At 33.9% G+C, this 70774-nt stretch overlaps 8 protein-coding genes across 12 annotated transcripts in view; 4 read left to right on the top strand and 4 right to left on the bottom strand.

Moving 5' to 3' along the window:
* The window catches only part of LOC108218806 (serine/threonine-protein kinase PBL35), a 3150-nt gene extending 2312 nt beyond the window's left edge, over positions 1 to 838 (bottom strand). The window contains exon 1 of the mRNA XM_017391925.2: positions 472 to 838. Coding sequence (XP_017247414.1) covers positions 472 to 595 — 124 coding nt within the window. The 5' untranslated portion in view covers positions 596 to 838. The remainder of the gene's footprint in view (positions 1 to 471) is intronic.
* A 5533-nt stretch (positions 839 to 6371) lies between these two features.
* Positions 6372 to 7387, bottom strand: LOC108218807 (calmodulin-like protein 7). Its single transcript, XM_017391926.2, has one exon. It carries the CDS (start codon positions 7240 to 7242, stop codon positions 6544 to 6546), a length of 699 nt encoding a protein of 232 aa, XP_017247415.1. The 5' UTR covers positions 7243 to 7387; the 3' UTR covers positions 6372 to 6543.
* Positions 7388 to 29746: 22359 nt separating this feature from the next.
* On the top strand, positions 29747 to 34118 carry LOC108218757 (zinc finger BED domain-containing protein DAYSLEEPER). Of its 2 annotated transcripts, none has more exons than XM_017391851.2 (2): positions 29747 to 30007; positions 31566 to 34118. In XM_017391851.2, exon 2 carries the CDS (start codon positions 31586 to 31588, stop codon positions 33941 to 33943), a length of 2358 nt encoding a protein of 785 aa, XP_017247340.1. In that variant the 5' UTR covers positions 29747 to 30007; positions 31566 to 31585; the 3' UTR covers positions 33944 to 34118. The 2 variants fall into 2 exon arrangements, with proteins under 2 accessions (XP_017247340.1, XP_017247341.1); XM_017391852.2 differs by having other exon boundaries at positions 29805 to 30007; positions 31563 to 34118.
* Positions 34119 to 36646: 2528 nt separating this feature from the next.
* On the top strand, positions 36647 to 43621 carry LOC108216890 (uncharacterized). 2 transcript variants are annotated; one of them, XM_064091025.1, is made up of 11 exons: positions 36647 to 37038; positions 37123 to 37190; positions 37680 to 37741; positions 37839 to 37988; positions 38145 to 38321; positions 39323 to 39535; positions 40278 to 41926; positions 41960 to 42022; positions 42387 to 42452; positions 42545 to 42614; positions 42885 to 43621. In XM_064091025.1, exons 1-11 carry the CDS (start codon positions 36809 to 36811, stop codon positions 43545 to 43547), a joined length of 3411 nt encoding a protein of 1136 aa, XP_063947095.1. In that variant the 5' UTR covers positions 36647 to 36808; the 3' UTR covers positions 43548 to 43621. The 2 variants fall into 2 exon arrangements, with proteins under 2 accessions (XP_063947095.1, XP_017245236.1); XM_017389747.2 differs by having other exon boundaries at positions 36648 to 37038; positions 40278 to 42022.
* A 324-nt stretch (positions 43622 to 43945) lies between these two features.
* Positions 43946 to 57921, top strand: LOC108219194 (uncharacterized). 3 transcript variants are annotated; one of them, XM_017392508.2, is made up of 6 exons: positions 43959 to 44099; positions 44683 to 44745; positions 45165 to 46058; positions 48332 to 48452; positions 56087 to 56146; positions 56255 to 57921. In XM_017392508.2, the coding sequence occupies exons 3-6, from the start codon at positions 45223 to 45225 to the stop codon at positions 57776 to 57778; spliced, it is 2541 nt and encodes an 846-aa protein (XP_017247997.1). In that variant the 5' UTR covers positions 43959 to 44099; positions 44683 to 44745; positions 45165 to 45222; the 3' UTR covers positions 57779 to 57921. The 3 variants fall into 3 exon arrangements, with proteins under 3 accessions (XP_017247996.1, XP_017247998.1, XP_017247997.1); XM_017392507.2 differs by lacking the exon at positions 44683 to 44745 and having other exon boundaries at positions 43946 to 44099; XM_017392509.2 differs by lacking the exon at positions 44683 to 44745 and having other exon boundaries at positions 43957 to 44095.
* A 105-nt stretch (positions 57922 to 58026) lies between these two features.
* LOC108217266 (putative clathrin assembly protein At5g35200) lies at positions 58027 to 62443 on the bottom strand. The gene is made up of 16 exons (XM_017390103.2): positions 62373 to 62443; positions 61783 to 61901; positions 61629 to 61698; positions 61435 to 61532; positions 60853 to 60994; positions 60656 to 60756; positions 60383 to 60466; positions 60253 to 60303; positions 60103 to 60168; positions 59958 to 60023; positions 59787 to 59867; positions 59612 to 59689; positions 59240 to 59389; positions 59067 to 59142; positions 58741 to 58853; positions 58027 to 58601 (listed from the first exon to the last, which is right to left on the bottom strand). The coding sequence occupies exons 2-16, from the start codon at positions 61879 to 61881 to the stop codon at positions 58242 to 58244; spliced, it is 1635 nt and encodes a 544-aa protein (XP_017245592.2). The 5' UTR covers positions 61882 to 61901; positions 62373 to 62443; the 3' UTR covers positions 58027 to 58241.
* A 1400-nt stretch (positions 62444 to 63843) lies between these two features.
* On the top strand, positions 63844 to 65080 carry LOC108218130 (membrane protein PM19L). The gene is made up of 4 exons (XM_017391051.2): positions 63844 to 64099; positions 64176 to 64353; positions 64651 to 64699; positions 64827 to 65080. The coding sequence occupies exons 1-4, from the start codon at positions 63967 to 63969 to the stop codon at positions 64941 to 64943; spliced, it is 477 nt and encodes a 158-aa protein (XP_017246540.1). The 5' UTR covers positions 63844 to 63966; the 3' UTR covers positions 64944 to 65080.
* A 1901-nt stretch (positions 65081 to 66981) lies between these two features.
* On the bottom strand, positions 66982 to 69526 carry LOC108216145 (heptahelical transmembrane protein 1). Its single transcript, XM_017388826.2, has 4 exons — positions 69067 to 69526; positions 68710 to 68805; positions 67974 to 68031; positions 66982 to 67824 (listed from the first exon to the last, which is right to left on the bottom strand). The coding sequence occupies exons 1-4, from the start codon at positions 69369 to 69371 to the stop codon at positions 67144 to 67146; spliced, it is 1140 nt and encodes a 379-aa protein (XP_017244315.1). The 5' UTR covers positions 69372 to 69526; the 3' UTR covers positions 66982 to 67143.
* Positions 69527 to 70774: the final 1248 nt, after the last annotated feature.

The following is a 70774-nucleotide window of genomic DNA, read 5'->3' as shown; positions in this document are numbered from 1 at the left end:
TTATGTAGCAAGTAAATCAGTAAAAAAAAGGTACCAACTACCACAAAAACAAAACTGAAGCAGCCCACTTAACCACATCTGTCACAGTACCTGAATTACACAGAGCTAGAAGACAACAAATATTTGTTTCACTAAATAACAGAGACAGGAAAAAACAAAAGATAGATTCCAAATACGAATATAAACAAACTTGATTTTTCAAGAAAACCACAAATTGCCGATATGGACAAAATCTAAAATGACTTAAAACAACATCAACCAGTTCTTACTTCAATGGAAGAGAAAATATCAAGCAACCATATCCAAAATATATAAAGGACCGCTGAGAACACGTTTTAGCCGGAAAACAGCAATAACAATTGTTCAAACACCTTTTTTAAGAGCCTAAAACAACTGCTCTCACTTGAATCACCGATAATAACTTTATCTACATCAAGTTGAAAGATGATAACTTGTACACATATAAAGTACCTGCATCATAAACAAGACTGGGACGAGGGATAGAGTTGGGTGAAGTTCTGAAATCAGAGGATTTACAGTTACCACTACTAACACTGCGCCTCAGAATTGCCCAGCACCCACACTTGTTCTCCATCTTCTTGATTTCTTTATGATAAAAAAAACAATTAATGGTATTTTAAAATACCAAAATTCTTCACCATCTTCTTGATTTCCCTCTCATTGTATAATTAATTTAGTGACAACCCTGTTGAGACAAACAACAGAGATGCACATAAATGAGTAGAAAAAGCAAGAGAGATTTACAAGAAAGAGAGAAAATTTTATTGGAGTGAGATTAGAGTAGGCAGCATCTATAAAAATCATAAGAAATAAGCAGGCATTATGATAACAGTGTGTACAAAAAGAATTTTTTCACCACCTTTTTTGTGGGGACTGGCCAGCAATTAGGCACCCCACTCCTCCTCTGTTAACGGTTAAAGGGAATTTACTAAAAGAGCCTGCTTGATGTGAGTGATGTGACACCATTTTTATACTACAGCCTTTCTTTTTTAAAGAAAAAAAATTATAGTCAAAATAAGCAGGATATTCCGATTTTGATGATGAATAGAGTAATTACCATTTAACATTTCTAAAATCCTTCCTCATACAAATTCAAAGTGAATAACAAAGTAAAGTATCTTCATTTATTTACTTTTTGGAAGTAATCGTGAGCCCTAACAAACAAATTATATATTATGTGATACGTTCGGGTGTCCATAACTTCCCTAACTCGAATCATGACGCTGGCTGTTACACTATAAAAATTATACTAGGGCATCTCTGACAAATAATCTCCATTATATATTGTACATATAGATAGAGTATAAACCTGCATAAACATAATTATAGTTTGTGCTTTAGACATTTAAAGCTGAGAGTTGATTAATCAAGACTTAACGAGTAATCAAAGTAAGAGTAAACAAACCAATAGTTGGCAGCATGATTGTGTCGTCAAAGGCAATGGGAAGATAGTCAATAGCATATTTGAGTGCAACCCAATCCCATCAATCTCTGTCTGCAGTAAGTATGGTTGGATTATATGGTGATTATATATAATGAGAATTGATTGTGTATATTTGGAACGAAATGCAAGAGAAAATATAGGAAGATATGAAAGGAGACCAGACTGGACTAGTGTATTCTTCTCTTGTATTGTAAGGGAGATTCTGTTCTGTTCCTTTTCTACACGCTTTGCAACTTGGCCATGCCTGGTTGAGAATCGGCCTTTATGCTAAGCTCAGTGGGAATGTGTGATATATGATCGTGTCCCACGTACCATATTTTCTCTAAAGACTGTTAAGTGTTATCTGCTCCCTCTTGTCAAAAAACTTTTCTAGTTTGATATGTCAGGAATTGTTGGTAACATTAGATAAATTATTAATTTACGTTTAATTTATAAGATTAAATATATTTACGAGTGTTCTTATTGGATTCGTATTTGGAAATCATAATAAATAAAAACAGAAAAAATATTAAGGGGCGGAGGGAATACTTAATTTTAAATTTTCTAAGAATAAGTAAATGAGCTAATTCATTATTATACTTGGGTCATGGAATAAAACTTTACGATCATATTATAATTAACTTTCATTTACGTTGACTACCGATGAAAGTCCAATATAAAAAATAAAATATATAACAACACATCATTTTTACCATAATATAAAAGAAAACTATATACAAACTAATCATTTGTAAATTTTTGAGTTGGTCAAGTAACTACTGATTATTATTTTTTTAAATATTTATTACATCCTACTTATTAAATATACTTTTAATATCGGCAATGATGATTATTTAGGCTTGATTAATGACTGATTTTAACAAAAATTTGGAATAGAAGAACCTATTGGGTAGAACCCGACACCGGATCGATATTTAGGACGGGCTGCAATGTATCGCCCATATATAAGCCCATATAAATAGAAGGCCTGGATTCTAACATGTACAACGGGGTTATGTTTATTGAGCCACTGAGCCAAGAAGTTCTATACGTTTCAGAGTCAGCTCTAGCTGTTCATCAGGCTCAGCCGCTCAGCTGTAAGCTTTTCAAATTTGTTCAAAATAAATTAAATTTTTATTTTGTTTTGATCATTTCATTTGTATTGTCGACTTTTGTAAAATCATTTAGCTATATAGCTTGAGTACGTACCTGAAGGATTATAAATTTATCTTGCAATACTCTTTAGCTATGATAGTCGATAGATGATCGCTAATTCTAAGCTTCATTAAATTGATCTTGTGTAAACTTTACTGAGTACATCAAGGGAACTGATATACTAAACAAATTGAAGTTACCAAGGGAGCATTATAAACTACAAACTAAATAAACAAAGCAATGTTAGGTCACCGGTGTATTGGTTGTATTGGTTTAGGTAGAGTAAGATGTACGCAAAACTTATCTCTACTCTAAAACAGTAGAACTCTAAAACAGTAGAAGATGAATGTACAAACTGAATATGGTGTTTAAGAGCATTCTCATCCCATTCCCCAAAACCAACCCCAACCCCATAATTTAAAGAAATCTACTAACTTTTGCAAAAATGTACTCTACATCCGGAACCCCAAAATAGGGTTTGGTTTTGAGATTAGAAATAAATCCTCATATTTGGGGTTACACTATTCATCTCTCGTACACTATTCATCTTCCATTTCATTATCATTTCATTATTATTTTATTAATTTCATGTGTTATCTTATACTTTTCTGGGTAATAGGGATTCAATATGGGGAATGGGATGGAAGAAATTTTTAAAAGTTTGTAAAAATTTTTGAGGGATTACTCCTTCCATTTTGAAATATAGTTCGTTTGACTTTTTTGCACGTATTTTTAAGTCTTTTGACCGCACCTCAATTATCATATATTTTTAAGTCTTTTGAATAAAAATATAAATCATATATTTTTATTCAAAAAAAGAAAATTTCAAAAATAATGATTTTTAGCATGCGGTCAATGGACTTAGAGACGTGTGCAAAAAAGTCAAACGACTTATATTTCAAAACAGAGGGAGTACTATTTTTAGTAAGTTTTTAGGGTTGGGGATTGGGGGCCGGCTGTGAATGCTCTAAAACACCTCTAATTGAAGAGGTGAGAGGTCGTTTTCTGAAAAACTTTTGATGAAGCTTATTCTGGTGAAATACGAAATGCTAAAAAAGTCTAACTGGAACCGTTCCTATCGGATAAGCTGCTGAGAAAACTATGCAAGTATGTAACTCTACTCAAGCGTGCCTTGGTGGAAGTAATAAGAAGCTTGAATTAATGAGCTAAAATAACAAGGAGCTTGAAATTGAGTCGACAATTGATTGAGTAATTATTATCTATTTTGACTCATCATAGAATAATTTTATTATCTATTTTTAACTTATGATTGAATAATTTTAGAGATTGGTGGAATAGCTATTGAAGATTTCTAATTTCTTCGCCTGTAATCCCCTTCTATAATATTTAATCAGTTTGCTCATGTCAGAGATATGTGAACTTCAGTTGAATCTATTTCTTAGCATCTCTTTATAGTTGCTTGAAAATGCTTTTTCCCAGGACAGTAGCTATATTATCCATATTCTCTCTAATTCTCTCTCTGAAGTTCAAATCCCCCCCTGCTTTGCGATTGCAAACTGAATACATATTTATGTCCAAACGCACTTCAGTCAACATATTTTTGAAAATTGCAGTTTGCAACCCCTTACTATTTAGTGCGCTGCATTCGACATCACTAAATAGTAAGGGGTTGCAAATTGCAATTTCCAAAAGTATGTTGACTGAAGTGCGTTTGAGCCCAAGTTTAGGGGTGCAATTTGCAATTAACTCTATGTGAAAGTAATGTTTGTAAACGTGTTGATCTTAAAGATCAATGTGAAGTTTTTATATATGTGCGTCTTGTGTTAGGATCAATATACTGTTATTATATCGATTGTTGCTGAAAACTTTATACATATATTTATTCGAATTCAAGACACCCAGTCATGGTGGTCGGAACTTCCTCTATAAACATTACTACTAGTATTCCCTTACAAATACTTGGTGACCTCTGTTGTACTTCATAATTTTAAGTGCATCAATAAGCTACTGCTGCGAAATGAAAGTCTATGATAACTGAATAAACTTATCGACATTACTATTAAAAGATGCTGATTGTTCCCTATATTTTCATGTGGTCTGCCTTTTCTGGTTGGATTAAGTATATATATTTGCAGTGAGCAGGACTGTTCTAGTTTTCTGCAAAGTGCAAATGACAAACAGTAGCTTTGCAATTTGATTTTGGATTTGGTCTTCACATTTTAATATCAAAATATTATTTCCCAGCTGACTTTAATGCATTCTAGATCATGGTGGTGCTTGGTTGTATAACGAATTTGTTTTCTTACAAACAATTTGATATATTTTGTTAAAATAGTTGTTTATTTGGTAAACTGTTTTAACTACGTAATCATTCGAGTGGCCATCACAGACGAATTCTTGATTTAACATATTTGTGCTGAAATGCTTGAACAGTGTGGTGATGTCGTAATGACCTGGATTTCCCTATCAGTCTTATTGAACTGCAACTGGGAATTGGGATCCCCACACAGGTCCTTAAAGAACACGGCAATTGTTTTGTTTATAGTTTGCCACTTGACGACATGTTTGGACTGGTATGATGTAGGAAGATAAAGAGATGATGGAGCAACTTGAAGTCATGATTCAGGAGCACATAAATACTAAAATGAGCTTATATTGAATCAGCAGAAGAGTCGGGAAGATTTCAAACATGAGGGCCATGATTTGCAGAATCTGAAGCACTTGGTTTTTACCCTGTACCAGGAAAGAGCCTCGAGGTCAGACTTTCCTTTCTGGCTTTTTATATCCATATTATGACAGCCTGACAAAATAATACTAAGACAGTAAGACTGTGCTTGAAGTGCTTCAATGTGACTACTGACTATTAATTACTCCCTCCGTCCCACCCAATTCTTTACATTGGGTTTGGGCACGGAGGTTAAGAAATATGTATAAAGTAGTAGAAAAGGGAAGAAAAAGTGGGTGAAGTGGTGGGACCCACTGATTTTTAATATATAAAAAAGAGATAGTAGAGTAAAAGTAGTGTGAAAAGGAAGAAAAAGTGAGAAAGTGGTGGGACCCATTAACTATTTTAGGAAAATTTTGTAATGTAAAGAAATGGATGGGACGGCCAAATAAGGAAACTGTAAAGAATCTGGTGGGACGGAGGGAGTATTGTTTAACTTACACAAATAATAGAACATCAACTGATTACATCCAGGCACATCATATTTTACATATAGAAACATATGTCTGTTGGAAAAAGCTGATGTTGTGGATTGATCTGGCAAAGCCAAAGTTTGGCTGGTGTGTAGAAACATACAATGAATTGGAAAAGCTCTTTGTTGTTTTTATATATCTATTTTACACCTATATTCCCTTGGTTGCCAAATGTGCCTTTTCAATCTTTCATGTGTCCGTTGTCTCTTTTTTCTCTTCCCAATTTCAAAAGTTATATATTTTCAATATATGCCGGTAAGTTATGAAAATTAATACATATAAAAACATAATTCATATAATATCAATTTTGAGTTTGTGGATGATCCAAATCGACTTTTATTGTTCTGTTTGGTTGGGAAGAATGGAATGAAATTATACATAACATAGTTCAAATGAAGTCATTCATTCCCAATTCATTCAACTCAGCCAAACACAACATAAAAGTCTAAGTAATAGTCCTCTTACTATTTACAGCCTAAGAATTTTCTTTGTTCCATTCATTTCTGAACCTCAAAAATGCTATAGATCACGGATAAGTAAAGATGATATGAGAAACTGGAGACTAAATTACAGGACTAGGACCTCAAATCTGATGTTAAAAGCCTAACATATGTTGTTTCATAAGAGTAAGAGATGTTATGATAAACTTGGAACAGATATACATACAGATGCAGAAAAGCTGAGATTCAGATTAGTAAACACTAGTAGTATCACTAAGCATTTCTTTTGTTATATGTACAAATCCAGATTCCAGACATCCTAGATCGAATCAGTAACAATAACAATCACGAAACCGGGAGAAATCTTGTACCAGCTTTCATCATCATCTTAAATTCATCAAAATTGATCTTCCCATCTCCATCGACATCAACATTTCGAATCATCTCCTTACAACTCTCCAGCAGCTTCCCTTCCTTAAACCCTAACGACGACAGCACCATCCCCAGCTCCTCCACTGTAATCACGCCGTCTCCATCTTCATCAAACACGTTAAAAGCCTCTTTCAAATAACCTCCTCCGTCTTCCCCTTCTTCTTGTTCTCCTTCAATTCCATTTATGTTTGCAGGACTCATAATCGACTCGAAGAGCTCGCAGAACTCGTCTATATCGATCAATCCATCTCCATTTGAATCCACTTTCTCCACCATCTCCTTCACATCCTTATCAGTCATCGCAATTCCTATGTTCTTCAACGACTCCTGGAGCTCCTGCCGCGTTATGAATCCATCGTTGTTCTTATCAAACGTCGCGAACACGCTCTTTAATTCCGCTTTATATTCTTCACTATTGTTTTTATTCTTCCCACCAGCAGCAGGACTAACAGTAGCAGTACTTCTCATGATCACCTTGTGTTCCTCAGATTTGCGCTCTGGCACGGAGAAATAACCGCGAAGCCACGCGGTAAATTTGTTGTTCGTTGGAAACTTGATGGCGAAAAGGCCGATAACAAAGAGAAGCAGCAGCAAAGCAAATGATATCACCATGCTTTAGCTGCTCTGTTTGCTTGATGAAGATATGAAACAGAGACTGGGAGAAAGAGAACAAAGAGTGAGGTAGCTGTAAGATTGGATTCACACTATTTTATTTGATTATTGAAAATGCGTGAGAGAGAAATAACGCGTTATGTGATGCTTTCGCTGATCCCACAAAACGAGTGAAAACGATTTACAGGCTAATAATCAATACACACACTTGTGTAATATTATTACACGAAGTGTTGGTATATTCTTTAACGACTAACTAGCGACGCAACAGGATTCTGTAACGGACACACGGAGCCGGGCCTGAGGGTGTGCAGAGTGTTCGATGGAACAGGGCCCTAAAATATCAGGGGCACATTTTTTTTATGTAGGTTTATATATATGTATAGTCAAAATGAAAAAAATAGATAAAAAAGTAAATTTTATTTTTAAGATTAAAAAATTGTAAATGAAAAAAAATTAAAAAATGTTATACACTTCAATATTTTTAAATGTTATCTTAAATAAGTTATATAAATTCTAAAAAATGCTAATATCATAATCATGTTAATAGAAATAAATACTTGCATTGAAAATAATGGCATTGAAAATTGTAAGAGTTACCTGCTCTCGAAGTAAAATTCTAATTTAATAACTTCAATGACTTCATTAAAATTCTACTTATACTATTTTTTTTCTTTCTTGATGACCATATGCAATATTATATCATTAAAATAATGATTCAATCTTTAGTAACTAATTTATTTTAAATTATATTTATTTTTAATTTATACATGCATATATATATATATATATATATATTAAATATGAAACAAGTAATTTAAATATAAAATGCATTGAATAATGGGTTTATATAATTTTAAAACAAGTATACCTCTAATATAAATTAAAATTGTTAAAGTTGCTGAAATCATACTTGAGGTCAACAATGTCGCAGGAGAGATTGAATGGATTAGCACTGTTATCCATAGAAAATAGTTTGCTAGAGAATGTAGATTATAAAAATATTATTAGTGATTTTGCTTCAAAAAATGCTAGAAGAACAATTTTCAGATAATTTTATATTATCTATGTACTTGTTTTATTTCTCAACAATTTTCAGTTAATTTTGGTAATATGAAAAAAATATTTTATGCACTTTAATTGTGATATGATTTTTACAGTTTTGTGTCAATTTTTATTATTTCATGTACTTATATTTTTAGACTATTAGGGCAGTATTAGGGCACACTTTTTACATTTTGCACAGGGCACAATAAATCTCAGGCACGGCCCTGCGGACACATCTCCGTGTATGTACTTGTGGCTTTTATTGTTTTACCACCTTTTTTATTTAATTTATTTTCTTGATATATTATGTAGAGCACGCGTTGACAAACCATTTGGTACCATAAGTTTCATAGGATCCTTTTCTCTTTTTTTTTTTTGATAAATTATTTAAATACAAAGCATTGTAACAGTGACATGTTAGCTAAACTAGTACTCCCGCCGTTTCTTAATACTTTTCATGTTTGTGTTTGACACGTTTGTCAATATACACTTTTAATCGTTAATATCTTTAGTTTCGTATTGATATTAAATATAAAAATTTCACCGTATTAAAGTACTTGTGAATTGGAATCCAACAAGATCATTCATGATTATATTTAGTCCTATAAATTTAACATAAATTAGTTTTTGATCTTATATTATAAACAGTCTCGACATTGCAAATAAGAAAAGAAAAAAGACATAGAGGGAGTATTTAGTAAGCTATTTCTACTAAAGAAAATTAATATACTAATTTAGCAATTACTCATATAAGAAGCATGTGCAAATCCAGGCTTTGAGGAATATTTGGAGTGAAATAGGCATGTGCGACCCAGCTTTTTAGGACACTCGTATTTACAATGAAGATATTCGCCCTTTGTTATCTCTATCTTCAGCTTACTCGAATTTAGTCGCTCAGCACTAAACAGAGAATCATATACCTTGATTTACTAGCAAGTTCAGGATTGGTGGATACAGACTGACAGAAGAATACGTTCATTACTTCTAAATAAATATATTCTTCCTCTCATAGTAGATGCTAGAAACAAAATCAGTTTTCTTTTATCAGTAAGTAGGATTTGGTGTTATTGTTCTTGTTCGATCCTAATTATTGAGGTTATTCATGAGTTTCTAAATTATTCACAAAAATTCTTTATCGAGTCTGGTCACAAATTTTAACCATGTTAAACAATTTATTCGTTTACCACTCTAATTTTTAGTTATTGTTTCCGAAAGTAACATAAGCATCTTATTAAAAATTATATATACGGATGAGAATACATTGAGGCAGTTTGGATGGTCCGGTCCAGTCTAGTCAATAAGGACTTAATTTTCGGAATAAAAAAGATGCATTCACATATTATTTTCGGAAAAATGTATTTCTTTACTTACAAAAATAAATATTTAGTTTCATTAAAAATTATATAATCTCATATATATTTTTAAAAAATTAATAACTTATTTCTAAAAATCAGGCAAACATGACCACCGTCTTCGTTCAGGAACAGAGAATTCCATGGTTGAACTGAGTAATATTTACAGCAAAAACTTGTAGATTGATCATTGAAATCAGTATTGCTCATATTTCACTGGGCTAGTGGGTTGCGGGCATAAATACAAAACCCATTTATATGGACATGTTGCATTGTTGCTGGTCAGATACATTTCAATATTTTTATTTTCTAACCTAGCCCACGAAAATAAGCAGGCCGAATTCAGCTATACGTGTAAAAGATGTAAACAAATAATTTTAAGACTATAAACTGCAGTACTATAATGTGCTGCAAGGCCCAATTTCAATATATATGTGTTCTTAAAATTTTTTAAATGTAAATCTTTGTTTTCTTACTTTTAAGTTTTATCTGAGCATTGTTTCAAAAAAAGTTTTATCTGAGCAAAAATACTATGCCTTTGCCAAACTTTAAGCACAGACTTAGAATCTTTAAAAATCTTAATTTCTGATGTTATTAAATGTCTTACTATAGAGAATTATCACTAATAATTGCTTTTAGAATTTGTTTACTAGATGTTTTCAATCTTCGTATAAATAATAAAAAAAGCTGTCCATAAATAAATGAAGAGGAAGAGGAGGGACCGAAGGGGTGGGAGAGAAGTGGGCTTGAGGCTGATGTGAACAGGCTGTTGGTGGGCCCAATAACAGTGAGATGGTACACTTACATTTGCAGGCTTGCAGCATATAATTAGCATCCTGTTTTTTCTCTTCCGGCATATTGCTGATTTTTGGTAGGTGCACCGTGCACTACTTGATTCTCTTCGCAGATCCATTTGCTTCTATTCTTCTTCCCTCTTTTTTTATGAATATTTTTTGTAGATTATAATTAGCATTTCAAAAAATATTAACATACATCCATTCTCAATAACGTTTCTTTCCGCTAAACATATTGTTATATATCATGACATGGATCCTTATATTTTAGTTATGCAGATAAACATGTATATCCGTCGGTACTCTCTTTTAACTGTATTTCTCTCTGCCTCTCACTTGTCGTGATTTCATCGGTTTTCATCGACGTAAAGCGTCGAATCGGTTAATTACTCTGTTTTCTTCCTAGTTTTTGAATAAAACTTCTCGAGAAACTTATATCTAAAACTATTAGAGATTTCGCTGTATTTCTTTCAAGCAGGCGGGATTCTAGTCTGACTTCTCTTGTTTTTGTTGTTCTACTCCCGATATGTTCTCGGAAAAATTCTTAAATCGGGAATTATTAGAGATTTTGTTGTCTTTCTTCTCTGTTTCAAACGGGTGGATTTCGGTCCAATTCTCTTATTTTTGCGGTTTCGCTCCAGATCTAAGCTTTATTAATCTTTATTTATTATTTCGGTTTGTAGCCTCTTCTTGGTGAGAATTAGGTTGTGTCTCTCACCAAAGTTTTTGGTTAATTCTCTCTTTTGTCTATGAGAGTATTAATTTTGATTTAGTGATAAAAGTTGTCAAGGAATTGTAATTATGGTCGATAGTTCAAACATGATTAGCTTTTACCGGATAAATTGCGTGATTCCAAGAAGAATGGATTAATCAACAATTATTTCTATTTCGATTGTTTTTTAGATGTTGTATCATTTTTTATTACTGATGATTTTCTACTAAAAAAATGACCTAGATCCTTATATTTATGAATACGTATTTTAGTATATAATAAAATTTGATTCTCATAATTAGAAATATTAAATGTGATATACTTTATATGTATGAGCAAATTTAGTGTTAGAATAAATTAATAATAATATTATAATAATTTTAATGTAACTAAATAATATATAAGAGTCCGTTTTTCAATTCAAACATTCCATTTATTTATTGATAATCTGTTTCATAAAGTTACTATTACTGTATTACCCGTCCTTAGTTTGTCTTTTCTCTCGTGTCACGTGTAACGAGTCCTTGTAATCCTTCAGTCCCAATCAATTGTATTATACATTTAGTTGGATCATTAAAACCAAGAAAAATATAAAAAATGAGTAACGTTAGATAAAAATGGGTATAATAGCGAGATCTATTTATATTTAATAATAAATTGTGATCGGTTATAAATTCACACGTGTCAGTTGCGTTCACGTGGCTCCAGATGGCAATGCAGGATTCGGAGCAGCGATTTTCTGCAATCTGAAAAACCGATCGACGTGACGGTCGGTTTTAGTCTTTAAACTCGACTAATTCATCATAACCGACCAGGTTACAACCAACCACCCATTTCGGTCGGTTATAGATGTAAAACCGACTGTTTTTTGTCGTAACCGACTTTTTTGGCGGTCGGTTTTGTCCTTTTTTTTTAGTGAAAATAGTGATAAAAAGTGGGTATAGTGATGAGACATATTTATATTTAATAATAGATTTGAGATAGTTGATTATTGCGATTTGTAAAATAATCACAGCTACATTGATGATTGTACTGATCCGAAACCTACTTATGAACAGCGAAAGAAGGCGAATCTGTACAAATTTTCCAATCATCGATGGCTTTATTAAAGTACACATACATAGTTACACACGATACCCCGGCCCACTGCACGCGCACTCACGAAAAGAAGTAAGCTGTAGGGCTGGGAAAATGGTGCATGTGAAACCAAGGCAAGGGAAGCAGTACTGTAAATTTCAAGTAACTATGAATGTCCTCTCTGATCTCTCGCTTCCCGGCCCTAGCTCAGACTCAGGCTAAAGCATGCAACCAGAACCAGTACGTGGAGCAGATCGATATATATGTAACAAGTAGTTGTAGTATAGTAGACATAAGCTCATGCTCAGCCAGTTGTACAAGTGGTCCAGCCTATGTCTTCTTGCATTTGCATACCCCGTCCCGCTCCAGCTACCCGACCTCTTCTATTCACCTCTGGTGTCACTTTTATTAAATTTTCGACGTCGGAAATAAATACTCACACGCTCGTGACTCCACCGTCTTTCTTAACCTCGTTTTAAACGTTGAGATTTTGAGAACGGTTTATCAAAAACCTTAACATGTTAAATACCGAATAGATCTTATGCTATATTTCAGCATGTTGATGGTAAGTTATATTTTACCGACACCTGTTAATTTATACGTGATACAATATAAAGAAACACATAGTTGAGAAAAATAAGAGAGTTTACAGCATATTGCTGTTAATTGACTGCAACACGTCTTGACACAAACATGACTAACATATGGTACAGGTGAGGTGCAGAGGAGAATTTTCAGCCCGGATGGGAATGTAAATAAAGTAAAAACAGAGCGGTATCTTTTTATCAGTGCACGCTGTTAAATGCTTGTAGATTAACTGTGAGAATTAAATGAAAACGAGATGATCTATTCTCTGCAGTATATATGAGAAGCAAAGTGCATATTAAGAGGCCGTTTGGGTGTGCTTAAAATAAATGCTTCTTACTTAAAATAAAGAAAGTGTAACAGAAGTTGGGAGCGAATTTACACTTATAAGTGAATAAAATGTTTGAGAAATAAGTAGAAATCATGGAACAAAAGTTAGTGTTTAGCCTTTTATAAGTACTTTTTTACTTATTATACAAACAATACAAATAAATGCTTGTAACTTATAACTAAATTTACCATGAATATATTTTACCTCCGGCATTTCCAAGAAATGGTCTGATGAGGTTAATTCAGTCAGATTAAAGATAGAATTGCCTTTTAAGTTGTGTGTATTTGTATGATGCGGAAAAGAGATTCCCTGCGGCTTCCCCTTTATTTATCAATAATGGATTGTTCAACTTGTTTGCTTTCGGTTTTTCACTTTTTCGTGATCTCATTCATACGTTTCCACGAAAAGGTTAAGCTTTGTCTCGGCCTCGTAGATTGAGAATCTATTTTACCGTTTTTCATCCTACCACGCACATGCGCCATGCGTAACAATGCAGAGTCTCACATCTTTGACACGTTCGTTTCAGGATACTAGGTCTTAACAGACACTTGCTAATCGAAGTGACTGTGTACGTATAGAGTAAAAACTGTAGAATTTCATTATATACAAAGTTAGTATATTGTGGGAATGTTTGGTTGATAACTGGATCGAGAATGAAGGGCATAAGATGAGTATCTCAACTATACAAGACGTGTAGAAGGAATGATTGATGACAAGAATGAAAATTATATTTAATAAAATACCTAATTATACAAACACCAACACAGTTTATAGCTCTCATTCAGATCGTTTAGAAAACTGCATTACATTTTAAATGATGGATTTTGAATGACAAAATTTCGGTTGTCATTTCAAATTTTCATTTTTAAACTAAATTTGAATGTCTGCATTCTAAAATAAATCCAAATTATCACATAAATTATTTAATAAAATTTATAGATTTTCAAATGAAATCGAAGTTCCTGAATAGATCATTAAGAGAGCACAATATTTATTTCCGATAAAAATAATAGAAATGTAATAACTTCAACCTCGGAACTCCCGATCCACATGTACTCGAAAAGAAGATAAACTTGCGTCCTTCAGATCTCGGCTGTCGACTAGAAACTGGCAAAATATTGTTTAAGAAGTCAATACGGATACATGTATTACTTCAAACCAACAGCATCACCGAAAATAAGGAGTCTGGCCCTCAAACTGCAGCACAAACAGAAACACATCAATACCCTTTATTAATAAGCGAAACCACGTTTCGGTGGAACATCGGTACTATAGTACCAAAATTTGGTCATCATATATTATATTTAATTATTATTATTATTATATCATTATTAAACTCCTATTAATAGTATTATACTCCTATTAAAAGATATAAGACATATATATTGATCAGGACTTTTATACATAATGATTATTCATGATATAGAATTCTATCCCAATATAACTAAATATTTTAATTTTTAAAACCGAAACAATTTAACTTGAAAATTAACTCTATAAAATCCTTATCACATAAATATGAATTCTCTATAAAATTTCTATCAAATAAATATAGGGAGTCAACAGCGTTTTTTTGCGGATCTGAGAACATAAAATAAATTAAATATTTAAATAAAGAATATTATTTATAAAACATATTTAAGTTATTCAACTTAAAAATTCCTTCAGACTTCTAGATTAGTTTGTCATACAAACAACTAATACTCATACGTCTAAAAGAACTCCAACCCACATCAGAATTACCTATTCTTAACTCTAAAACAATTACGGATTAAATATACGTAACACATATCTATTATAATTCTAAATTAATTACAAATTATAGATTTATCGAACTTTAACATAGGAATTAACCGTATAAAATATCTATCAATTAAATATGAATCAACTCAATAAAATTCATATCAAATAAATATAAGGAGTCGGCAGAGTTTTTGTGTGGATATGAGAACATAAAATAAAAAAACAGGCTAAAAAACTCTATTATTGTTTTTGTTTTATTGTTGTTTCATTATTTATTGCGAATTTTATCTATATAATATATTTAAGTTAATAACTTAAAATTTTCTTTCGACTTCTATATTTATTTGTCATACAAACAACTACCACTCCTAGATGTGCAAGAACTTCAATCAACCAACATTACACATAACTATAATAAGTCTAAAACAATTACAAATTAAATAACATTACACATACCTATTATAAATCTAAAACAATTACAAATTATTAATATAAATTATAATTCATTCAATGCTCTTCAGAAGATTGCGATAAAAATGAATAAGCCGGTGGTAACACTGACTTGACAAACAAAAATTAGAAGAGAATGAAGTTATTGTCCATGTTGCAACATATAATAAAAGAATCGAAATACAAGACATTCGTCAATTTGATATCAAATTAGTTTTGAAAAGTTAATTAATTTTGTCAAACTATAATATTAGTTTGTCAAACAACTACAACAATTATATTTACGAGAACTCCAAATATAATCATATATAACATTTGCATATTAGATTGAATATAACAATTACGATTTAAAATTTTGAATTTTATTCGAGATTAAAAACGTTATAAACGAATTTATATGTGTTGATCTTGAATATTATTTTCACAATTTAAAAATCATCAAACAATATAATGATTTTACTAAAATAAAACATATTGTTAGAGTTAAGTTCCATAAAATCCACATTTAAACTGTAGTAAGTACCGGTCATAATCTTTTAGTTTAGTCGTAAATAATATTTTTAATTATTCAAATTTATATATAATTTATCATCTTTAAGTAGTTTTAAATATAATTATCAATTAATCAATAATATCTTTCAACTCCAACAATCATTAAGATCATTATTCTCTTATGAGTTATATTCTAGATCATATATAGTGTTTAGCGATTTATAAAATAATTGTTTTATTTTTGACTGCAACGATTATATCGTAGAATATAATGTGCAGATTGTCGGATGTTTACAAATATTGTAGACTAAGCAAATTAAAATTAAAACGAATAGATTATTTTTAAATAATTTTGGACTCCAATACTTCTTATTTTGTGAACTCCATAGAACGGGGACCCATGTTATGAAATAAATTTAAAATAAGATCAAGTTTTAATATATAGAAAGTCTTATTTTTAAAAAACAATATTTTAAATATCATTTAAAAACAATAATTTAAATATCATTTAAAAACAATAATTTAAATAATTATAATAAAAATATGATAATGTAATTAAAAAAAACATTATCCTTCCAATAAACAGTAAATTTTAAAAATTTATTTAAACCCGTGCTTGGCACGGGTCATCAACTAGTATGAACTAAAAGCTTTAATTAAGAACCAAGAATCTCACGACAAATCATATAAGTTATGCTAATCCCTTAATTAATGAAAACAGACTGCGCCACTGGATCCAGACCAGTGCCTAATATTTCGTAGAGCTAGCAGGGCAGGGTTTTGTTTTGCAGTGAAGCCAATAAGAAACTTTGTTTTTATACACACACCAAACCAAAACTTACTTAGTGTTTGTTAGGTACATTACATTATTAGCTACTGTGCCACACTGTTGTCTGGTTATAGATAAAAATTTAGGCCGACCGATGCATACATCCACGAAAATAATAGACATTGCTGTGTATATTAATCATGCAAAGGGTAGCTAGCTAGCTAGCTGGGAGGAGTCTAGGAGCTAGCATCTGAATCTAGGCATGACAGCCTAGGCTAAGGCATCCACAGTGTAACGTACAACTGCTTTGTTTGTACCACATGACAACTTCAATTCTCTTCACCAATTTGATGGGGGCAGGGTGAAATTATTTTTATCATTTTTTACTTTTCACGTGTAATTTTATACACGGAGAAACAGACTTTTTTTTTATCTGGTTTATATTTGTAGGAGAGATAGAAGGGGGCCGGAAGGAGCTAAGGAGGAGCCTTGCTTCATCAGATATATACTACATTACTTAGAATTTTTGAATAAATTAGGTGTAATATGGGTTTGTTTGTGACATTTTGCGGTAAATAAATAATTCAGGTTCAGCAGTACAGTATATTTTTGTATCGGAGTGTACTGCTATAAGCGAAATGGTCAGGGCTATCATGAACCAACAGTAGCTGCAAATCTGCAGGGAAGGATCCTTCGGCTAATTTAGTTAATATTAGTTACTACAAATGATATATTCCTGTAAAAGCAAATTTAGTAGAAAACCCTGATCAATTTCTTGACCAGAGTTGTACATGTAGTATATTATTTTATAGTTCAAAATTATTAAAAGATACATATTTTTAAACATGATATTTTTATTTTTTAACTGTTATCTATATATATTAATATATATACGGATAATATTTTTAAGATGCGACAGAGGAGCTATACGTACGTAGACATGTTAAATTATATTAAACTAATTATTTTTTATAAATTATATAAATACTTCTGCAGGCAATTATTCAGTATGTAACTATATTACATCTCTTGTAAATTAGGAATCAAATTTGAACAAAATTTTCTATATGGTAGGTTGAGGGGAGTGTAAAATTTAATATATATTTTGATTTTATATTACCCTTTTCATTTTCAAAACCTTGAGAAAAAATCATTTAAAAAAACTTTCGATCTATATTAGTGATTTTTTACATGATGTTAACTCAAAGTCAAGGACATAGTGTTGAAGAACATCTCCAACAAATTAGATATATTACTTACATGATATATTTTAAATTATAATTTTGAAGAATATGTAATAAAATTTTATTGAAACATATTTCTAGCCATTTCTTAAATTTTAGGATTCTTTTTTCATTTCTCAATGTCTAACTCATTCCTTATTTAATTTTAATGACTAAATATTCATTTTCTACATTTTACTTTTTAATATTTTTCAGATTATCTTTTTCCTAATTGATTTTGAATTCAATCCTACAATGAAAATAGAAAAACAAAATAAAGATTATTTTCTAAATGGTCATCAAATATGAAAATATAATTTGAAAATTAAATTATTTATTATATAGCTAGAGAACAGTAAACACGGAACATGCTCTAAGAGATTACTGATTCAAAATTAGGTTTCAGACTCTGTTGCTAAACCTTTATTGGCCGAAGTAAAATGTAAAACAACTCTGAGCAACCTGAAAAATCTAAAATTATTGACTACTAAATATTCAACAAATAACTTATTCATGTTGTGGACTAAATTTTTTGCATAAAAAGTTATAGACTAAAGTTGTTTATTTTTATGACTATCTCACCTTTGAATGCAATTAGTCCAGTTAGAGAATAATTATCTGTCAGGATATTAAAACCTAAGAAAGAATATGTGACAATTATATAATTTCGGCCAGAGCAGAGGAAATTCTATATTTTTTGCCAGTTGCCCGGGCGAAGCCATTTAATTATGCATTTTTTTTTGCCACATTTAATTATGCATTTTAATTAGCTAAAAATAAAAAATCTGTCAGTTGGGTATACATATATCGACTAATAATCTGCATGTGCGCGAGGGAGAATGCAAGAAGCACACACTTGTGACAGTAAATTCAGCGTGACTTACCCTGTATATAATTTAATCAGGCAAAGAAATGATTAACTGCGAGTCTGCAATCATACAAGCTGGATATCCACATATTTTCAATAATATTTATATATAAACACCAGAAACACAGTAAAAACAGGTCTTTTCAACTTTATTACCGAATCGGGTAAAAATAGTTTTCAGCCTGACGTTTCCTGCTGCTTGAGAAAGAGATACAGAGGTTACATCTTACATACAAGGTAATCAAACTGAAAACTATGTAACCATTTTTTATACATAATTACACAAGTTGCTAGAACTAGTACTTCCTCCGTCCCATTTTAACTGCTTTTGACTTTTTTACACGTATTTTAAGATGTTAAAAAAACCACATCTAAACATAATAATTCTTTATAAAATTTATATCAAATAAAAGTTTAGAACCTAAACTTTTATTTGATATAAGAATTGAATTATTTTATTGAGTGTAGATATTATTTTTTTACATCTCAATATACGTGCTAGAAAGTCAAACATCAGTTAAAATGGGACAGAGGGAGTATATTAATTATGCAACACCTGTTAAAGAAAATCATTTTTGCAGTTGACACCAAACAATACTAGTATACAACTGATATAACTAAACCAAGCAAAATTCATATGAGTACATGTCTTACTGATAAAGAGTACATATAGATCTGCAAATTTTGTACGCCGGCCGGCATTTAGTATGTATAAAACCTAGAAATAAATTAAAAGCAATAGTTACATGTACCTGCTCGGACTTGGATTGACACCGACTCAACGACCTGTACCGGTTGTATATGCGGCAGCTTGGTTTGAATCTGTGGAAGAAGTAGGTAAATTATGTTGATTCTCGCCGTATCTTCCCACAGCTTTATTGAACTGCTGTAAAGCCATCCAAATCTAGCTAGATCCGACCGATATATAATTAGATAAGAGAATTAAGCAGTTCAAGAAAGCTGTGGAAGAACACAGAGACAACCATTTCAGGTCTCTCAATTCTATCCAACCCTACTAGGGTTTCTTGTAATTATTGAAAAATACAATGTTTATACATACAAATACTTATTTTGAGGGGGATGGGGGGATTGTAGGTTAAGTGGAAGAGAAGGATGAAGGGAGTATTTATAGAATAAAAGAGAGGAATTGAAGTCTTTTACCACCAATCCCGAGAAGAATATCGGGGCAACTAGTAGTAGTATAAGTATAGTATAGTAGAAAGTCCTTATAAACTGAAACCCCACCTTTTCCCTGCCCTAGCTAGCTGCCTTTCATTCAAAAGCTGTCAACCGTTTGTTTGATCTCATTGCTCCTTTATTTTTATTTTATATTCTGAAAATACGTCTTTATTTTTTTAATTCTGAGAGCTACATGAGGATTAATCCAAAACATTTCCGATTCTAGTTAAAAAGTGAATGTAAAAACTTATACTCCCTCCGTCCCACCCAATTTCTTATCGAATGGGTTGGACACGGAGGTTAAGAAATATCTATAAAGTAGTGAAAAAGAGGAAGAAAAGTGGGTAAAGTGGTGGGACCCATTGATTTTTAATGTATAAAAAGAAGATAAGGGAGTAAAAGTAGTGTGAAAAAGAAAGAAAAGTGGAGAAGTAGTGGGACCCATTGACTATTTTTGGTAAGTTTTGAAATGTAAAGAATTGGGTGTGACACCCAAAAAAGAAAATGTAAAGAAATGGGTGGGACGGAGGGAGTATAACATACTACCTCCGTCCCATTTTATGTGAATGGGTTTGACTTTCACGGAGATTAAGAAAAAGGTAGTAAATATAGTTGAAAAGTGGGTAAAGTGGTGGGACCTATCAATATTTAATAATAGATTTGAGATAGTGGAGAAAAGTAGTGGGTGTAATAGTGTTTATTTAATAATAAGAGAGTATAAAATATAGAGTTAGTGGGTGTAATAGTGAAAAGTAGTGTTCAAAAATAGTAAGTATTCTAGGTTCATTCTTTTTGGGACGTCCCAAAAAGGAAATGAGGTCACATAAAATGGGACGGAGGGAGTAATAAACATAAGATGGAACACTGCTACGTACACCAATTACAGCTGGTCGCTAATTTTCGATGGAGCTATTTTAATAATTTTTATTATCACTAATTGGTCAGCTGTTAAAACCGGTTGTATATTAGATCATCTCCAAGGGTGTTATATATATATTTGTTAGATATAATATATTATATGAATAATCATGTAAAATTATAGCAAAGAGGTTATATGTTCACTACAATGATGTTATGTATAATTAAATTATCTGAAATTATACATGATAGTTTTAGAAGTTTTATAAATATAACTACTCCAATTTCAGTTATCTATATTTTTTTGCCAAAAGGTTATGGTTGGAGTGTTGAATTTTTACCTATCACCTAAAATGTGCCACATAACTAACAGGTCTAACGTCTTGGAATTGCTCTTTAAGAACTAAAAACAGCTCCGCTATAAATTGATTGTCAAAAAGTCAATATTTGACGTAATGGGATGAAATTATCAAATTATATCAGTATCATAGTATTATCCATCATTAATCTCTTTGTTATTGTTTTTAAATTCTCGCAACGGAGGTTGGTCAGTTTTTTCATAATATTATAAACTATACGGAACTTGGGGAGGAAAAGATTCCTAGGAATGGTAGAAGAGAGAAGAAAATGGAAAGAATTGTCCATAAAATTAAAGAGAAAAAGAAAAAGAGAAATGTGAGGGGAAAATGATAACGGGCAGGAACGGGATCACATGGGTGCATGTGAAGTGGGGATGACCCACGAGAGGGATGGGAAAGAGTGTAAAACCAAAAAAGATGATGCACTCCGTTTCTCCCGGAAGAGGGTCTTCCTCGCTCTGTCGGGTTACTTTGCTCTGCTGTTTCTGAGGTTTGTGTTTAAACGGACCTGCTTCTTATTTGCATCATCAAAGCCAAACACATTGTATGTGTGTACAGCTTGATCGTGCAACTGGTATAAATCCCGGATCGCATCATAAAATACGATTTTTAATTTTTATAATAAGATTATAAACTGAATTTTTCACCAATCGCGTAATGTTATATCGATTACCGTTTAATATTAAAACAATATCGAGATATTTAAACTGCACCACAAAACAATATAATTACATTAGTAATTATTGAATAAAATTATATTATATATGTAATTAATTATAATTAAATTATGTATATATTTGTTAAAAAATTTAAGTAATGGTTAATTATTATTTTCAAAATTAGCTATAATATAATACCAAATTATATAAAATTTTCAAATTATTATAATATGTCTCTTAGTATTCATTATTATTCTATTTATTATAGCACTGAAATGATAAATATTATATAATATAGAAAAGTGTTTTCATTAATATATATTTATATTCTATTCATAATTTCAAATAAAATTATTTATTCTTAAACGTGCAATATATTTCTGTTTCAATAATTATTTGATTTTGTAACTTTTGACGAAATATATTATGAACATTCATCGTAAGCTTGGGTTTAGTTTTTACACGAACATGTTGTATTTATTGTTTATGCTAATGATTTCCAGTATAAAAAGTTAAAAATTAAAATTAATTTTTTAATAGAAAATATAATTAGGCTAGTTGAACATAGTTATTGTAGTTGTAAACGAGATAGCATATCTGAAAATAAAAATATTGATATGAGTATTTTTGGAAAAAGTCTAGCAATTTTTTAGGATAAAAACCATATTATACACGATTGGGTGACATGGAAGAATTTACCAAGTGGCAAGTGCAGGTGCAAACATACATACGACCGACACAGTGGCTGGTAGAAATTTCGTGCCATCCCCGCTATTGGTCCCTTCTCTAATTTTATTATTTACTTGATGTTTGAGGTCTTTTACTGTTCCATCTGTTCCTCTCATTTCTTTACCGTTTACTGTTTTTTCACATGGCTAGTTCTGTAACTTATTTTTAAAATTTTCTTTTTTATATAAAAATTTAAACATCAAATTTTTATTCTAAAGAAAAAAAAATTAAAATAATTTATCGAACTACGTTTTACGAGAGTATTAAAATGCGTGCTGAGCCCCCGTCTCCCCATGTAAACAAATGAGGGGGACGGAGGGAGTAGTATTATTTAAGCGGAAGTAAGGCCTAAAGCCTAAATTGTCAAAAACGAAAAAAGATATATTTACATTATTTGTTTGGAAAATAAGTAGCGGCGAACTGGATTGTATTATGCCAACAGATTTGAATAATAATACTATTCGGTCTGGAAAGACAAAAACTCGGTGTTAGGCCCAGAAAGGTAGTTGGGCTGCAGTATACAACTTTTTCCGTAGCCCAAGGGAAACTACCACAAATATTTTTCAGGGAACATTTTAAACATATTTTGCCGAGTAAAACAAAGATACTTCCTCCGTTTCAATTTACATGTCTACTTTCAAAAAAAAAATTTGTTTCAAATTACTTGTCCACTTCAACTTTCAATGCAAAATCATATTTCCAAAGTCAATTCTACACCACATATCTCTTATTTATATTTCCTAGATCAATCTCACTCCACATATTTTGATCATTTAAATTAATTTGTGAACAACCACTTTTCTTAAACTGTGTGATTTTTTTTAAAGTGGACATCTAATTTGAAACGGAGGGAGTATAAAGATTGTACGGAAGATATTTTGTTGCTTTATTATTTTAGTTTAATCAAAAAATTTGTTTGGTATTCTTGCCCATTTCCGAATCATCCATTTTTTAAATAAACATTTATACAAATAATATTTTTTTAGTTATAATGTATTATATTCGAAAATATATACAAACCATCACGTAACTCTTACAAACTTTAACTCTAATGTGTTTTATCCTAATAACTAACCCTTTCTACACTATCATCATCTACTTCAAAACATACTTGAAGTGTTAGGATTTATGGATTACAGATTTCAACCAACTTAACTAGATGTAATTTATTTAGTTTATTTTAAATAAAACATGATGTCTCAACCAGAGTATGTCTTTGTAGTTTCATTAATGACTGTCATGTGATAATTATACACTTGGAAGTAGTTCATTCATTTGTTCAACTCTCAAGATGTACAAGAATATGACATCAAGAATAAAGAAAGGGTCATTGTCAACTGTTTGACAGTAAGACTATAAAAGACAGTTAGTTGCAGGTCACGACAAATTGTTTATCTGACAGCAGCATTGACAGAAGTTTTGATGACAACAAGTTCATTCAGTTATGACAACAGGGTTTGGATTGCCCAACATCAACAGTTGTAGGGAATCATGCTGTCACTTCAAGTCCATTATACGACAGCAAGTCTTGGGCCTCTTGGCGTTTGAAATGTACCGTCTTCAAAGATACGACTTGAATTGGATCTTCATCAAGCCAAATCTTGTGGCCGATAAGGATGTTCAAGATCAGGGATGCTGCAGAAATTTGTTTTATAGCACACCAACAAAGACTACGACAGAAACTTGAGAGCTAATAGACAAAAATTACCAATACGAGAAGATGTCAAGTCACTATCTATTAGAATTGGTTAAGCTTAAAATAGAATATTTCCACGTTGCTCTTCTTACATTGTAATCTCAGTATGATTAGCAATTTAGGAAAATCACATGGACTGTGTTTGTAAGAAGCCGCAAATTAGCAGAGTCTGTCAACAGTTTCAAGAACACGTGATGATAGTAATGTTTTGCATCTCTAGTCATATAGGAAAACATCCATCATTCTAAAATAGTTGTTCAAAAGAAATAATCTTGCAGCTCTTCAGAAAATTGAAATTCGAGAAAACACTTTCTTGAGATTGGAGCAACACTGCAAAATTAATAAAATATTTATTTTCCGAAATTAATTTTTTATGTTCTACAAGTTATTAATATAGAGTAATTGATAACTTTGAATCTTAAATTCGTTGTTGATTTGAGATTTGAATTTATTAGTATTGCATTGAACCTCCCCTTATACGATAGTTCTAGGGACCAACTTGAAGCATATACAAGATATATAATATATATTTATTTTTTTTGCAAATAAAAAAAATATAAAATATAAAAAATACTATTTAAAATTAATCAAAAAAATACCCTACCACGTATTAATATTAGAAAATATTCATTTTCAATGATAAAAATATTTAATATTTATATTACTGATTTATAATATAAAAACATATTGAAAAAGTTTGAATTGTAAAAAATATATAATCAAACGGTTAATATAATTTAATCAATTTTCAGTTTATTGCAATTGTCCATGCAAAAAATTGGGGTACTTTTCAAAAGCACCGTTTTCTTAAAAAAAAAATTGACTAGCATACAAAAAGTCCGGGGCACATATTCAAAAGAATTCTAACCCTGAAAGATTTGTCACGGATATTACATCAACACATATTCTTGAACTTTTATATATAGTTGTATGTAAGTGTGTATAGATTCAACTAGGAAAGAAAGTGGGAATAATATGATTTTTGCTTCTCATAAAGTAGTATCATTTAATTATGTTTGGCTTTCTCATAATTGTATTAGAATTTGAGTTGTAATTTTAATTGATTTGCATTCTTTATTTTGAGAATTAGTTGTATTAGTTGCTGGTGAGGTATTCGAAGTTGAATTCAATGAAATGGAACGAGTATCTGTTAGGAATATGTGATGCTTGATGATACAAGGTATTTTATTCTTACTTAGAATAAAATTGCATGTAGCTGATCAATTGGTAGCATGCTAAGACAGTATCAATTGATCAGATTGACCCATCAACGGCTGATGAGGTATTGTAACAAAGCTGGAGCTTTTTAGCAGTTGATGTAAAATAATGTGTACTTTTAGATTAGCAGTTGATCTATCAACGGATGTTTAGATAGGGTGACATAATTGTAAATATGAGAAGTCATGTAATCTATTCAAGTGAAGTGAAGATCGATCGGTAATTTAAAGTATCAATGGCTATTTGGAAAGAAGATTATCAACCGCTACATCAACATCATCATTATCCCATAACTCAAAGAAGACAATCAACTGCTATTTCAGTGTATCATCAATTGATGATATTAGCAATTGATTATCAGCCATTGACAGCTGCAAGTCAGGGAAAAGACAAAGTCCACATGGGTTGATGTGACAGATGCTGCACCAGCTTTGGAAGCTAAACCAAAAGGAGTTTAGTCAAATATTGAGAACCTCGAAGCCTACCATTTCTGGCAAAGCAACAAGAATTTCAAGCTGCCAAATGCAGTATCAAGTCCAAGAAATTCTATATTTGTACTAGCTAGAAAGTGTGTAGGAAAATACTTTTACAGACTAGTTTTGTTTGTAGTAGTATATATTCACTTTGTAATTTCACATTTCAAAGTATCAAACACTAAGAACTGAAGAGCAAAGTATTAGAAAAAGTTAGCAAGAAATTGTAAGCTTCTGCTCTTCATTCTTTGTAAGCAGCCAAGTATTTTTGCTTGGAAGGTTCTTGATATAAAAATCTCTCAGGTGGATCAAACAATCCACCTGAAATTTTTAAGATCCTTGTTCTTTAAATTTCTGTTTTAGCTTTTATATTCTCTTGTATTTTGAATATGATCTGTTATGCAAAAAGAGATTGAATTTTTTGTAGATTGTATTCAACCCCCCCCCCTTCTACAATCTAACTTATTGTTTGAATTGTCTGAATAACAATTGGTATCAGAGCCAGGCTTCTAACATACAAGAAGTTTTAGATCCTAAAGACAATCAACAATGGGAAGAAGAGATGAAGGAGTCAAGATTCCAATGCTGGTCAAAGAACACTACTTTCATTGGAAAGTGAAAATGAGGATGCATCTACTCTCCTTGGATCCTAGCTACATCAACTGTATTGAGAAAGGACCACATGTTCCAGTTAAGATCAACACTGCCCTGAGACTTGATGGAAGTGAAGCTGAAGATGTTGAAGTGCCTAAAAATCCTTCTGAGTTCACTGAGGAAGATGAGAAAGAAGTGCACAAGGATAACAAGGCTATGAACATTCTGTTCAATGGTATTGATGATGACATGTTTGATAGTGTTATCAACTGTCCAACTGCAAAGGAAGTATGGGATACCATTCAAACCTTATGTGAAGGCACTGATCAAGTTAGGGAAAACAAAATGCAGCTGTTTGTTCAACAGTATGAGAGCTTTCACTCTAAATCTGGTGAATCTCTAAATGATTTGTTTAACAGATTTCAAAAACTGTTAAATGGATTAAAGTTGTATGGTAGAATCTACATGGTCAAGGATTCAAATCTCAAATTCTTGAGAGCTTTACCTAGAGATTGGAAACCCATGACTGTTGCTCTAAGACAGGCTCAGAATTTTAACGAATACTCTCTTGACAAATTATATGGTATTCTTAAAACATATGAGCTTGAAATACAGCAAGATGAAGAACTGGAAAAGAACTCCAAAAGGGAGAAAACTGTGGCTCTTGTGGCAGAAAAGGAAGAGGAGAAGACATTAAAGTCTGTGATTGCTGGAAAGACCTCAAGCAGCTCTGCTTGTGATGGAAAGAAGGATGATGGAAAGAAGAAAGGAAAAGTCATTGAGGAAGATGAAGAACCTTCAGCTCAAGATGAGCTAGATGATCTTGATGAACATCTAGCATTTCTTGCCAGAAAATTCTCCAAACTCAAATTCAAAAGAAATGCTGTCAGCTCTAGACCATTCAACAGAGGAAATCAATCTAAACCATCTGGTATGGTTGATAGATCAAAATTCAAATGCTTCAATTGTGGTCTACCTGGACATTTCTCTAATGAGTGTAGAAGACCTTCTGCTGAAAAGAAAGGATCCTCCTCAGAGAATGTAGACTACAGAAGAAAATATTTTGATCTACTCAAGCAAAGCAAGGAAAAGGCATTCATAACTGAGGATGGTGACTGGGCTGCTGATGAAGGTGATTCTGACACTGAGGAGCATGTCAATCTTGCCTAGAAAAGAAGAACATGTACAGAAATCTCTTCTTTTTAATTATAAATATCATAAACGAGAGTCATGCTCTGAAGTTCATCTTAATCGACAAACACTTGTCTAGAAATCGGGGTTTCGGATTGGTTTTGGATAGAATATCGGACAACGGAGTTCTAGGGCGCAGGCGGCGACTTGAAAGTTGAAGGCGGCGAGTCGGCGACTTGTGAAATCAGGGATTCATGTGACAATGTGAGAGGCTCGCAATTGCTGAGTGTAATTGAGTATTGAGTGCATGAGAGTAATTGAGTATTGAGTGCATGATGATTCAGTGATGACTCTTAAACTATTAAACTACTTGGTATTTAGTAACTTGATATATTAGTATAATATATAATATATTAAATTATACATATATCATGGCCCAAAAATTTATAAATAATATATATATATATATAATATATATAATTTATAATATATATATATATATATATATATATATAGTATTATTCAGATTATTTTTCGGGTTTCAGGTTTGGATCGGGTTCGGATCGAATTTGAATTTCGGGCCGGATTTCAATACCGAATACCTAATATCCAAATCCTAATCCAAATTCGTTCGGGTCAAAAATAAAATCCAAATCCAAAATATCGGATTCAGCAAAATTCATTCGGGCCGAAACGGTCGAGTATCCATTCACAAGGGCGTAGCGAAGTATTGAGTACGGGGTCACTTGCACCCCCTCATTCTTTAATATCCTCTTATATATATTATATAAAATTTAATATTTTTTGATTTTGACCCCCCTAAAATTAAATTTTTTGAACCCAGAAATAAAATTTTGATCCCACAAATACATGAATTTATTTAAAAAAATGAAATCAATTTTTATATTTAATAAAATTGGTTAAAATAGAGTATAGTGTAAATTATATAAAACCATGTATTCTGGCCACGCTCCTTTCCATTCGGATCGCTTTTTTTTTTTTCTGTCTATCCCTATCCCTGACCGCTCTGCGCGTGAAGGGCAGCCTGATATATAGGCCTGAAGAATGGGCTCGTAGTATGTCAATTCTTTCTCTGAAACGCTCGTATCAATAAACGATGAATATATTAAGCAAAAAGAAGTTTTAAACGATGGATATATTAAACGAAAGGAAATTAAAATCTTATATTTTATTACTTATTTTTATAAAAAAAGTCCTTTGTTTTATCTTCTTGTTAGATTTTGATCATCAATCAAGTTCACGCGAAAGTTATTTTTAAACTATGTCAACAAAAGATCTATTCTTCTCTACATGAATTCTTATTATCTTAAATTATATCATATTGACTTGTTATAGTAAGTATAGACAACGAGGTTTATTGTGCTCCACAAAAGATAATTTAATTTATCAGAGGTTTTAAATAAATCATCAAGGCAATAAAAATATAAACATTCAACATTGGATCCTCAACCGGACCAGATTTGATTGATCGCTTCCTTTCTCATCTACCATTACCAGTGGTGTCACAAATTACTCCCTCCATCATCCATGAAGAGTATATATCCAGGAACGAAAATAGGAATATTTATTTTAGTACTTTCATAAAGTATAGTCTTAAAAATTAATTTTGAGATTATTTTTTTCAAATAAAAGTTTAATATCTAAATTTTCAGTCAGAAAAGAAAATTTAAAATAAATTACATGACTATATTTTATAAGATCGTCCTGCATCTTTTTTGTGTTTTTTTGACAAAAAATAAATAGATATATAAATATCATTCGAATTCGAACCTTATTGCCCAGTTTGGTCATTTTTAGAACCCATACCATGTGCTGTATGGACTTGAAATCGGTGTGTATAACTAGCTAGACACAAGCTTGGGCTGATTCGGACAAAATTGAATAAGAGTCTGCATAAACGAAAAAATAAAATAAAGAAACGAGCATCAAAGTAGGCCCTCTAGAGTCCCTTTCTCTCTCTACATAATAGACCAGGTCCTCTTGTAAATTGCAAGTTAAGTCATTCGCTTCACAAACCCTAAGCTCTGTGGGCTGTGGTGTCCGTCCATCTAAGCGATACGAAATTTAATAAAAATGTGACATAACGAAATAAAATACACAAGCCGCAATAAAAATAAAAGTGGACCTCAAAGTCCATATCCAATATGATTTAATTTTTATCCCTCCCGTTACCTAAACTAAATATCTTATCTCTATATCACGAGCCGAGCCACCACAACGTAAGGGTCCAATTCGAATTCTATCGGGTTCAAGCCCAATATCTCTCTCCTCACTCTTTCTCTCTCCTCTTTCATCGGCGTAACCCTAGATCTCGCCGGATCGGCAATTCGGACCGCTTTTTCGGGTTTTCAACGGCGATTCAGCTCGTTCTGTTGGCGGATCTTTTCGGATCGGTGATTCTCGAGGTTGTTTGAAAACCCTAGCTTTTTCGATTCAGTTTTTGTTCGTGTGTTCTTGTGAATTTTGGTGTGTTTATGCAGTTTTGTGTGTGATTCTTGTTGTAGATCGAGTTTTGTCTTTGAATTATGGGTAAAGTTTGAATCTTTAAGCTTTACATGTGAATCTTGTTTCTGAATTATGAGTTTGTGTTTGTTAATTGTTCTTGTTTGTTTTGAATTTTCATTTATTTCTTGGAGCCAAAATTGATGAAATTTATAGATCTGGTCTTTGGGGCGTTGACTTTAAGCCCAATTTGTGTCCAAAGTCTGTTTTAACCTTTAGATACTGAGCCTACTGGGCTTTTTTTTGCTGTTGGTCTTTGTAATATTATTACATCATCTGTTTATCAGTCCTGTTCAGGTGTGCTATATTGGTGTTTCGAAACATGAGTTCTTTTAAGTGTTAGAACTTGGTTGATGAGTCCAGCCCACTCAAGGAAACTAGTCTGCGTATGCTTTGTTTGTCTTTATCTTATAAGTTCACCTTATGGGTTGTATGTAATAAAGTATTCTGCAGACAGTAATAAGATTGGTCGGGTTATATTTATAGGGATGAACCAAAGCCTTCGCTTATGTATTGTTTATTGACCAAAAGTTATGTACACCTGAATATCCTGATACCCAAAGGGCTTTAAGTTTTAACCACTTGCAGAATTTGTATTTATACTTCTCTTCCTGTTTTAACTATTTGTTTAAAAATACAGTGGGTGATGTAGTAGCTAGCAGGGCAGGGGGAGGAGGGTCTGCACCTCCTCTCAAAGGAGATAGTATTTTTGACCTTATGAATATTTCCTTTGGGTTGCGAGTGATGGACTCTATAGTGGGTTTCGAGTGAAGGTGAAGTTTTAGTAGAGTATTCATTATTAAGGTCTAAGGCTAAAACATCTGATATAAGTGATGTCTATGAATCTATAGCTGACTTGTAAAGTTAGCCGGTTTTTTCTGCTGTCCCCATGTCTGTACATTCAATAAAGGCAGTCATTGTTTTACAGTGATTGAATCTCCAGCTGAATTAGTTCGGGTTTGTCAGCCTTAATTTTCATCAGATAACAATAATTTTAAAATTCTCAATACTTTTTAGTTTGACTTATGTTTTGGTTTTGATGTCTGAAAACTAAAATGAGAGGCTTATAAGAGTTGATTTTACATTTCAAAGGGAAAGGAAGACGGATAAAATGATTTGTGTAACTGTGGTTTTGATTAACATATGCTCTAAATTTAGTTTTAAGTAGGTTTCTTCATGGTTTTTAATGAGCTACAATACTTATATAACCTTGATTCCTGACAGTTTTGTAATTGGGTGAGGTGCCTTAATTTGGTGGTGTTGTGCTTTTACTTCGATTTTTATACATGAACATATCTGTCTTTTTGTTGTACATTCAATTTTCTTGTTGTATTGCACTCTTCCTGCACTTGATATATGCATATTTGTTATATACTATTAATGTGAAATTTCTTATCTTTCAGTTCTGGTATCAGATTTATCCATCTTATTAGTTAAATTTTCATTTTCTGCCTGAAGCAGGATTTGCCTTCTCTACTAAAATGGAAGCATCCGCGGAAAATAATCATCAGCTTGTCTCTGTAGAGACACAGCCAGATGATGCTGAAATGCATACTGTCAGTGTAGAACTGCAGCCAACCAGTGATGAACTGCAGTCAAACGGTGTAGAACTGCAGACGAATGGTGTTGAACTGCAGACGACCAATGTAGAGATGCAACCTGCTAGTTTAGAGATGCAACCGACCAATTTAGAGATGGAACCAGCTAATATAGAAATGCAAACTGCTAGTTTAGAGATACCACCAGCCCATTTAGAGATGCAACTGACAAATTTTGAAATGCACTCACCAAATATGGAAATTCAGGAAGCTGGTCTAGAATTACAGCCAGGCAGCAATGTAGACATGCAAATGCCCCTTGGCATTGAAACACAGCCTCCTAGTAAACGCAGGAAGAAGAAGTCAATTGTTTGGGAGCACTTCACCATCGAGAATGTTGGTGCTGGATGCAGAAGGGCTTGCTGTAAGCAATGCAAGCAATCGTTTGCATATAGTACAGGTTCTAAAGTGGCAGGAACCAGCCACCTCAAACGCCATATTGCCAAAGGAACCTGCCCTGTTGTTCTTCGCAATCAGGAGAATTCTCAGTTATCCCCCTACAGTGCACCTTCTAAGGTCGGCGGGCCTGGACGGCTTAATGATGCACCGAAACGCCGATACAGAACTGCTAGTGTGCCTTACTTTGCATTTGACTCGGATCGCTGTCGTCATGAGATTGCTAGGATGATAATCATGCATAACTATCCCCTTCACATTGTCGAACATCCAGGCTTTATTGCTTTTGTCAAGAATCTTCAGCCTCGGTTCGATATGGTGAGCTTCAACACAGTTCAAGGAGATTGTGTGGCAACTTATCTTAGAGAAAAGCAAACCCTGCAGAGATTGCTTGAAGGAATTCCCGGGCGTATCTGCCTGACACTTGACCTGTGGACTTCTTCCCAAACCGTAGGCTATGTTTTTGTTACAGGGCAATTTATTGATAGTGAATGGAAGATGCACAGAAAGATTCTTAATGTTATTATGGAACCATATCCTGAATCGGATTCTGCTTTTAGCCATTCTGTTGCTGCTTGTCTTTCTGACTGGAATATGGATGGTCGATTAATTTCCCTCACCATTAACCAGTCGTTGACAGATGCTGCAGTGGATAACCTAAAAGCTCTGCTTTCAGTCAAGAATCCTAATCTGCTTGGTGGTCAGTTACTATTGGGGAATTGTCTCGCCCGTTCTTTTAGTAGTATAGCGCAGGAAGCACTGAGGGGTGCACAAGAGACTGTTAAGAAAGTTAGGAACAGTGTCAAGTATGTTAAAACCTCTGAATCCCATGAAGAGAAATTTCTTGAGCTCAAGCAACAACTTCAAGTCCCCAGTGCAAAGAGCCTAGCTTTGGATGACCAGACACAATGGAACACAACATATGAAATGTTGTTGGGTGCTTCAGAGTTGAAGGAAGTCTTTTCTTGCCTGGATACTTCTGATCCGGATTACAAGGAAGCTCCATCTATGGAAGACTGGAAACTGGTCGAGACTCTAACTACCTACCTGAAACTACTGTTTGACACAGCAACACTCTTAACTACTCCTGTCATCCCAACCACAGACACGTTCTTTCATGAAATTTGGAAGATTCAACTGGAGCTGGCTCGTGCCGCCTCAATTGAGGACCCGATCATCAGCAGCATTACCAGGCCATTGCAAGCAAATTTTGATAAATACTGGAAAAGCTGTTGCCTGATTCTGGCAATTGCTGTAGTCATGGATCCCCGATTCAAGATGAAGCTTGTTGAATTCAGTTTCAATAAAATATACGGGGATGAAGCTGCCGCATACATCAAGTCAGTCGAGGATGGAATTCACGAGCTCTTCAATGAGTATGTGCAACTTCCATTGCCTCTCACTCCGACTTATGTGGATGAAATAAATGGGGCAAGCATTAAGCAAGAAGATGGAGGACCTTTTCCATCGAGCAATGGACTTGGGCTAACCGATTTTGATGTATATATCATGGAGTCTACCAGCCAGCAGTCAAAATCAGAGCTGGATCAGTACTTGGAGGAGTCATTGTTGCCCCGGGTTCACGAGTTTGACGTAATAGGCTGGTGGAAACTAAACAAGAGCAAGTACCCTACTCTTTCAAAGATGGCTCGTGATATGTTATCAGTTCCAGTGTCTACTGTGGGACCTGATCTGGTATTTGACACTGTTGGGAAAGAGATGGATCGATACAGGTGCTCCTTGCGTCCGGAGACAGTGGAAGCCCTCATTTGTGCAAAGGACTGGCTGCAGCGCGACATGGCAGAAGCACTAACTGTTCCAATCAAAATGGATTTTCCAATATAGTTCTATATTGGTTCTGTATTGTTTGCATTTGTAGCTAACAGTTTAATCTTTAGACTAAAGCTTGTGTTTCTGAATTATGACATTGGATGTTTGGAAAGTTAGATTTTTAATTTTTGTATGATAATGTGGATGTTTCAGAAACTAGAGTTGAATGAATGCTTCAGTATTTATCGCTGCTTTGTTGTTGCTTTAACAACTGTAGCCTATGGCCTTATTTATTTATTTTTTTGAAAAAAAAGTTAATAACGCCAAAACTCTTGATTTATCACAGACATATCCAATACACTTCCGGACACAGGCTTCGTATGGGTCGGATGGGCCGTTTGGGTGAGTTTAAAATAAGTGCAGTGGAGTAGAAGTTAGAAGCAAGATAAGATTTATAAGTGATTAAAGTGTTTGGAAAATAAGTAGAAATTCTGAAATAAAAGCTAGCATTCCTAACTTTTTATAACTTTTTATAAGTACTTTTTGACTTATCACACAAACGATACGAATAAGTGCTCATAATTTATAATCTAGAAGATGGACTTATAAGTCCTAAACAAACACCCACTTAAACATCCAGTTCAAACATAACAGCACGAGGTTACAGTAACCACCATCGAATTTTACAAAATTCAAAAATCATAAACCTAGTTACTTTTTTTTTTTGAAAGGAATAAACCTAGTTACTTAATTAAGAGCAAACATAACTTAATTAAGAAAAAAGAATAAAAGAATAAGTTAACCTATCGGCAATCATACAACAAGAAGTTCGAATTGAGAAGATTTATCAACGAATTTTGGATATATGAGTTTTTAAACTTAGGTACTGTTTGGAGTTGCTATTGCAGACAGCAACAGCAGCTTTTTGCTGAAAAGCAGGTGAAAAACTGTTTGGTAAATCTAAAAGCAGCTTTCCCGAACAGCAGTTTTTAGCTGAAAAGCTGCTGTTAGAAAAAGCAGGTCCTCCCATGCTTTTAAAAAAAGCTGCTTTTCAGCTTTTGCAGAATGCTGTTATAGATTTCATTATAAAACCTCACCAAAATCATTATCTGTTATTAATTATAACTCAAAATAAGTAAATATCAAAAAATTACCAAACAGTTATCTGATTTCTACAACAGCACTTATTTTACCAGCACTTTTTCTGACAGCACATCAATTTTTAACAGCACTCCCAAACAGACCCTTAGGCTCATTTGTTAAATCTAAACAAATTTTTCTGAATCATTCAGAAAAGTGATAAATCTGAATACCAGATGAACCAAGTAGTTTGTTTAAATATTAGATTCTTCTAAACAATATTTCTATTATTATTAAAATTTATTGTTAGGGTTGGTATTTTTTTAAAAAAAACCGTCCATTAGCCCATTCAAACGATTTTACTATTTTGATTTTAAATTAATAATTCTTCAATGATAATTTTTTTTTATCATAAATGAAGATAATATATCAATATTATTATATTATTGTATATATATAATTATCCTTACAATTAATATATAATTATTGGTTATTTTCCAATCGAGTATTCTACCATAAATATAATTATAGACTTATAAATGATAGTGCACCTGATTACAATAATTTTGAAAATATCTACTTAAGAGATTTTCAATATTTTTCATATTATTAAAAATCAAAATAAAACTTGCAGAATAGCACATATGTTATTGAACATGAAAACAGCGAAGAGACTAGCAGCAGAGTGTAGACTTCTGTATGAGAGATCCTCATATTTTTGAGGTGATTCGTCCAGATGATTTATGATTCGTTCATCTACATACAATATCTGTCAAACAAACTTAATGATAAATTGTGTGGGTTCATCCGATAATCAAGATTGTTTCGTTCACCCGTTAACAAACCCTCAATCTTCAAGTGTGGAAATAGCAAAATTAGTCATGTTTGATTCTTGAATTGAATCTCTTATCTCGAAACGATTTAGAGATTTCAAATCTATGATTGTGATTTGTGAATTTGAACTAATTCTAAAAATTTAGGGACTACAAGCGGCTAAATCACGTGGGGTCTCTGGTAAGTGATACTTCCTCCGTCCCAGTCATTTGTATACAAATGGCTGGGACACGGAGACCAAGAAATTGGGTAAAAAATGAGTAAATTAAGATGAAAAGTGGGTATAGTGGTGGAACCCATTTATATTTAATAATAGATTTGAGATAATGGAGGAAAGTAGTGGGTGTAATAGTGTTTATATTATTATAGAATAGAGATAGTGGAGGAAAGTAGTTGGTGTAATGATATTTTATATTATAAAAGTTTACTACTTTTGGAATGTATACAATTGATGGGACGTCCCAAAAAAGAAACCGTATACAATTCACTGGGACGGAAGGAGTAAGTGGTAAATGATAATGTATAAATAAAATATTGAATATACATCCAAAAAATATATCATAAATTAACAACATAATTCATCATTCTCAAAAAAAAAAAAAACATAAATCACATTTAATATATTAGTGTAAATAGTTCGGTCTATCAGGTTGAACTAAATTTTCTGAAAAGAGCCTGACCGAGTAAAAATTTAGTATGATATAAAATCGAATAAACCAAAATTCTCCAAATTAAAATCGAATTGAACTGAAGTATATAATTCGATTTGATTTTTTCAACTATGGTTCGGTTTTACCTCGCTGCGAGTCGCCTGTATCAGTCTAAGGGCCAAATGTTTTTTCACTCCTACAAAAAAATTAAAAAAGTCAAGGTTTAAAATAATTTAGCCTGGGCTGAAGAACGAAGACCAAACAACCCGTTTGGCGCGAAAATTGAAGACAACATAAATCGGCCCCCTCCCTCCAAATTAGGGTTTGTTTCTTCTTCTTCTTCTTCTCCAATCACCATAAATTATTGACATAAAAAATGGCGAATTTCTTAGAGCAGCTAGCAAAGATCAAAACTTTATTGACCACTAGTGCTAGCACTGCTGCTTCTCATCATCAAATATCAGAAAAGGCCCTTGCTTACTCAACACTCTTGCATCTTCAAGAACAAGCCACTGATGACCCTGCCCTTATCCAATCTCTCGCTGATTCCTGCAATTATCTTATCTCTTTTATTCTTGTCGATATCTCGAGCCACGACGAAGAAATGTAAGCCTTGTATCTCTACAATGCTATATGTATGTTACATGTGTATGTAACTGTGTATAATGATTGATAATTTTTGAATGACAGTGCTGCACAGGCTTTGAAGTGCTTGGGATTCATGATTTATCATCCTTCGGTTGTTTCGGTCATTTCGGGTATATATTTTATTTTTCTTGAAATTTACAGCTTCAGGTTTTGATTTTAAAGTTTGTATGTTGACAAGATATTGTACAAAACATTAATATAACTAATACGCGTTAAGTTCGGTTTGGAGAACCGCAACTATTATACTAAGGTTTTGGGGCTATATTGATAGCAAATTAGCAACTGTTGGAAACTTGAACAAGTATTCTAGAAGTGATTGAACATAAAACTCGAACACTTGAGTACATCTTTTAATGGAGTCACCGAGCCACCACGGTTCCATCTAGAATTTTAGATATTCAGTTGACGTGTTAATATTTTTATGGTGCACTACAATTGAAGAACTGTTGTATTCGACGACTACTGACTTTTTTTGCTGGGTTCACTCTCTAAGATAGTACCAAACTGCATTATAATAAATGCTCAATAATCTGATTTTAAGAAAAGACAGCGTTGAGCGAGGACACCAGATTTTAACATGTTTGTTTTTGGCATGGCAGCAAATGATGCTAGTAAAATTTTGGAGATACTAGAGAAACTGATCACCACTACTCATATAAAGGTGAATTCAGTTGAGATAATTATACTGTTCAATATATATGATGATATTTATTTTAATTGCTAGAAAGCGGATCCTCACATGTTTCCATGATATACAGTCGGTCTGCAATTTAGGAGTATGGTGTATATCAATCCAACAACTCAACTTATCATTTTTGGCTGACAAGCACCATTCTCTGTTAAGAGCAATTATTCATGCCCTTGACAATCCGATTGGTTCGCTGTCAACTACCTTCGAGGCTATGCAGGTTTAGCTTGTGTTTTCTAACGTATCATTCATTTCCAAAATACAATATGGTTTTACAGCAGTAACAAGCATGACTAGTCAGACCTACTAGTAAAAATGGTTATCTTTCGAGTCAGGGAAAGGCTATAACTTTAATCATAGAAATGCTACTTAACAGGCTGTGGTTAAGTTGACAACTCAGTTAAGTGATATGATGAAAGACACTTCTCATATATGGGCTCCTCCAATATATAGAAGACTACTGAGCATCGATAGAAGGGAGAGGGATATGGCACAAAGATGTTTACTGAAGATTAAATCTACAATATATCCTCCAGAGCTAGCTCTTGCAAAGGTATTATAGTCTGCAACATCTTCCAATCTAAGTTTATTGTGGACCAGGTTTAAGTTTATTAATCCCCACCTCGGACAGTTGGACCTACAGTGATTGGTGTCAGAGTAGTTTGTTTTTGTCTCATTGCACTTTAGATAATAATTTGCAAGTCTTGTGTGAACTAAATATAATTGCTAGTTGATCTGTACATATATCATCATGGACTAGGAAGCTATGTAAATTGTGCGTAAGTGATTTCATATAGTCATATAGACATCAATGTGGTAAAAATTTCTGAATAAGAAAGTTTTGAGATAATATTATACTGTTATACTGGATTTCCAACTTGTGATATCAGATCAGTAATTATATAATGTCGATCAAGTAGATGTACCAAGTATCAGTATGGTAAATGTAGTAACATTATTCTACTGTGCAGTTTCACTCGTTTCGTATAAGAGACTGCATGCTGGACCTGCTGCTATAGTTAAGGGATGGATTGATCCACTTTGCTATATGATAGAAAACAATTATAAATGTCAAAACAGAACCCTTTTTTTTTAAATTTCTGGGTTAAAGTATTATCCCCCCCATCCTAAATAAATAAATCACAATTTAATTTGGAGTTGCACTTTAATACGATTCTATCTGGGTTCATTTGGAAGTGTAGATTTAGGGACGTAGATGTCCAACCTAGAAATTTTGCATCAGAATTTACACCAAGGTATTTCTTAGCTCTTCTGGAATTCTCATAGGTTCTTTCCTTTGTCTGTCAAATACAAGGGTCGCAGATACACATTTTCTATGGCATGCCTTTATATAACTAAATTTCTCAAAAGTCTTAATGGAGATGAAAGTCAGTCAAGTATGAAGAACCCTTGCATAACAAGTGGCTTACTCTTACGCTGAGGCACTTCATGTGAGACATATATGTCCACAAGTTTATAAAATAAATTGTGCTGTAGAATCTACCCTAATGTGTTGTGCTTAGTAATCACACATGCATTACTATTCTTGTATAGGTGGTTTCTATAGATATGAAGAGGAAACTGCTTCCTACAATGAAGGAACTATTAAGCCAAGGCTTAAAGATTCAAGTTTTACAAGCATGGGGATGGTTTATTTGCTTAATTGGACCTTATGCTGTGAAGAATAGGCATTTGATAAATGAAATGCTGAAAATTCCCGAGCAGACATTTTCTGATCTTGACCCACAAATCCAGATTGCTTCACAGGTATTCCTATGCAAATTATCAAACTATTGATGCCTTCTTTCTTCTTTGTAATTGAAGCATGCAAAATTTTCAATCATTGTGAAGCCATGAAACCAAGGTTGCTGAATGCATTTGTCACAACATTCTCGACACATCCAAAGGTTAGGAGTCTTCAAGATAATATAATTTAGAAAAAAAAAATATTCTTTTACATTGAATATTATGATGTCATGTCTTAAAGGTTGTAGAAGCTAAAATGTTATAATTATTAATTAGTGCCTTTGCAAATGATTCTGCAATATCGATAATGTTCAATCTTAGTTTCTAAAACCAATATGAATAACTTCCCTATCAAAACACATTTGTTATATTTTATATCCTTATCTTAGTTCCTCCGATTGCTCGCATATATTGCTGATAATATTTGCTGAGGTGATCAGTGTAAGTATCTTATGTGACATTATCTTATCTCCAAAAGAGTATGAATAACTGCAAGACATCAGTACTCTTAAAAGTGAATTGTAGTGGTTGACACCTATTCTAAAACACTCAACTCTGAGTTAGCTCAGGAATATTTTGTAACAAAAGATTCAGAACTAAACAAGAACTTCTAAATTCCATAATACATTCACATGCGATCCCTATGTGTGTCCCCTTTCTATAATATAGTCGAAGCTCAACAAAGAACTTTTAAAAGATTGTTCATATCTGCATGTGATACCCTTTGGCGCCTTTCTATAAAATATCTGCTCTACTTTTTCAGGTTGCTTGGGAATGTCTGATTGATGCTCTTATTCAGCCTCCGAAACAAGCTCCTGAGACCAGTAGTGGTCACAATATTGATAAAGCAAAAAATCCTCTTGAATCTAATGAGTTTGAAACAGATAAACTCTTAAAAAGAATTAAGCTCATAATGACACCCCTAACAGGAATCATGTCCAGTAAATGTGATGTATCTGTTCACTTATCCTGCCTGAAGACTTGGTGTCATTTGCTTCAAAATCTTGACACCTACGTCAACTGTCCGTCGGTATTCAAGTTTGTTTGGGAGCCTATGCTTGAAATTGTTTTCCGAATCAGACCTGATAATAAGAACATGTTGTTATTAAGTATCTGCACAGATCTTCTTGATAATTTTGCTTCAACCAGAAGTAAAGATCTGAGATATGACTTGAACGACCAGATAAGTTCTCTTCTATCCTCTGAAATTCAAATTCCTGGACCTCTTTTTTCTGGAGAGCTATCATGGAAGCAATGTTCAGTTAAATGGTTGCCTTGGGATCTTACTCAGTTAGATTTCTATACGAATATGTTGGATATCCTCATTAGTCACAGTTCAGCGATCTCTATTGCCCCTGAAATAAAATGTTTATTATGTGCTGCAGCACTGAGAATATTTAGAACTGTTTTGAGAGGAGTCAAAATCATTCTGATGGATTCCTCCATTACATATGAAGAGACCATGGTATGTATAAGAAAAATAGTGATGTTTGTGAACAAAATTTGTGAAGTTGCAGTAGACGACAGTGAAAATAATCATTTACATCGTATATCCCTCCAATTTGTGAAGGCTGTAACTGAAGAATTAGATGCTTTTATATTGGGATCTCCGCTTTATAAAATAGCATTAGACTCCAAGTTCGTTAACAACTTGAGAACTGTCAGTGATTTCAGACGAGGAAAGATGCCTGGTACTTTGTCCGTGGATCACTTAAACATGGTTACTCCTATTGTTTGCCTAACAGTATGTTATATGTGCGTGTTAATTAGGTTAACTCTAGATGTACCAGAGGCAGGATTTGCTATACAGGAGATGTCTGGATATTTACGTTCAATATTGTCCTCGTATAGTCCTCTTGAGATTCTCCAAGCAATTAATAGTTTATTGTATAATCATTTGGTTTCTGAATGCTTAGATGCCTGGGTAGTTGTAGCCAATTGTCTAAAGGATTACCTAGACAGTGTGAAGGACCTCTCTGTACTGGAAACAGAATCCGACAAGCATGGATATACTGTTTTATGTCATTTCTTGTGCTATCCTGTTGCTGTATTCTACATCTCTCAAAGGCAATCGTCACCAGCAAAGACAAATGGCTCCCTGCAATCTTCCATTTGTTTGAAAGCACAGAGAAAGCATGGGCTTGAAATAGTTGTTGAAAACTGGAGGTTGCTTTATGTTTCTGTAAATAAAGCCTCACAACCCAAGTGTTTCTCCTCGAAGAGTTTCACTGAAGATCTGTGTTCAATGTTAAATTGGTGGCTTGACGAAAGAAGAGATAATATAGACACTGACAGTGAGCTAATTCAAATCGAAAAGGTTCGGGATTATGAAATTTTCTATTTGTGTGGAGAGATTGTGATAAGTGTCTTTGAACAATCTATGATAAGTGAAAAAAAGGGCGGTACTACAACCGGAGAAATTGGCAGTTCTCGGACATCTACAACTGGAGAAATTGGCAGTTCTCGGACATCTAATAGCATCAACAATATCTTACAATTTACTTCAAGGTATTCAGACACACATCAACATACAGATATAACTTTACAGTATTGGTGGTATATATTGTAGGAAAGAATAAGGGATTAAGGCTCAATACTGGGTATCTTTTTCTCATTTACAACTGTTAGTGGATTATATATTTTAGTGTTCATCTTCATCCCATTATTTTGTTTTCTGTTTATATATTAAATTAATTTCATTTCTGCTTCTTCTGCTGTCTTTAGTATATATCCGAGTTTTATTCTTTTATTTATATTACTCAAGTTATGCAAGATGTTGACTGACATTCATCTACAAGATGCACCCTCCTATAAACATGCAAATGATGAATAATGTCTATAAACACATAGTCATTGTTTAGTTGTTGTGCAGATATGTGAGTCTGCCATGGGCAAAGGTACCATCAACTGCATCTATTGACCTTGCAGTAGTCTCCAGGTGAGTAACCAATGTTATTGCATCTGACATCTGTATATGACTTTTTTCAGTCGCTTGTAATGCTTATATACTTCTCATTCTGTGAGTTTCAGGGTGTTCTCTACATTGGTGCATTTTCTAGACTGTCTTTTCTTCCAAGAGCAAATTATTTCTTTTATGGAGGTTTTGTATTCTTGCTTTGCCACACCCTTTACATATTAAAGAACTGTATAATAGATTAATTTTTGTTTTTAAACTGCTTTCTACCTGCCTCCTTTTAAAGTAAATAATTTGAAATAGATGCTTCTGTAATTCCTGAATCATGTAGACTTAATAAATACATTCCACTTTATCAACCATATTAATTCTATATATTATTTCTGAAATAACTTGTAACATGTCTATGTAGTATGCACAGGGCACTGATTGCGTTTATCTTCATTTTTTCATCAGATTATGGGACAGCCGTTGTGTGAATGGATATCTCATCCAGAATTACAGGATGAGAGCAGCAGATATCAACTTCAGCTATTATGGGTCAAAATGCTGAACAGTTTAAGATCGAGTTGGCCACCAATCAACTTTGATTCCTCCTTCCTGAAGTTGCAGGCACCCCTACTTGAATCAACTCTTGACCACCCAAATAATGCCATCTCCAAGCCTACCATGAAGTTCTGGAATTCTACATATGGAGAACAGACTCCGTTAAATTACCCTAGAAGTTTAGTTCCCATCCTAGACAAGCTCTCAAGAAATGGAGCAATCAAGCTCTGCCGAGCAAGTCATTTTAAATTAGATAGTATACAAGGATACAAAGTGACTACAACACCAAACCCAGGTTCCAAACGGGTAGAACTGGCGGAAGGCACGCAGAAAAATTGTCATCACAATAATTCGAGTTTAAAAAGGAAAACGCCAGAATTAACAGAACATCAGAAGGAAGTGAGGCGAGCACAACAAGGAAGAGTGAGGGACTGTGATGGAAGGGGTCCTGGTATCCGTACTTATACGAGTGTAGATTTCTCCCAAGCAAACGAAGAATCACAAGAGAGCCAGGAAATTCGAAATGCAGATGCAATCTTGGAGATGTTGAGAAAAGATGGCAAACTAGCTTGAGCTTTCATGACCTGGTTTTATGTAACAGCCTCAGTGTGTCCACCTGTGCATAGTCTTGTCTGTAACTGTAATTTGACATGTATTTTGCTGATTCTTACTCTAAATTAATCTTTGTTGCATCCAATTTTAACGTGTTTATAGTTTTATACTAATCCTAATTTCTTCAAATATTACCACCACAAGAAATTAGGACTAATATCTCTGATTTTTTCAATCAATCATAATGTGATTAATTACATTTTTATTTACTGCATAGTTATTTTATTGTATTTTTTTAATTTAAAATATAAATCCATGCAAAGTAAAAAAAAAGTGATAGTAATAAAACAAAAAGAAGTAAAAAAGAAAAAGCCGGCCCAAAAGCTTTGGATAAGTGTTCCGAAAACCCGAACAGGCCCATAAACAAAAACACGAACACAGTTTCTTCAGCACATCGTACTCAAGCAGTGCAAACATCCGACAGTGTAGTGTGTGTCTAAACTCTAAACAAAGACGAGATGACAACAATTGAAGAAATAGATTAAATGCGTTGCAAACCCTAGCTAACGGCAGGTTTTATTTCCTTTCTATTCTTGATTGTAAATTTCGGTGCTTTGTGTTTCTACTTGCCTCTGTTCTAGGATCGTTTCTTAGTCAGGGTTTTGAATGTTGAAATTTTGGGTTATCTTTAGGCTTTTCTGGGGTTTGTTTAATTCCTGATTTTAGGGTTTATAATGATTTTGCAAGTATGCCTTTATAATTTCTTATGCACCTGTTTTGGGGGTTTACTTTGATTTTTTTTTTTTTTTTGACAAAAGGGGTTTACTTGATTTAATTGTTCTGAAATTGGGAAAAGAGATAAAGAAAGGATTTAAGAAATAAACTTTCGTGCACCGATTTTATTTTGCATTTTATTGTTACTTTACACGTAGCTAGCAGTGAAGCGTCCAGGGTCCTTTTAAAGGTCTTATAAGTTGTGGTAGTCAAGTTGATTTGTAGTGTAGACGAAGGATTTATTGTTTCAAGTTTGCAGCATGAACTATTTTTATTTTTCTGCCAGAACTGATTTTAATATAGTGAAGAAAAATCAAAACATAATTTTTGACTTTGAGGAAGAAAGGTCAAGTCTTGCAACTAATACCTTTTTGTTGAACAGAATTGACATTTGGCAAGTCAGTTTTCAGAGTTTTAGAACTGACGAAGATGATAAATAAAGGAGGTGAATGTCAGACTACACTTTGCTTCTTAACTTCAATAAGTCTGACAAATGAAGAAGGCGCTTACTTGGAGTTTGGTTGATTATATGTGTCGAGTCCTATCCCCACATTTCGATAAAGTTCTGTAAAGATTAACTGCAAAACAAAAGAAAATTAAAACTACTGGCTGACACAATTTATGACCTTATATTAATACATTTAAGTTGGAATAGCCATACTGTGAATATTGAAGGTGTATTTTTTTTCCTAGTTCCGTTACCTGTTATTTTTTGTTTTGTATTCTTTTTAGGAAATTCTCCTTAGGGTGTCTTCTAGTATTCTTATTCATTTGTATCATATTCTCCCCGAGCTTCTTTTTGGTAAACCCGTCACTGCTTGAAATGAATGTTAATTCTTATTTGCTCATCTATTCTGTTAACAGTTTTTGGGTAAGCCGCACCTAGATCAATCAACAGCTTGTTGCAAATTTACAAGTGAAGATGTGGCATGATAAAGAACAAAATTGCCGTTCATCTGATCTGAAAGCTTCTCCTAAGAAGAGTTTTGGAGATTATGACTGCAGTAAGGTACTTTCACCGTCAGGAAATCATCTAGATAGTTTTAACGGGTTCTCAGGGAAAAGGAAAGCAGCAGCTATTGATCTTACTCACAAATCAAATATTAAAGAATTTAGGTCACCTGTAAGAGTAAATGAGCAAGAAAGTAAAAATGGTGTACATGCTAAAAAATCATTTGGAGAACAGGAAACTTCCAACCCGCAGTTCAAAAATTATGATAATTATTATGGGACTGGGTTCATAAAAGATTGGCCAATTAGTGATGCAGACTCTCAGAGGAACCCAACTGATAAATCAAATGATGCTTCTTCAAGTGTGCCAGATGATTCTCTATGTCACAAGGAGGGCCCTTCTTCAACTATGATGCCTGTGGGGAAAAGCTTTATGCTCATAACTCAGCAAGCGAGGGAATGCCAAAATGAGGTACCTGTTTGTCGCGCTATGTTAGGGTTTCAGTCTGGCAAGGCTTACAAAAGCGATGAACAGAACCATGTCAGATCACCACAGAAAGCAGGATCACCAGAGATGAGAATCTCCAAGAATACCTCAGTGGATGACATGTCAAGGAATGGTAGTAGGCATGATAAATTGGTTGAGAATTGCCAGAAAATTCTTCAGCATGAAGGTCCTTCTATAGCAGATGAGAGTATTAAATTATCTTCAGGAGAACCATTGATTACATTTACTGACAAGTTGTGGGATGGGCGGGTTCAGCTAAGTTCTTCTGTGACTGTGTCTGCAGTTGCCTTTTTTAAAAGGTCTTCCTCATGCTTTTTTGATTAACAGATTCTGTATTGATACTTGTCGACATGCGTACAACACATAGACACTCACTTATATATGGAGTTGCATGCAATCCCTCAATAGATATATTATTAGTGAATAGCACAGTTGCATTTTCTGCCTGTATAGAACATGGATTATTGTTTCTTCTTTCTCTCTATGAACTCCAAACCAGTCCTCATTATATGGTAACCATGAATCCATTGTAATGCAATTTATCTATATGGCATAATAAATATAGATGACAGTGTTTTGAAGAATTATGGCTAGTTTAGTCTAAACATGAAAAGTTTTACATCTCCAGTCAGAGTTGGGTCAATTTGACCAAAAGGCTAATCCTTTGTGAAAGAGGGAATATAAACTTTTAAGTGAACTGTTATGTTCTGGATTTCTCTGTTTGCGAGAAGATCAATAAGGCTAGTTTTTTTTTTGTGAATAGAAGATTGTAACTTGCATCTCCTTTTATTTTGGACACATTTGGTTTGTTTGACACAATGGTCTCTTGTTGGATAGGTACAATTTAGTGGCAATACACCCTTTGGGGCATTTATTTAGATCATCAACTTATTAATATTATTTTTTCTTGCTCAATGAGGATTTTAGGGAATTAAAGTTGTTTTAGAAGACTTTGCTAGGGATTTGGCACCAGGCTTATGAAGATGCTGATACTATTTTTTTTTTAATTTATTATTTTCTTGAAATTATTTTAGGGTTATGGCGGACTTGTTTTTGGTTCAGGCTTAGGATATTGTACATTATAATTTTTACTGCGTGCTCATAGCAACTTAAGAGTTGTAGAGTATTCTGACTATAGGATATACAAACTGTCTGCCTATTCTTATTACTGTGGAAAAGTCTGAATATGTTTGCTCTCTTTGTTTGGGATTCTGCACTGTCATCTGTGTTTGTACGTTTTCTTTCTCTCTAAAAAAATGCTTTTTAATCGCAAAGGAACCGTACCATGGCCAGATTTATCCTTCTATTGCATAGAAGTTTAATTTAGAGAGTTAGGTTTTATGTAGTGCATCATTTTCTTCTGTTCTTGTAAAAAAGCTGAGATCCTTATTTCCTCCCTCCCAATGAGTGGAAAAGGTTTGAGGGAACAAATTAGGCCATCAAGCTTTCTCTCGCATTACTGGAATAGTTTTATGAGAATGGCTTTCAGTTACCTCTAATATGCTTGACGCAATATTCACAATGCTATAAAGACAGTTGCAAAAAAATGTTGAGTGACATGTGCATGAATATTGCGTTGCCTACAATTTGAAAGTTTAGATCCAAGTAGCATTTTACGTAGGATTATGGGGACCTGCTGATCGTTTAGAAGGTATTTAGAGGCCGACAGATGTTGTGATAAATTAAAGAGGGCAAAGAGAGAGGCGTGCTGTCTATTACTTGGGTGTTATCAGGAAAAAAAAAGTTTTTCTGCCAGAGATGAAATTGGACCGCGGACAAGGCTTCTATACTCTATAGCAGTGAGTTGAAATTGTTGAATTCCGCAAAGTGTGTGCGTACCTCTGTCTTCTCACTTCTGTTATATTTTGTTTTTCTTTGACCTTGTGCTTTTTTCCAATTTTCTTTTGCTATATCTATAAGTAATGAAGCTCATCTATTTCCATTATATTGTTTGCCTTCTCCCTCTAGAAAAATTATACTCATGCTGTTTTCTTTAAGCCAATTGTATAAGTGCAACGGAAGGCAATTATTATGTCTACTTGCAGACTTATATCAAAGCAGATAATGTGCACATCAAGGTTGCATCTGCTTTTTATACTAAACATCACGTAGAGGATACCCATTATTCAATATTTTCTCGAATTGTAGAAAGAAGTATATGTATGCTTCGAACCTGTATAAGTTGTACCAGCTAAATATTGGTTCTTAGTTCAATATATTGGTTGTACTTGGGTTCTAGGTTTTTCTTGAATAAAAAGCCCTGTTACCTCCTTACACTGTACTGTATGTAATGTGGTTAACTGTTTGTGCATTTTCCTTGTTCAGATAGTTGTGCTTCTATATATTTATATTTACGCTTCCATGTAAATTGTGTAGTAGTGTGATTGCTAGAACAATATGTTTTCAATGCCTGCCTGCCATTTCATTTAACCTTGACCTCACATATAATATCTTTTCCTAGTTTGGAACTTAAATTCTCTTTACGTTTCTACAGTAAGTATGATATCTTAAGACATCTTCCTCTAGTTATTGTGCATGAAAATGACAATTGTTCACAATAATTTATGTGTAGTGGTGAGAAGTTACCTGACACAACCTGGTCTGGATTCATTGAAGTTAAAGGGAAAGTAAGATTAGAGGCTTTTGAAAAATATGTTCAAGATCTTCCTCGCTCACGCAACCGCGGCTTGATGGTATGATGTTATCTTTGTCATAGTTTAAAGTAGTGGAAGGAAATAAAATGCATGCTCGTTACTTACTAAATTAAAAAGAATAAAAAAAATAAATCCTCCTTGCTCTCTACAACCTCGCTTTTTACTGCAACTTACCTTTACTATGAATGCTCTTACTGCATTATATCTTTGAGTAATTAAGAGAACAGCTAATATATAATAGCTGCATTGAATTCTAGAATCTTTGCTACAGTTTCTATGCTCTATTTACATTACCCTCGGATTACCTATTTTTCAATACAATAATGTAATTGGTTTTGTTTTTTATAGTTGATCTGTTCAAGGTTTGTATATCAATTGATGTCTTCTTCACGGATATCTAGATATTCAAGTAAAGATTCTAGGTTGCGTTTTTCTGTTGATTTTGATCATCCAACGCAACAAACATTCTGGTGCTTATTTCTTTTAGATTCAATTAGCATATGCCAAGAATGCAGTCAGCTGACACCCAAATTGGTACATTCAAACTATAGCTGGTAGGCATAATATAAAATTTGAAAATTAAGCCCCATAAAGGCCTGATAAACTGAATATACGTATGGTCGGATTGGCCAGGTTAGTAATTGTTATATTGTGATTTTCACTGGAGTCACACCGGGATAGTATGTGTCATGGCCTGCAAATTTAGCATTATGCATATATAGGATACATTGTAGTGGCGATAAACTCTATTCCTGGGTGTTGCATCTCTCTTTTATATAGGATCGGGCATACTATCCATCGGACTCTACCCCCCTGCCCCCTAACCCCCCAACACAAACACACACACACACACACAATTCAGGAATAAATATCTAAAACTAAATTTATACATGACAACTGATTTACTAAGTTTTATATAACAAGAATGTAATGCTAGTTAATAATAAAAATTGTAACTTAATTTCATCATTATTGTACTTACATATTTGCTCCAATAAAAATTAATTAATTAATTGCATGAATAAATATTCCTTTGATTGTTTTAACTAAACAATACAAATAAAGTATCTCATATGTATAAATCCTACCTACCTACCCTTCTCAGTCCACCCACTCTAATACATTATATATAATGATTATTGATCATAAGTGGCATTAGAAATTAAGTATTTTATTTGATACGCAATAATGATATCAGTTCGCACCTGCAAGATGGAAATAATCATCATTGCCTGATAGGGTGACACCGCGAAAGAGGATTATAATCCTCAAAGAAATAGAAAAGCTAACTCCCAACCTCCGTAAGGGTGACAGGGTAACGAATTAGTTTATAATTCATAAAGAGAGTGGTAACGAATAAGTCTACAATCACACATAAGGTCACAAGAATAAAACCTTAATGGACTCGAACTTTGAGGTACATGAACCAAATCCTAAATACTGATTTCGGTTCCGTTCTCGGTTTCAACATGAGAAATGCTCACCCCTGTGTAAAGGAGTCCCATTTGACAGTGCCAAGTTATCTTCAAGAGGAGTTTGATAGTGCCAAGTTATCATTATCATCTTTAGGGTCATAAGGAGTTCGATGCTGAATTGTCACTTTTATATTTTATGGAAACTTTAAAGTTGGAATAGCTAGTTAGTCACTGAACTGGATCGTAACTTGCATTTGGCTCACCAGTATGGTAGGCCCTTCGTTTGAGTCAAACTATCAATGCTCATGATTAAAGATTTGAAATGAAGAATATGCTTGATTTGAAATTCTACAAGATTTAGCGGAGGTAGTTGTACATTGTGTCAATTACAAAGCTAGGAAAGAGAAGATCTGCTAGGACAAATAATATTGTAATCAAGGTTAGGCTGTCAAAAAAATCCGAAAAATCCGAATCCGTCCGAAAAATCCGCCACCGTATCCGAGAAAAAACGGATATTTTTCGTATCCGAGAAAAAGCAGATATTATCCGTATTCGAATTCGTGATATTCGAATCCGAAACTAAATACATATATGATATTTAAATTATATAATATATAATTATACGAAATTAAACTTTTATGCTATTAGCTTGTAGTGTGTGTATATGCATTAAATAATACATTTATACAAAATTTATATAATTATACAAATACTAAAATACTTTATACATATATAAAAGTATCATTTGAGCTTAGTCATAAAAAAATTGTTCGAAAATCATCGTCAATACGATACGATCATCAAAAATATCCGACATCCGTCCGAAATATCCGCACCCGTATCCGGGAAAAAGCGGATATTATCCGTATCCGAAATAAAGCGGAAATTATCCGTATCCGAATCCGACAGTTGCGGATAAGGATACGGATATAGGCATATCCGTATCCGAATTATCCGTTTGACAGCCCTAAATTCAAGGTTATTATGATGCCAAGTCGAGCCGGCGCTCGGGTATCTTGGAATCGACTAGTCATAAATAGTCAACAAGTCATTCATATACATATTTTAACTAGATTCATAAGTCGTCGCTCGACTTTTTCTATAGGACGAATGGTCGACTAGTCGTCGACTTTATGACATTGATTGTAATACAAGTAAAACAAGGTGTGTAGGAGAGGAGACCATAACAGGGTCCTAACTTTGGGATCAGAGCATCTTCATTCTTGAGTCCTAATAGGTTGAAATTCGAGTCAAGTACATTGAGAATAAAGTGGAAGCAATGCAAGCAAATATTATATTAAGGGATCGGGGTCAGAATTTCGAAGGCCGAATATTGAAATTGTTTAGTCAGACATCTCTTTTTCTTTTATGAAGGAAAGTATGATTCTCGTACTAAAAAAATTAGACAACCTTATCCGTGAAACTATGGGACCCTCTGCAAATAATTTTTAAATTTTGCAACTTTCAGATGAATTTGACAATGGCACACAAGTGGTAAAAGCGATTCAAATATTTGATGGATTGCCACCATTAAGAACATCTATGAATTCAATCTCACAACTACTTGATTGCCTTTGCCCGTATTTATAGGTGAGAGATGAGAGAGGTGAGAGCCATGATGGTTGTTTGTGCGTAAAACTACTATTTTGAACTCAACAATATTTTATCACCAAGTCAATGTCTGATCCGTTGTAGCATTCATTAAAAATGATGATTTAATTTGGTAGTGTTACAAGAAAAGTTGGCAACATTTTTGCAATTGGGAAGAATTTATTATTTGTGGAGAATGGAGATGCAATAAAAAAAAGAGAGAAAATAAATAAATTTATGAACAATTTCTCATTTGAACCTTGAGGATAAGGTTCGAGTTTAGGTGCCAGGTAATATTAGGCCCCTTATTTGTGTCAAACAATCTATGCTGTTGATTGAAATTTTGAAATGAAAAATATGCTAGAGGTTTAATGGAGTTAATTTTGCATTGCGTCAGTCTCAAATCTAAAAGAGAGAATTTATTGGAACAAATAATATTTTTGTACAAGTATAAATAGAAACAAGATTTGCAAGTTGAGGTAGGCATGAATTGGACATCAATCTGTGTGTGGAGAGTGGATGATCTCTCGAATATCATATAGTTATGTGCATGAGTTTAATCAATGATAATATCATTATTTATTTTGATTATACAATCTTCGTGGCAGCCTATATATATATATATATATATATATATATATATATAAGTTTACACATATATTACATGCATAAAGAGGAGGCCGTATCAAGGGTTCAATTCTCGATAATACAAGTAATAGTGTAATAAAATATGTTGTTAAGAACATAATACTTGTGTTCCATTTCCCTAAAATATAAGAGATAGTTTACTGTTTATTTATAATTAAAATATTTTATTCGGTGTTCAATTCTTGACAACTAAAATATGACTTATTGTTTTTTTTATACTTTTAGCCTTGTCACCATACAATTAATAAATATGAAGTTCTAACACTATGAACAACTTATATTAAATACAACTCGTTATCTATTTTTTGAAAGTTTTTTTTTTTTTCTTTTTTAATATGTAAAGTGTGTCAAAAGAAGTAGTACTTGTCATCAAGATTATTTTTCTTCATCGAAAAGGAATAGGATCATTTACTAAATTAAATAAAGGATCATGATATCATGGAGTTCAAAAATTTGTTGTGTTTAAAATTTAGTGAAAGGTGGTTGATATTGTAATTGTGCAAAATGTGCCCATGATGCTCAGACAAGTATAATGGTCATATACACAAATTTTGTTCATGCACAAAACTCCATTTGTTGACGACATATATTTACTCGATGACATTAATTATAATGTTGCCGGCTCACAGCAGGGCAAAGATATATTTATTAATAAGAAAAATAAATTTAGGAACTATTGTATTCTTTTTATGTATGTGAAAATAATTTTACATGAAAAAAAAAGTAAGGGACATCTTTTAAATTTTTTTATCGATATTAAAAGAATAGCATGTTATCGAAAATAGTGAAGTGTTTTGTTTCATTTTTAAACCTTAAATTGAACTTTCTGAGTTTTCTATAGTAAATTATTTATGCTATAAATTGCATTCTTTTTTCTCAAAGAAAAGGTCAGTACTTATTTCTTTTATTTCTTTTTATGGCCCATTTTAAATGAAAATTAGAAGTAATCAAAAAGTTTTTTCTATTCTTTACAGATGAAATATTTAAATAGTAGCTATTTTATCTACTGAAATGAATTATTGAAAGATCTTAAATATAAAATTACAGTATAAGTGATTTTGCTTGTAAAAAACAAGAGCGATATGATATTTAAATTTTATTTTTCTGAAAATTAGTTTTAAATGTGTATATATATGTAAATAAGATGCTAGGGGCTTACCGTGAAAGTTGGCATTGGGCACAGATATAAGATGTCGTGTAGGATTGTAGAGGGCAACCTAAACATGGTTTTTGTATTGATACTACAAATTAAGTTACAAATTTTTTTACGAGTTGTTTTGAAATTGTAGCAAGTAAACACAAAAGTTTTATCTTTGTATTTGTGAAATTATTTGATATAGGTTCAAAGTGATGCCCTTGCATCATCAGCTCTAACAATAAATATTTTACTTTAATCCAATTAGTTTTAAGAAATTTTATAATGTTTTGTTGAATTTTAAATTGTTTTGAAAATTGTCACAAATTAATAAACTAAAACAAGGTTTGGCAATCAATATCGTACAAGAAGAATGCACATATGTTCAGTACTTCCCTTCTCTAATCATATTATATAAAAAAAAAAATTTAATAGTGAAAAAACATATTAAAAAATTAACAGTGAAAGCAGATAAGACACTTATGAGATTATATAAGAAAATAATGTAGTGTACAGGTGATATAAGCAATATATTATCATAATTATTTAGTATATTAATGCGAGACAAATAAGGTAATAATAATATTAAAAAAGAAGTAATCAAAGCATAAAAAGAAAAGATATGAGCATTATAGAATTGGAGGATGAGAAAGACTAATGCCACAAATTTATTTTTCAATAGAGAAATCAGTTTCTTGATGAAGATCATTCCTTATTTTAGTAGTGCCTTCAACATATGCTACAACACAGTTATATTCTCCCCCAAACTCAGGAAGAGTTAAATTAATCTAGACTAACATGAAGAATTAGTCAAAACTAACAATTAAACAATTAAATTTATTAGCCTTCAATCCTTCATCGACTTGCCCGCCTTAATAAAGTCAAATCTAACAGGGAGAAATTTCATGAGAACAGAAAGATTAGGTTTTTTGTACTAGTGACATGCAAGACAATGATAAAGAAGAGAACTCAAAGGACACATCTTATGACCAAGCTAAAGATATACAAATGGACATATTTAACAAAAATTACTGTTATTTGGACCTGTAAAGAACATCACACTCATTAAGACTCCCAAAGAACAGAAATTTGCTACTTCCTAAACTTCTCTCTCTGTATGAAAGATAAAAGCATTGTTTGTTCCATATACTTCCTGTAGACATATCCATGTCTCCTTTCCATATATATTAAATTCAAAAACACTTTTTATTTTGTCTCCAATTAAAATTTGTGAGTCCTGCATAATGTGTGTTGGGTGGCTGAGATGAAATGGAACAATGAGCCCTTTGGTCAGGTTGTTGACTGATTTTGGTGGTCAAGACTTTGTCTTTTTTTTTTTCTGTTGAAAAAATCTTATAGGTCATAGACAGATCCTTATAACTTTTAAGGTGGCTTTCATTGTTATCAAGTCAACGACTAGTCGACAAGTCGTTTTATAGAAAAATTCAAGCAACGACTTATTTAATCTAACGACTTATTTTCAACATATCAGTGTCTCCCTAATCTTTGTATTATTTCAACATAACATTATTATTTCTTTCCTGTCACTACTTTTTGGTTTCAGGCTATGTAATATTTGTATCATTTTCAACATATAAGTATATCCCTAATCTTTGTATCATTTCAACTTCACATTATTATTTCTTTCCTATCACTACTTTCTGGCTTCAATTTATATGTGAACTAACAATCTGCTATGTCGTATACATTTCACTGTTGCTTATTATCTTTTACTTTTGATTCAAACTATAAACTGATGTGTGTTCAAATATATTATATATATTAAATCTAGTAAAAATATGTATAAGAATGACTTGTCGACTTTTTACGACTAGTCGGGCGACTTGTCGACTAGTCGATTCCAAGGTATCCAGGCGCCGAGGCTCGATTTGGCGCCGTAATAAGCTTGGTGGCTTTATTTTATATATGTTGGTGATTTGTATGTCGGAAGTGTATAGTCTTCTTTATCGATGTAGATGCTGTATCTGGCTGTAAATCTCTTAGCTGGTCTTGTATTTGAAGAGAAAGTGCATACCATTTTACCGCGCAAGCATGTCATAAACGTTTGCTCCATTAGCATTATGTAACAACAGCGTTTAACTAAGCTTCACGTGAAAAGTTCGTTTGAAAAGGATAACTTACAGCTTAATAATAATAGGAAATTTTCATTACGCTTGATTATATTAATCATTAGTTTCTACCAAGCCTCGTATTTACATCAAACAATTTGCCAGACAAAGAACCCATCTTATGTACTATTAAATTAAACTTGCCTGTCTATGTGAGCATAGCTATGTGAGCCTGTCAGGTACTCTGTATTGAGACTTACTATTAGTCAAAGACGCTTTTCAGAGTTGTTTGCTTGATGTGATGCATCTGTGGGAATGATCTGTAGTTGATTTGAAGATGTTGTGCAAAGTTTAGGCATCTTAAAGGATATTGGAAGCTTTACTTCTGTATGCTGGCTGGTTACATTTGGTGCTTGTATCAATTGATTGGTTGAGGCAGCTGCTTGTTCAAAATTACTTGCACATGTTATATCATCTGTGTTCTGACTTGTACAGGAAATGATAGTGTAATATTGGTAAACATGTTATGTGAAGTATCTTCTGTTCTTTTAAACTAAGAGATAATTTAACAATCTCCTCATATAAAATAAATGATGTAAAAACCTCTAATATAAGGTGAATGACATAGGTTTTGGGGAATTGAATTTGGTGTTGGAAATAACAGAGCCCTCCTTAATAGTTTGAGACCAAAGTTGAATATTATACTGCACTTATTCTTGTTCAACCTTCCAGGATGTAAAATTTTTACATTGTATTCTCTACCTATTCTTTTCCATTTTTTTAATACGTGGGTGGTAACTGTAAATATATATTCAGGTTATATCACTTTGTTGGCAAGAGGGATCTCCTGAAACTGATATTGCGGGCATGAAAGAGGTGAGTAATTGTGATGCTGTGCTGCAGAGTTGGCTTGTCAGGATTGTAGATATTATACTGTTCATTGGAGCACATCCCAATTTAAATCATTTTTATTGATGGCATCAGGTTTCAAATGGATACAAAAAGGGGTCAAAAGTAGGATATGCTCAGTTATCAGCAGGCACAGACATTTACATATGCCCTCATAGTTCTACCATTATTACTATTCTTTCCAAATATGGTTTCTTCAAGGGCGTGTCAGCTACTGAAGACAAGCAGGAGCCCTTGATTGGTTGCGTGGTATGGCGAAAAAGCCAGGTTTGTTTGAATCCTGTCAGTAAAACTTCAGAGAGCAGGTGCAAGTCCTCTTCAGTGCAACCTATTGCCTCTGTTTCTGGAACTTTGTCTAATCAAGTTGCTGGAAAGAAATCTAATCCCACACAACCCGGTCAACAAACTAAGTCAACTCAACATGTGACAGCAGTGTCTACTTTAAGTCTTGAGCATGCTGGCGGAATTGGTAATGAAATTAAGAAGATAGAAAGTAACGATCATTCTGAAATAAAAAGATCTTCCCCTGCTGATATCCCAGCAACTCCAATCAACGTCCCAGTCACTCGTGTAGCTCAAAAAACGTCGGTACCTTTCCTTGGACCTGGTCAGGCTTCTACTGGGGCCCTATCCGAAGTTAAAGGATCTCTCAGTGCTATTTCTGGAGTAGAGCATTCTAAAGTGAACTGGCAAGAAAAGAATTCCTTGGTGTCTGTTCAGTATAATGCGAAGAAATCATGTTCACCTACTTTTGACGAAGACGATCTTCCTGAATATGACTTTGGAATTGCGCGTGGGATTTCTTCCACCGCACTCAGTAGAGGTGTAGGTGCTTCTATGCTTGATATGAAGCTTCTAGCTATGGGAAATTTAAAAGAGACTGGTTTAGTGGCAACAAGCATGGCGGCTGTGCATACAATATCAGCTCCTAGCCAAAGTTCAGATAATATTACTTATCCCACATATCATTCCGCTCCCTACCAAGAAAAGGCTTCGCCAGGAGTTTGTGAACGTGTTTCTGAGCGCTCTCGTAATCACAACTGGGAAGAACAATGTAGTGCCCAAGGCAAAGCTACAGCGGTGCCTCCTACAGCTGCATTCATCTCTCCAGAGGTTTCTTGTACTTCGTTAACCAAGAACAAATTTCTGTATGATGACGATGACGACGATATGCCGGAGTGGTGCCCTCCAGAGCCATACAAGCAAACAATGGGAGAAGCAAACAGGCTGTCAATGCCTGTTCCCCAAAAACTTCACAACTCATCCTTCACAAATACATCTTCTGTCATTCCGCAACCTGTTATCCTTCCTCCACCCCCACCGCGACCCGCTATCCTTCCTCCACCCCCTCCGAGACCCACTATCCTTCCTCCACCCCCTCCGCGACCTCCTGTACATTCACAATTTTCCTACCAACAACTGCATCCAGCTGTCCAAGTTCCAAACGCTTCTTCTTTGCCAACGCCCGTGCCTATACAAAGCAGTCCAAGCATTTTATCCGGTTTCAACGCGGATTCAGCTTTAAGACCGCAATCCAGTTCAGACATAAGACCTCGGTATCAATTTTCTGGTAGAGGTGATTGGAAGCCTCGGCACTAAAAAGAGTCGAGGAACTAGCTGTTCGTTACTCAGTTTTTCTCCTTGTATGTTGTATCTTAAAGTCACTTAGGAGAATTGCTTTCTGTCAAAAGTTTTAAGCTGTAAATTTGTATTTGTATTTGCAGTTGGATCTCCTTGCCGTAGCTTTATCTTCTGCTGTTAATTTCGTAGATTAAATTATTTTTTTATACCAGATGTGTTTATTCTCTCTGTTTGAACCACAGAGAAAGAGGGGACAATCAGATATTAAAACATGACTATTTCCAATCTCAATCAATTTAAAAAACAACAAAAAAAACAAATTAGAACCTGTTTCATGCAAAGAACAAGGAAGCAGCTTTAACAAAGGCCCTTGGTCCCCAAGCTAGTTATTCTAACACAAGCAAATAATACAAATGGGAGGACCTTCCCTTTTAATGTACATAATATCATTTCAATCTAAGAACTGTTTTGACTGCAGTTGTTAAATGAGCCTGTTATATGCACTGTAGGCTGGAAGTGGCATCCCAGAGCAGTAGGGATGGGCAGCGGCGCCATAAGGGTTACCAAATGAGTTGAAATGCTGTTGTTGCGGGTTCATCATCATCATCATTCGTTGTTGCTGTAACATATATGCCTGTTGCTGGTTAGCCATGGCGGCCATTTGGACAGAAGATGCTGCTGCAAGAGGGTTGGAGGCATGGAAAGGGTCGTATGCTGGTTGTGTCATCGCAGGATTGGCTAGTGAGGTTTGTTCCCATGGATTGTAACTTACGTTCTGGTTGTTTCTTCTGATTGCATCGTTGTATAGAGCATCTAATGTGAGCTTGTCCATATCACCAGCCTTTCAGGGAACAAAGAAATGTTTTAATAGAAAGACAACTATTGTAAACACAATTCAGAAAAAGCTCACAAGTGATCATTTTGGATTGAAAGATATAGGCAATAACAGAAAGTTAATACTGTAGAAAAATGTTCTTTACCAGTTTGCTTGAAGCTGGAGTGCTCTCACTAGGGTCAAGACCAGTAACAAGTGCTAATTCCCACCCTGATGTTACACTTGCCAGGTCTGAGCCAGTAGTAGTTGTCTGCTTCTCTGCACGTACCACAGGCGATAGAAAAAATCAAAAACACCGAGTAAAACTCTTGAATAAAATCGTGCTCCTAGAAGCACTATTATAGTTAAAAGGTGCCATTAAGCTTTATTTCTTTTTACTACACATTAGGAGAATCTTCAGAATACACAGAGAACTTTAAACAAGTTGCGCATATTTCAAATTTAAGAACCTTGAATTTCCAGAGAACTTACCAACTGGAACAATAGCCAAATCTGAAGCATTCTTCTGATCTGAAGCAGGATACGCTGGAGAAGGATTATTCAAACCCTAGCCAAAAGACAACGCAGATATATGAAAGGTGACATATTATACCACAGAGAGAGATTGTACTTCATGGGAAGACTAAAATAGCCATAAGGATTACCAATAGATCTGGTTGCCTCTGACGAGGAGCTTCCACTTTTACTGGTTCAGATTCAGAAGGAGGTGGAGATGGAGATGGTGGCCTTTTCTCCTGCACTTCTCGGGACTTCTGACGCTCAATGGCTTCGATCACTTTGGCAGAATCAATTGACTGCTTTGAAAGGAAAGAAAAATCAATTAAAGCTTTGAGGTTTCTGTTACATTCCCTAAAAAAATTCTTGTCAAATTCCAGTATTTAATAAATTTAGAGACATGTTCACTTGCTACTTCTATATTTTCTTTAGCCCCTTTTGTCTATTGTTTTTCTTTTGAGACCACAGAAGACAAAAATATTGTTTCCTCTAAGACCAGAAAATTGCAGAGGTTTACTTACCCGATCCTGACGGACAATCGAATTACGAGGAGCCTCTCCTACATAATCTTCCATTGCTTGCAAAACCGATACAGGAGGCTTCATGATAAAGACATGCAACAATAGACAATAATTATAATTGATAAGAGAAAAATCTTAAGTTGTCAGACCTTTAGGTAAGACCTCAAAAAATTACCGGCTCAACTCTTGCAAACTTTTCTCCACGTCCAACATCAAGCATTGAACATAGCTCATTGAATTCCGACAGTCTGTCAGCCTGAACATCAAGCATTGAACATAGCTCATTGAATTCCGACAGTCTCTTGCTGACGTATGAATGAAATTAGCTACAAGTCTGCAATAGTACCTGTTTTCCTGCCCTCTTGTATATATCTAAAGCCTTTTGAGCATCATGTCTTTTCATTTCAAAGAACTGTTAAGATTGACATTAGAAGAACTCTTTTATGAGATCATAAAATCCTGAAAGCATAATGGTTAAGGTTACAGCATACCTTGTCAACCATATTAACCGTGCCTTCTTTGATCGCATTATGAACTCTACTGCTTTCAGAAGCAACCTATGTTTTAGGGAATTGAGAAACAAATTAAATCATCGCTAACTTAACTGTTGTTAGGACAAAAGAATGGTAAGATTTACAAACCAAAGAAAGCGCTAACTTAATGACAGAATTTTGGAATGCTGCTCCTTGAGGCTGCACAGAAGTTATCCAATATGTTAATTGTTTATAGGTTTGCTGATAGCCAAATAATGTTAAAACGAAATGAGAGTACCTGACAGGCTATAATGCGGTATAATAGCTGCTGCAGAGCTGGTAGATGAACAAGCAACTCAGGAGTATCTATATCTTTAGTTCTCTGCACCAATGTAATTATGGTAAGGTCCAAATTCATATAGGGTTTCTTTTATTCTGGTTTATCAAACAAATGTTGCTGAATCAGTTAACATGCAGAGAGCCAGTCAGGGGGCTTTACAATGTTATTCAACTATATACCAGGACGCAGTAGCATTTACATAGAAAAAGATATTGATAATGAAAGATGTACCGAGTATTCGGTCTCAACATCATATTTTAGCACACGGATGCATTCCAGCCGCTCTTCTAGAAATAAAGCATAGGTCCGAACCCAAATAGAGTAGTCCCATGCTGAGCAGAAGATCAGGGCAGAAGTTAATATTCTGTAAAATCTTTCTTTTTCTATAAGTGAAGGCCTGAAGGGATAAGAATGAAAGTTTAGTGTACCATTTGGACTAGAATCATCTTTAAAATTAGCCATGTTGAGCATATGGCGTTTGCTCCTGCTGTAATTTATCATTTCTTCCTGGAATGTTGGATCCACCTCCCTCAAAGCTCGATGGATAAGAATTAAAGTCTTCAAGGCAACCTTATTGCAAACAAGAATTCGAAAAATGTAATCAAACTACAGAATGACTCCCCTCACATTTACAAGTACATGAATTGCATAATACAAAAGAGACCAAAACATGACTTAATGTTAGAAAAAGTTTTTATCAGTGACTAAAATGTCAAAACCAGGATCCTACAGCATTTGGTAGAAATACAAGCTCAACACAAGCAATCAAGAATTTAAGTATATGATGCTATCAACATATAGTAAGCAGTAAATAATATTACAGTGCATTCAAAGTTTACTAGATAGCAGTTTAGCAATCTGTTTTATCCGTTTCCATCTTTCGCCAGTTGATTTTCATGGTAAACTGTCTAGTTACTCTAATGCTAATACTATGACTTATGTGAATTGTTGCTAAACAATTATGCTTTATATTATCTATCTCGTATAATAGCTCAGGTGAAAGATCGTACTGCCCAATTGTGCGTCTTTGCTAAACGTCTGGCAAGAGCATGAATACAGTAAGCAACATCCGCACGAGGCCTTAGACCCGAGATAAAAGCAAAAACAGCTGCAATAATAAGAAGAAAAAAAATTCATGAGATCCCCTCTCTGAAGGGTAAAAAAATTGGTCCATTAAAAACATGAATGATCCCCATAATCTTACTTTTGATATGTTTTTCTTTTGCAGGACGCTCAACGTGATTCGTTGCCTTGACAATGTTGATGTCCAATTCCTGCATAATGCAAAATGGCATCACAAAGTTAGAAGCCTGAATATTGGGTAAAATTGTAAACAAGCTGAAAGAATGTGTATTTACCTTGTAATCGCTATGTACTTTAGCCAAACTGACTGTGGTTCTATCCTTTATAGCTCCCAGTGCTTTTCTGAAGCTGCTTTGTTTATGCCCTCCTGACATTGTATCCTCGATAAAGATAGCTACACAATGTGCATCAGAAAACTTAGTTAAACATTTTCCGGTCATTCAAAAGAACACAACACTCATACATTAAGTTTTATCTGAAAATTGCAGGCTTTCTGAAAAATTTGAATGATTTCCGTAAAAATTGTGAGTATTTGTTAAGGACAGTCTGAGGTATGGTTCATATAAAGTTTACATATATGGGTAGAGGCGGATCTAGTAGGAGGCAAGAAGGATACTTGTCCCCGTAAAAATATAATCCTCCATTCGCCCTTTATGTGGGCCAGGAAACGACAAATTACTTTAATACTCAAATGACAAGCTAGAAACGATAAACACAAAATGCAGAACATTTGATTCTCCAGCTCTCAATTTGAGCCAAGCAGCTATGAACAAGAAATAGCCTTAATATGCATCCAGGTTTGATAGAGTAAAAATAATCATCTAAATGAAGCTACATGCACGAAAGTACATAATAAGAAACATACATTATAAGATTTATGAATTGGTGCAGGTGAGTCGCGAATGCAGAATGAATAGCAGAGACAAGATGAAAGTGAAAGAGAAATGAAGGTGGAACGTCCTTACATTCAAACATCAATAGAGAGAAGTTCGTGTCTGCTTTGACCGTGGACGTCCGTACTTCATTACCGGACCCACAAGATCCGGACTCCTGTTAAACCTTCCGCTATTTTTGAGTTCTCTTTTTCATATTTATCTTGGATTTATGGTATTCTTGTTAAATTTATGGCCACATTTTAAATTCCTAAATTCTTAATACGTGCGATTACTTTTCTACAAACATTTTCCTTTTATAGGCTTTTGTGAAAGAAATGACAACAATGCCTAATTTAATAAACTAAGTGATGAAAACACAAGTTTTATGTTTAGCAAAAAAAGAAAAAGAAAACACAAGTTTTTGGGAAGTGGATATCGAAATTATTGTTCGAACTTGCAACTTACACGATTTATACACGATTGTTAGCGCTTAAAAATTTAAACAACCATTTTTTTTTTAAAAAGAGATAATTTAATAAATAATAGTCATACGACATCTACGAAAATAACCGAGTCGAACAAACATAAAAAAAATTAACATGCACGTCTTCATACCCAATATGAGACAAATAAACGATGTTGAAATTGAATATGGTATAGATCTTTGCTCTGTGTTCGCCATCTTTTCCAAAATTTTCGTTTGATCCATCAACCACAAATGCAATTTCTGGAGGCTTTTATCGATGAATCCAAATCAACTCTCACAAATGAGAAGGAGAGAAATCAAAACAAATTAGAGAAAATCCAACTATAAACTAAAATAATTAGATCTGCACCATGACGTGTAGGAGATAATCAATCCACTCACAGATCCAAAAAACCCTCTGAAAGCGAATAAGAACGAAAATCATAATTTTCGATGATATAGATCTAAGAAAACTTCTCCCAAAGATGAAAATTTATTTAAGAAAATCAATGAAAAAGCAAGAACAATCAAAGAACATGCAATCAAACAGGAAGATTTGAGGCTTTCCATCGGAAAACCAATGGAAGCCCCGTCGGGGATGAAAAGAAGGAGTCGGCTAGAGAGAAGATAAAAAGGAAAAATCAGAGTTTTTTTAAAATTAAACAAACTTTCCTTATACGCAGTAAGTCATCCATCCTGTTCCTTCTATATTTTTATTTATTCATTACAAACTCTGCTGATAAATTTTGCAGTGGACAACAGATATATGTCTGGATCGCCACCTCCCCAAATTATCAATATATCACGTCACTCCTCCGCATATGACAGCAGAAACCTCCAGCTTTATCAAATCTTATCCTCTTTCTGCCCGTGTATTTGCTTATTTTAATAATAATAATGACCTCAAATTTATATTATTATAATGGAAGAAGGCTGGAGCTGTTGCAAGAGAAGTCTTAAAGCAAGTGCTCTCCAACAAACACCTGTCCTGTTCAGCCCTCTACAAGCAACCACGTAACCTTCTTTTTTATAAAATTAATAAATTAAACATATCCTCTCTCTCCCCGGAGAGACACCATTAAAATTTGGGAAGGTTAAGTTGGAGAGGTAAAATAAAAATGGAGGTGGGAAGGGGTGTTCGAGGTCTTATGAGAGTAATCTTGATAGTCAACTTTGTCGCGTATTTGATTGTACTGGGACTTGCCGCATGGTCTATCGATAAATATATCGATGGTGAACAGGATCACCCTCGTAAGTATTTATTCTCATAATTTATCTCGACTAAATTTCGCAAATATTTAAGTGAATGTTGTGATGGGTAGTGCAGACTTAGGAGGGAATCCATCGACAAGCTTTATGTTGATATTTGCACTGATAGCTGGAGCGATTGGGGAGTGCTCGGTGCTGATTGGATTCACTCATCTCCGAGCGTGGCGAAGTGATAGTCTGGCTACGGCGGCTTCTTCTGCCATAATTTCCTGGGCTGTAACTGCTCTTGCTTTTGGGTATGTACCAGTACTTATACCACTTCACTTGTTCTATTTGATTTGATTCTTCTATACATGCAACACATTAATTGTTGGCGGATCTAGGACGAGGCAAATAACACTTGTCCATTTTAAACTTGTTTTCGGCATTTTTTTCATTGCAAAAATATAGAAACGCTTTCATAACTTTTGGAATTTGTGAATCCATAAAGATGTATTAAAAATTTGCTTAGTGTCTCGGAAAAAAAATATTCTGTTTGATTCTTTATGTATAACTTAACCTCGTCACTGGTTGCATCCATGTTGGTGGTGCAGTCTTGTTTGTAAAGAGATGTTGATGGGAGGCCACAGAGGCAAACGCCTGGTAAGTATGTAAATATTAGGTTGAGACATGTTCAAATAGTCAAGTCACCCCCGAAATGTTTCTTTCTTTCTTTTTCTTTTTGATAGAGCTAAAAACAAGATAACAGAATGAAACCAAATAATTGCAGCAAACACTGGAAGCTTTTATCACGATATCAACAGTAAGCCAACTGATATATGTGTTGCTAATGCATGCGGGAATGTTGAGCACCAGGTTTGGACCCAGCTATGGATCATCATCGTAGCTTCATCACTGAATGAACAGGCAGGCATAGATAAGATTTTATGCCGGTACTTGTACAGTTTTTAAACTCCCGGGACGGAAATTATTAAGCTTAATCAGGAGAGTAATTTAATCTTTCCCACTCAGTGTTGTATGATACTGGACCTTTTTACCGAATCAACACATTAACAAAAAGGTTCATTGAGTTTGGTTTTGCCCATATGCCTGTTTTCTTTTTCTAGATAGAAGTTTCTTTGCTTACGCCCTGTTGATGAATAATGGTTTTCCATATATCTTCATGTTTGCCTTGCACGTTTACGTCCAGCCTTTTTAAGTCACGTTTCGGAGGAGTTTGATCGAGACTTGGAGGTAAGATGTTAAACAAATATAATAACACAACCACTGAGTAAAGTAAAGCAGGTATCCCCCGAGTACTTGCAATAAAATATCTAATAAAATAAATCTTTCTAGATAGTACTGTACACTATAATATTTTCTTCCCTTCATTTTTATGTAACTAGGCACAATTTAATTAATATTAACGAAAATTCATCTAAAATAAATAGGCATGTGAGTAAATTTTCCTAAACAAATTTTTATTTTAAAAATTGAAACATATATGACTAATAATTATCTATAAATAATGTTTGAATGGTAATTTTGAGTAAATCATAGTAATGATTTAGAAATCACCTGCACACTACAAGAGGTGTCATATTCCGGGTATTTGCATAGAAGCTCATATAGAAAGCCGTTCGACTTGCTCTAAGAGCAACTGAGCAAGTGTAGCGGGCGGCCTGACTGGCCAGCTGGAAGAGAGACAAAGGGGAAGCTTTATAAATTATACGCGCGGAAGAGAAAAAGAAAGAGGGCTTGACCAACTCTGTCATTTCCATTTCCAGCAGTTTTATATTATTTTATTAATTTTTTTACAAATCATGCACTTTCAACAAGGTTAAACTGATTAAATAATAATTAAGTAGGAGTGTAGGACCTACTAAAAATTGGACTTGCTTGGAGCTAGTTGGGCACTTATTTACCAAGCCCGTGTTTTGTTTACTTGCCTTCAAAAGGAGGAAATGGCAGTGGACTTGGGCTCGTCCACTGCACCTACTCTAAATGACTCAGTTTGCATTGTTTGGCAGACGGCAACAAAATATAATAGAGTAGCAGTTTTTGTGAACAGGGCTCTGCTTTGAAAAAAGCTGATCTTCTGTTTTTAACTCTTGGTCAGTGTTATGAAAAGCGCAAATCGGCTCTAGGCGGTGGAAGGACCTTCTGGCGCTTAAGCGGAATCTTAAGCGGGCCAATAAGCGGATTAATAAAATATAATAAAATATTTAATTTTAATATTAATATATTGAAAAATAATGTTATATTGTGGTAAGAATTTAAATTTTTAATAATATATATATTTTTTAATTTTTTAATATAATTATAGTTATATTATATAAAAAAATATTTTAAAACTGAAAAATTAGCAAGTCAAAATCATTTTGACCGCTTAAGTACCGTTTAATCCGCTTAATAGTCCGCTTAATTTTCAAAAACGCTTAAGAACCCGCTTAATACAAAATCGAGGCGTTTTAGGGCCGATTCCGCTTAGGCGGCCGTTTAATGCGCTTTTTAAAACACTGCTCTCGGGAAAGGTTAGCCCAAATTTCACTGCAAACTTCACAAACATCTTATTTTCTATATTAGAACTCAAAATATGTAAATATAGAAAAAAAATATTACCAAAGAATTTCTAAACATCATTTGCTTGACACGTACCAGTACTTCAAACAGAGCCCAAAGAGGAATCAAAGCAAGTTGAAATCAACGAATAAAACATGAGTTCTTTATCTAAGCAGAAGGACATTATCTTTAAAGTTAATGTATTCCATGCAGATAGAAGAATCAACTCAAGTGCTGACAGAGCAAAGTTGTCTTTCAGACATAATGTTATTGCAAGATGGTTAGTGTAATTTCGCTTGTTTGTCGAGACTCTTTGTTTTTAAATATCTTGTTTTCTAGAGCGGATGTATGAGGAAGGTTAGGGTGTCTTAACAAATAGAACATGAGAGAAGCAACATAAGCACACTGTATTCAATCTTTGGTTACTTCATTCTTCATTGAATATAACCATTTTTCTGTAATATAAATACAACATAAAGAATATCAATCAATCACTAAGCCTCCAATCAAGGCCACGGACATTTTCTAGGATATGCAATAATGCGTTACATGTTGGTTTCACAGCCAATCTTACTGCGAAAATCAAGAAATACAAGTGCAGCGCCATAATGTGACAATGCACCCATGATGACAAACACATGAAATATCTGGTGGCTGTGTCCGGCTAGATCAAACCACCCAGGCCTCCACCTCTCTGGAATGCGGGTGACGTAGAAGAGTGTGCCGATTAGATAAGAAAGCGCCATAGCCAGTTCGTAACCAAGTATGATGTTCCTGCTGGGATCATCCCAGTTCACTACCATGGCATGAACTGCAGGCACTAGGCCAAACAGCCCCATTGCCACAAATAGCGAGGCTCTAAATGAGCGAAATTTATTTGTTGAGAATACGGGCGATAGCAATGTGACGATAGTGAATATGCCCATGATTGTGATACCGCTGAGGTAGAGAATTTGCCAGTGTGGGGAGCATTGGAAGATGTAGTAGATTGGAGGGAAAAAAGAGGTGATGATCATGACTGCGATTCCAACGTAGTCTATTCGGAGCATTAAGATGTTCATGGGGTGGGAATGGCAGCAGAAGAGGTGGCAAATGCTGCTCGAGAGGAGGCAGAACATGGAGCCTCCAAGAAATACGAAGAATGGCCACCGTGTAACTTCCAGTTCTGGTAGTGTAATGTCCATGCCGAAAGATGAATGCTTCAGGTCAATGAGTTTTGTTGTGTCCTGTATTATCAAATTTTCATCATTAGTCTCTCGAAATTGTAGCTATATGTGTATTCATCAATTAGTATGTTTTAGTCCTTGAATCTTTTTACATGTGTTAAATGGAACAAAAAACTGGAAAAGTATTGAAGCTGCGGTGAATAACTTACAGAGAAGAAACTTTTGGAATCATGAGAGACATTCCCCGCTGAACCCAATGGCGAAGACCTGTAAATATAGTGATGAGATTAGATGAGCACCATCATAGATAATTTGTTCTATCACTAAAGAACTAATACAAACTCCTGGTTATTCAAGGCCTATTGAAGCTTATAGCAGTTTTTAAGTTACATGGCCAATTTAAGGCCTACAGATTTGTACATGAAATCCAAAGTTAATCAGCCACAAATCTACTTAATCTGTGAATTGACCAAAATTTAGTGTCAGGATTTTAAATCAAGCCAAGTTGTTAGAAGTTGGCTCGAGTTTGGCAGGAATTATAACTAGATTTTATTTGTTAAACAGTTTTCTTTCTTTCCTGGTTCAGAAACTTCTTTTATTATCTAACTAATTAATACTTCATCTGCTATAGTGTTGAAAAATCTTTACCTGTTACTTAAAGAATATCTATCATCCATTGCTATTAGTTAAAGATGAATTTGATCAGAATACAATTTTCATTTGCTCTAAGGATAAGAAAACATCTTTGATCTTTACTGTGCTGTCAAGGAAGTAATTAACAAATCATTTTGAACCGAGAAATATAGTGTTCTTGATTGATGAATGGATGTCTCTTAAATTGTAAAGATCGGAATTTCACTGATGCATGGATAATTCAAATTTCTGCTAGACTATCTAGTAACACAGTAACAACTAACAATGTAATGCATGATAAACAGAACATACCAGGTTGTAAGAATATTGAAGAATTCGACGACAGGAGGGACCTGAATCATATTCGAGCATGTCAGCCCCACGAATAGTATAAATCCAACCAGATGCCTGCATTTTACAGCATTTATGTCAATCAACTATTGTATTACACATCAACGCATAGTGATCATCCTCACAAAATAATACTATCGTACTATTCCCATCAATTTTAATTTCTGTCAAAATTCCAAGATTTTTTTTAAGCGCCTCTACTCGTAGGTCTCACTCGAAACACAAGATACGCGTGCATTTCACCCTCTCTCGACCCTACTTTCGAGAGACATAAAAGATAAAAAACAACAAAAATAAAAAAGAAAAGTAAGAACTCACGTCCAAACGTTAAGAGTCTCGTTATGCCACCGGAAAATGCTGAAAAGAGCTTGCTTAAGAGGCCAATTAGCTCTGTAATAATTACGTATATACTCATTATCTTTCATGTAAGCCGGCAATTCCTCGAATGAAACTAAATCATAAGTATGATTAGCAGCACCATTTTTGGCAGCACTAGTATACTTCCTCCACTTATTCTTCTTGTTCTTCTGATTCTTCTTCTTCTTGTTGATAATCATCTTGTTCGTGGCTGCAGCACTAGTTAATAATAACTGGCTTTGATCCATCTGATGTTCACTTGACATCCCTCTTCTTTACAAATATGAATACAAGAATATGAATATGAGTTATATGAATATAAGTTATCGAGTGTTTGTATATGAAAAAAAGTTTGTGAGATGAAAGATTTATATAAGGGGTTGCTAGAAATGTATGAACTGGGTGGATCTCCTTCCGGGTTATTTCTTTTTTGGTGTCTTTGTCCGATTATTAAGTGCAGTTTAGAGAACCGAACTAACAACTACATGCATTTAAAGACACCCTCTCTTCGTTGACTTTTAAAAAAAATAAATTATTGGAATTGCTGTGCGATATTACTCCTATTAGGTTATCAAGATGAACACTTGTGTATTGCGCTGGCACGACGATACTGATCACCGATATCATTCGATTACTGTATTCTCATTTCTCAAGCATTCATTTTAACTTTTAAGCCTAACAAATTAAATATATCTGATGGGTCTTGTTCTCTGACAAGTGATTGTCAGAGAACGTTTATCCAACAATCTTATCCCAGCTGTTGGATCAATCATGTTCATTTACAAGTGATTTTCCGGGAACGTATATCCAACAATATGTTTCCCAGCCGTTAGGTCGTTGATCCAACGGTTTGGACAAAACAAAAAAATTTTAACGATCCGCGCATATTATACGCTAAAGGTGTGCACGGATCGGTTTAGTTCGGTTCGATTTTTAGATAGAAACCGTAATCGAACCGTTTCAAACGGTTTTTTCGGTTAGGTTAACCGTTGGTCGGTTTAGGTTTTTTCCGGTTTTTATATGATTAGAAATTAGTATACAAATTTAAATTTATTATTAATTCTATAAAAATATTTATATACTTATAATATCAATTTCTCTTACTAAACTATATAATTAATATATTGTAGCACATATATATAATATGTTATATATAATAATATATAATAAATATTATATTTTTATTATATATTATATAAACGGTTCGGTTTTAAGGGTAAAACCGTAACCGTTACCAAACCGTTATGTAGGTTCGGTTTGGTTACGGTTTTCTTCGGTTTTTGTCGGTTGCGGTGTTTTTTGGTTTGGTTTTTCAGTTTTTCAGCTCGGTTTTGATTTTTCGATTGTTTTTGCTCACCCTTATTATACGCGAATACAAGGGCTTCCGCTGTATTTTTACGCGGATACACCATAAATCCATAAATCAAAATTAGATCCAAGATCCAACACATTATACACGCACATATCGATCCCGCTCCTCTCGCCGCCATGCTCCTCGCCCTCTTGATCGCCGCCGTGCTCCTCCCATCCCCGACTATCGACGAAGTCAGAACTGTCGCGCACCACCAACACAACGCGAGCTCCGACATAGCCTGAGCCAAGACATCCCCACCTTTTAATCTTGAGCCATCCGCTCCTACCCGCCTTCTTTCTCCAACCGGCGACCGAA

Source organism: Daucus carota, chromosome 4 (assembly GCF_001625215.2).
Source record: "Daucus carota subsp. sativus chromosome 4, DH1 v3.0, whole genome shotgun sequence".
NCBI classification, from domain to species: Eukaryota; Viridiplantae; Streptophyta; class Magnoliopsida; order Apiales; family Apiaceae; genus Daucus; species Daucus carota.
This window is presented reverse-complemented; position numbering and strand designations above follow the sequence as displayed.

What these genes read in the sequence shown, in the direction of transcription:
- LOC108218807 (XM_017391926.2), bottom strand. Translation starts at nt 7,242, where the DNA reads ATGGTGATATCATTTGCTTTGCTGCTGCTTCTCTTTGTTATCGGCCTT.
- LOC108218757 (XM_017391851.2), top strand. Translation starts at nt 31,586, where the DNA reads ATGGAAGCATCCGCGGAAAATAATCATCAGCTTGTCTCTGTAGAGACA.
- LOC108216890 (XM_017389747.2), top strand. Translation starts at nt 36,809, where the DNA reads ATGGCGAATTTCTTAGAGCAGCTAGCAAAGATCAAAACTTTATTGACC. An exon ending in CTACCTTCGAGGCTATGCAG is followed by an intron (nt 37,989 to 38,144) that starts GTTTAGCTTGTG and finishes GCTACTTAACAG; the next exon opens with GCTGTGGTTAAGTTGACAAC. An exon ending in AAATTATTTCTTTTATGGAG is followed by an intron (nt 42,615 to 42,884) that starts GTTTTGTATTCT and finishes TTTTTTCATCAG; the next exon opens with ATTATGGGACAGCCGTTGTG.
- LOC108219194 (XM_017392507.2), top strand. Translation starts at nt 45,223, where the DNA reads ATGTGGCATGATAAAGAACAAAATTGCCGTTCATCTGATCTGAAAGCT. An exon ending in GCAGTTGCCTTTTTTAAAAG is followed by an intron (nt 46,059 to 48,331) that starts GTCTTCCTCATG and finishes ATTTATGTGTAG; the next exon opens with TGGTGAGAAGTTACCTGACA. An exon ending in CACGCAACCGCGGCTTGATG is followed by an intron (nt 48,453 to 56,086) that starts GTATGATGTTAT and finishes ATATATATTCAG; the next exon opens with GTTATATCACTTTGTTGGCA.
- LOC108217266 (XM_017390103.2), bottom strand. Translation starts at nt 61,881, where the DNA reads ATGTCAGGAGGGCATAAACAAAGCAGCTTCAGAAAAGCACTGGGAGCT. An exon ending in CGATTGTCCGTCAGGATCGG is followed by an intron (nt 59,390 to 59,611) that starts GTAAGTAAACCT and finishes CTTTCAAAGCAG; the next exon opens with TCAATTGATTCTGCCAAAGT. An exon ending in TTTGGCTATTGTTCCAGTTG is followed by an intron (nt 58,854 to 59,066) that starts GTAAGTTCTCTG and finishes TGGTACGTGCAG; the next exon opens with AGAAGCAGACAACTACTACT.
- LOC108218130 (XM_017391051.2), top strand. Translation starts at nt 63,967, where the DNA reads ATGGAGGTGGGAAGGGGTGTTCGAGGTCTTATGAGAGTAATCTTGATA. An exon ending in TGGTGAACAGGATCACCCTC is followed by an intron (nt 64,100 to 64,175) that starts GTAAGTATTTAT and finishes TGGGTAGTGCAG; the next exon opens with ACTTAGGAGGGAATCCATCG. An exon ending in GCCACAGAGGCAAACGCCTG is followed by an intron (nt 64,700 to 64,826) that starts GTAAGTATGTAA and finishes AAATAATTGCAG; the next exon opens with CAAACACTGGAAGCTTTTAT.
- LOC108216145 (XM_017388826.2), bottom strand. Translation starts at nt 69,371, where the DNA reads ATGTCAAGTGAACATCAGATGGATCAAAGCCAGTTATTATTAACTAGT. An exon ending in GAGACTCTTAACGTTTGGAC is followed by an intron (nt 68,806 to 69,066) that starts GTGAGTTCTTAC and finishes TGTAAAATGCAG; the next exon opens with GCATCTGGTTGGATTTATAC. An exon ending in TTCAATATTCTTACAACCTG is followed by an intron (nt 68,032 to 68,709) that starts GTATGTTCTGTT and finishes CTATATTTACAG; the next exon opens with GTCTTCGCCATTGGGTTCAG.